The sequence below is a fragment of the Amblyomma americanum genome, chromosome 3 (assembly GCF_052857255.1).
Source record: "Amblyomma americanum isolate KBUSLIRL-KWMA chromosome 3, ASM5285725v1, whole genome shotgun sequence".
NCBI classification, from domain to species: Eukaryota; Metazoa; Arthropoda; class Arachnida; order Ixodida; family Ixodidae; genus Amblyomma; species Amblyomma americanum.
In genome coordinates, this window is record NC_135499.1 from 55614270 (window position 1) to 55686057 (window position 71788).

Sequence of the window (71788 nt, forward strand, 5' to 3'; positions counted from 1 at the left end):
CATCCGCCCACCTAACCTTCTGCCACCGTATGCTACGCTTGCCTTCTCTTAGAATCCACTCCGTTACGCTTAAGGATAAGCGGGTGTCTTGCTTTCGCATTATATGAACTACCCAAACCCATTTCTTCCACTCGATTTCGACTAGGATGTCATCATTAACCCGCATTTGTTCGATCACCCACTCTGCCCGGTTCCGGTCTCTCAACGTTACACCTATCATTTTCTTTCCATAGCTCGCTGCGTTGTCCTTAAGATGAACCTTTTTCGTTAGCCTCCACGTTTCTGCCCCGTAGGTGAGCACCGGTAAGATACATGCTGTTGTACACTTTTCTCTTTGGGTATATTGATAAACTGCTATTCATGATCTGAGAGAACCTGCCATATCCGCTCCATTCCTTTCTTATCCGCCTAGTTATTTTTTTCTCTTGATCCGGAAGAGTTGTCACTATTATTATTTAACAAATACTGAAGGCACGAAGTGGGTCCTAGCAGGAGGGGCGGAAAAGATACAGCACTGTGAATATAAATTCATCGCGGGAAATATAAATAACAAGCAAAATACAATAAGACATGTTCTACTCTTACAAGAAAACGTACATAAATACGAAACACGACTATGACGTAGACGCCAAAAATTTGCCAATAGAATCAATGGACATGATTCTACCTACCCTAAGTAGAAATAGAGACGCACCACATGTCCTAAGTAGACTTATTATTTTACCACTTCCAGCACCTTGTTGCCAATTGTGAACTGCCGTTCCAGACTGTTGAACACTACTTAGGTTTTCTGCATGTTAATTTATAGACCCACCATTCTGCTCTGTCTAACCCATTGATCATGATTTGCAGTTCAACTCCTGAGTGACTCAGCCGGGCAATTTCATCAGCAATAGGAATTATTTAGGTATCCTCAATTAACTCTTATCCCTGTTCCCAAACCAGGCCTCGGAGTACATCCTGTAAGCAGGCGGTGAATAGCATTGGAGAGATCGTCTCTCCTTGCATGACGTCCTTCCTTATTGGAATTTTATTGCTGACTTTGTGGAGGATTATTTTAGCTGTGCAGTTGCTATATAAATCAGTATTTTGACATAAGGCTGTTCTACACCCTGATTCCGCAATGTTCAGATTTTCCTACTAAGTCAACAGTTTTCTCGTAATCAATGAATATTGGGCTCATTTTATAACCGGATTGATAGTGTGAATATGATATATTGTGGAATATCCTTTACGAAAGCCTGCATGTCAACCCCTCTCAGGGCAACATTAGACTTTAATCAACCAAATGATCAGGCAGGCGTCGCCGACCAATCATTCGTCATATATACCGCTTGGAAGCTGGGACCGCATCATAGCTCACTCCTCGAATTCAGTAGATCAGCCAACCTTTTTTCATTCATTCAGCCATCCTTTCCTTTTGAACATCATTGCCCATCATGTCATCATACCCTGTTTATAAATAAATAAATATCGCATCGAAAAATGAACAGGCATTGCACTTGTAAAGCGTAGAAAATGTAGCAAGTAGTCCGCTAAGAGTTCGGGGTGCATTCCAAGCGAAGGAAAGCATATCGCGAATCTACAGAAAGTGAAGTGTACAGGTGAGATTATGGAGTTTGAGGTAACTTGGTGGCCGCTGCCTGTTCAGGAGAGGACTAATTACATGCGAGATGTCTGTAACACTTGCTGTTGGGTTACTTTGTCTTCCATGGTCTTCGATGAACCAGCGCAAGAAGACAACGGAGAAGTAGAAGTCTTTCACGTCGTCCTTCTACTTGTCCTTTGTCTTTTTGCGCTGATTCATCGAAGAATCAAGAGAAGTCTGTGTCCTGTAATGAACTGACCTGTAAGAATGGCGATGATGGAATAAGAGAACCGTTCACAAAGCTGACCTGCAACAGCGGTTGCTTTCTGGTTGACGCTCGTCTCCCGCAGAACAACACCACTCAACGCACTTAGTGGAGATTATGGCACAAATCAAGGGTTGACAGCGAAAACCTAACGTTTCGGGACCAACTCGCCCCTTCTTCATGATTGACTAAGTGGTCAGCACGAAGCAGTCAGTAGACTCTCCTTCTTCTCCAAGGTCATGCGACAAAAGCAACGTGTGTAGCCTGCTGCGATCTAACCGTTAGTGTCCTGAAAAAGAGTCCCCCGAAACGTTTGAATTTCATTTTCAAACACCTTGTTGAAGCTAGAGTCACCTCTATGTTACTAATCCAACCACACAGACTTCTACCCAGTATGTCCACGTTCATATTTAAGGGGTTTGTCTGCAGGCCTCCGCTTTTTTTTTAATGCGCATAAAATGTGATTGCTGAAGGAAAGGCTTTCCGGATTCTCGCTTGCACACCCCGAAAATTTTTTCACTCACCACTTGCCGGAAACTGTCTGGTCAGACGACATAACGAATAGGCAAATGCATGTGCAGGTGGTCTATGCGAACGAAGGGGCAGCGATGCTGGCGCCGCCGACGAGGAGCCGGAGCTACTCTGGAATGGGCCGCCGATCGTGGCTCCGTATTTAGCCGACACGCGGGGCCATAATGCAATAACTTCTGCTTTACATCCCGTAATATAAATTTACAGAACAATACGCGTATAGAACTGCGCAGCCCGTTTTTCGCTAATGGCTATGATTTTCGACACAGGATTTTAGCAATAAAGCAATCTTTTGGTTGGAAACTACTCAGCAGCAGGCGCTTGCGCAGTAGAAATGTTCTAACGCATCTATTTCACCAAAGCCGCGATTCACGGAGCTCTGTATGATCAGCTGCCACATTTAGTATCTGTTGTGATTACGTTTTTAACGTGGGAGAAATCGGACGTCCAAACCAAACCTTAATGTAACTATTTCTTTTCGCATGTCATATCTGTCTCGTACAAACTGCCGGAAAACGTGGTCGACTGCACATCTATGGAACCATTTCATGAATTTCTTCCTTAATTGTTTTTATGTTAACATGGTCTTATTCAATATACGTAAGTATGCGCGTGAGCTTTCCTTATGTACAATGTCCATTCAATGTACTGTCTGAATGTTTTATCATCTCACTATGACACTTATAACATTTGATTTCGTTGTACGCACCCTTCCCCCCCCCCCCCCCCTGCAATAATGTCTCTGTGGCGCTACGGTCATTTATGAATAAGTAAATGAATAAATTTAAAGCGCGTAGTCCGAGGCCGCATGATTTTTTTTAAATGCCAGCAGCGCGAGAAAGTTTTGCTGGTAAAAAAATAAGCAGCGAAATAGGTTGCGCGGCGTGCACCGGGAAGAGACGTAATTCGGCATAACCTTGAGTTTCAACAACATATTTTTCACGCACTGGATAGAGTCGTCGCACCTTGCGGCGGTTGTAGGAAAATGCGTAGCAGATCGCCACGATGGCACCGACGCCTGCAGCCGAGTATATGCGGTTCATGTTCGGCAGGCTGTCCAGTACGAGGCAGCCGGCGACAAAGGCGTACACCACCGACCAGGCGACCCTGCACAACGAGCGTTTCGAAGCGTTCCCGTCGAGAAGAGATGCGCCAACTACGGGCTGGCTGAAAACGTGTTGCTAAGCGGTTCCGCATGTATGAAAAGTCACGGTGGACAGTTAAGGTGAACGCGGAAGCATCCTTTCAACCAAAAAGCATTTACCACAACGGCCACTAACATAAGGCATTTACTCTAAATGCCTTTGACTCAAGGGTATTTGGCCTGAATGCCGTCACCAAGAAGACATTTACCTTGAAGGCCTTCACCCTAAAGGCCGTTTCCTAAAGGCATTTGTCATAAAGACCTTCAAGCTAAAGGCCTTTACTATTGTCACTGTTATTAATGACCCTCATCATTATTAATTAACGTCCTTTATCATTCCAAAACTATCACCATCACTAACTATGACTATCAGTAACTATCCCTCTCACTAACTGCTACTGCCGCTTCGAATGCCTTTGGGTCATTTCCTATGAGCACCTATTACTATCTTATAGTCTACTGCTGGCGACATGCGAGACCATGGTGACGTCAGGCGGTTTTGGTACCACTTATCTTACTTAACGCTGCCCGGTTTCGTTGCTGATGAGGCATATAATGCTTCGGCATTTAAAAAAAACACACCGCGTATTACAGTACAGCAACATATGTGTAGTTTGTTGCGATATCGCTTTGATGTGTCATATTTCCTTGACAGTTTCGCTGTATCCTAGCTATCACCGGCATGGTAACTTAGGGTAGGGGGTCATCGAACACCTCTCCTCTTGAAGCTGAAGATTTTCATTTATTGGATTGGAAATGTGTTGAGAAAATGGAGCCACTACTTACCAAAGTTACTCATAAAACCACCCGTTGTTTCTCAACAAATTACAGCTTTTTTTTTCAGAACATCACAACACCGGCCCGTACTGGGCCAGCACTCGCTTGCGAAGCTGTTGCTACTTCTTCGTACAGTCCTCAGTCCGTCTGTATGAACTGCTGTCGTCGTGCGTAGCACCGTGTGCGGGGCTTTCGAATCTCTGAACATTATCGCGGTCGCTTGTCATGTAAAGGTAAAAAAAAGCACATGTGATCTTAGGAGGCCATGGGACAAATGTGCTTCCTTGAATTTGATTTCTCTGTCGCTTTTGCGCTCCGATGCTGCGTGAGCTTCAGAAGGGTGAAGGTGGTTGCAGCTTCTGTGGCGCGGAGGTGGGTGGATGTTTGCGGTGCGGAGGATTGTAGGTGGGAGACGCACTTTTACTGGTGGGTGCCTGGAGGTGCACCCACTAGAGGGTGCTCCGATCCGCTACGGGCGCTGGTGGGATGAAGGCTTCACACATATAAACACAGACAAAACGTTTATCGCTCAATGAGGATTATACTGCTCACGTACGGATATCTATTTTCCACAGCGCCTCAGCCCTACCAGAAAGATGGCTTCAACTTTCTGGGCACCCCTAATGCTTCATCAGTGCACTAGAGATTACATGCGAGGTATCTTTGAAACTTAACAGCCAGAACCCGCCTTTCAGGAGTTGTTCGCCAATATGGCCCGTAGGAGATCGACGCTCACGTGTCGTATCCGCGTTCGACAGCACCAGCGATTGCCGACTCGAGCCGGGCCCCACGCTCCCGGTAGGTGCGCCTTGCGAGCCGCAGCAGGTACAGCAGCGCCCAGAAGGCCACTGTGGCGAGCGCGACCGCCGTCTGGAATTTGGGCTCCGAGCACCAGTCGGCGGCTGAGTGCCACGACAGGTAGACGGCGCAGGACAGGTAGGTCGCGTACAGCGCCAGCAGCGCTAACCACACGCGCGGCTTGACGCGCCGCCGGTACCAGAGAAACCAGGCGGGAGGCGCGCGGGCAGCCGGCTTGCGCGGCTGGGCCTCGCCCTGGGCGCCCTCCTGGGGCACTGGCGTGGGGTAGAGCGCCGACCGCGACGTCTCCTCTGGAAGTGGATTGGAGGACTGCGCGCGGCGCGTAGAGTTTATGTACACTCCATGCGGCGCGAGTGCCTCAAGCAGTTTAACACGATCATGTCTCTAGAGCAGCTCAACGAGGCAGAGACGCCGTTGCCTTTACACCGATTGGCGTCAGCCTGCAGTCGAAAGCCCGGTGATTCTGTGCTTCACGGGCTTACCTTATGACTAAATGAACAATTTCATAAACTGCCATTTGTTCTCTAGCACCGGGTCTTTTAGTGGCAAGTTTAACCCTACTACACAGCGAAAAAAATCCGTTCACCTTGATGCTGTCATCCAAAATATTGCAAGTAGGGAACACTGAGAACCTTTGTTCCCTTGGATGCGCCGTCAGCGGGGTTGGTACACTGAAGGTACGGAGGATTACACAGTCAAAAACTGCGGCCGAGCACCGGGTGCCGTGCAAAGACAATCATGACGTATAAGCTTTCGTTTCAAAGAGCAAGGCGCGGTGCAGACCGGCAGCGACCGATTTCTTCACGGGACGAGTTATGTGTTCAAGCGAAATGTTAATTCTTCTGATGTTTCCAATGCCATGCAGTTTGAATCTAGCTTTCGTACCTACTGGTTTCCTCTAATGATCGTGTGCCCCTGTCAACAATGCACAAAAAACCACATGGGCCTGAATAATTGGCAATGAAAAACTTCGCAATCCCCCTTTAAAACTGCTGAAGAATTCAGTCCAGTCGGCTCTTTCTATTAAAGAGTCGCCATCTTTCTCGAGCCACAAAACATGCCGTTTCTGGAGACACAAAAGCAAGACTGCGACATTGATTACAGAGCCCCCGAATGAGAGTGAGAGGAGCACGTTTGAGAAAGCCCTATGTAGAAAGAAAAACAGCCGTAGAGTGCATCGGTCGTGAGACACTGCTAGGCTTCCGTGCATTATTCCAGCGTGATGACAATGCTTAGAGGAAAAAGAAAGGGAGACATTTGCCATGAGATGTGTCGCGCGTGATGTCACGGCCGCCGTGATGGAAGTCAGTGCTTAGCTTCCTGGGCGCACCCCAAAGTACTCTCTGGCCTGAAGATGGCCTCAAACATGGCCGGCAGCCATTATAACGTCAATACGGAAGGGTGTCAGGCAGGGAGACAGGATCTCGCTAATGCTGTTCACCGCCTGTTTACAGGAGGTATTCCGAGGCCTGAATTGGGAACAGTTTGGGATAAGAGTTAATGAAGAATGACTAAGTAATCTGCGGTTCGCTGATGACATTCCCTTGCTAAGTTACAGAGGAGAGGAACTGCAAAGCACGATCAATGAGTTAGGCAGAGCAGAACGGTCGGTCTAAATATCAACATGCAGAAAACCAAAATAATGTTCAGCAGTCTAGCAAAGCAACAATAGTTCATAATTGGTAGCGATGTGCCAGAAGTGGTAAGGGTATATCTACTTAGTGTAAGTGGCAAGGGTATATCTACGTAGTGACCGCTAATCCGGACTATTAGAAGGAAATAACTAGAAGAATAAAAATGGGGTGGAGCGCATATGGCAGGTTCACTCAGATCATGAATGCCAGTTTACCAATACCCCTCAAGATAAAAGTATGCAACAGTAGTATCTCACCGGCACTCGCATATGGGGCCGAAACGTGGAGGCTAACGAAAAGGGTTCAGCTTAAGTTAAGGACAACGCAGCGAGCTATGGAAAGAAAATGTTAGGTGTAGCGTTAAGAGACGGGAAATGGGCAGAGTGGGTGAGGGAACAAACGCGTGTTAATGGCATCCAAGTCAAAGTCAAGAGGAAGAAATGTGCTTGTGTTGGGCACGTAATGCGAAGTCAGGATAACCGCTGGTCCTTAAGGGCCACGGAGTTGATTCCAAGAGAAAGCAAGCTTAGCAAGGGGCGGCAGAAAGTCAAGTGAGCGGATGAGATTCAGAATTCTGCGGGGATACGGTGGCCGCGGCTGGCAAATGAGAGGCTTAATTGGATAGACATTGGAGACGCCTTTGCCTTGCAGGGGGCGTCGTCAGGCTGATGACGATGAAGTCAGTGCAACCAGCCTTCACCCTGGTGCAGGTTGGAAGTTTTCGTTAAGTTGTCCCCAAACATTACCGGTCGGCTCTTTCAAGGTACGAAAATGTCACTCTAGTAAAAGAAATGATCGTTGCACTCCATCCGTAATTACAGGAATACCTGAAGTAGAATCAATCCATCAACAAGTTGGACAGGTCAGGGCTACGTTTCTGCTTCTGAAAATTACCTCCTTAGCTTAGGGCCTCCAAAATTGCATCAGTTTCTCACCAGTTCGATGCCATAGTCGAGCTGAGGCGAGTAGAATTTGCTGGCCTGCATGACGGCGAGGACAGAGAGCGAGGACAAGACAGTACGCGGAGGACGAACAGAGCCGCCTTCTTCTTCTTCTTCTTCACCCCAGTTATATGGCACATACCCACGCGGGGGGATTGGCCAAGGTGTAGTTGAATAAACAAAGAAGATTCCATGGAAGATGATGACAAAATTGTAGCACCAATCGTGAATTTTGAAAAATCAATGAATAAAAACAAGAGAACCATATTGACAGTTAAATAACAGACAGCATTTTGGTGAAAAAAGAAGAGCTCGTAGAACTTTAAAAGAATTACCACATCAACCTACCAGTTGCAATTATGTAATTGTTGAGAAACCCACAAATAGAACCCAATGCAAATCCCTTGGCGTTCGCACCAAACGATAATAATACTGGCAAAGATAAAGGGCGCCCTAACCTGGAGAGAGGGACCCCCAGGTAAATCTTTCTCTGAAGTGCGAACCTTGGGCAGTAGAGGAGAAAATGGTCTAAAGATTCAACTTTCCCACATGCGTCACATAGGTTCATCGGTGCCAACCTACACGTGCATAGATATAAATTCAAACTTGGAATCCTGCACCGCAACCGCGTCATTGTTACCTCACACAGCCTGGATTTACACGAACAGACGTTCCAATTATATGCTAAGTGCTGATAGTCAGTGGTATTTAGTAAGGGATCTCGTAACCTGGATGATATATGTAGGAACCGCTGAAACCTGGAAATCGCCAGCAGGCTGAAATTCGGGACGGGATGTGTCACTGACCCGTCAAGAGCCGACCTTGCTAAGTAATCAGCCACCTCATTTGAATGAATACCTGCATGGCCAGGGACCCAGACAAAACGGACCACCTTCAAAGTGCATGGGACAAAAAATCGCAGGATACGGCTCAAAAAATCTTCTTGTGAAGTGTCAAGGGAGACTAACACTGACAAACAATCAGCGAGAATAATAACATGAAACACATGGCATAGAATTTTGTGAAGGGCCATTCCAAGAGCCAAAAATTCCGCAAAGAATATAGGAATATAATCTGGGATGCGGACAGAATAGCTCCATGCCAAATCCTGCGAAAAGATGCCAACTGCAGCTTTTTGGCAGTTGACGTAGGCATCGGTAGCAAGCACCGTATGACGGGAGTATTTCTCTATGTGATCCGAGAGAATACCGTTTAAAAGGTTTTCTGGCATGTGTTTCGCATGAGATGGGAAGATGTGGTCGAAATGGAATTCCACTGCTGCCGGCGTGTCATCAACCCACTGCAATGAACTGAGATCAACACCAATCGGTGTTAGAAGGTTCTGCGTTAATATAATTTGTGGCATTTGATACCGTGGCCAATGATGAGAAAAGAATAAGGCCGGCTGAGACACAAAAATAGGAGTACTGACATCAGTCACTGGGTCCATCGACCTGAGGAAAGTTCGCACCGTCAGTATTTGAAAACGGGAAGTTAGTTCTCCTTCTTGGTCTTCTTCTCCTCACGTGCCACCAGATTTTCTTTTCTGCATCCAATCCAAAAAAAGTGGCAATCATCGCCTGTTCATGGCCAATCCCGCTTGTGGTTATACGTCATCATACATAGAGGACAATAACCACAACAATTTCCACTTAGCTAAATATTGAGGTGAAGTTACGCAGTATACTAATAAATTACTGGTGCACCCGACGAGCAATATTTAAAGATTGAGATGAAAAAAGAAGAAAATGGAAATAGAGAGAGAAGGACGGAAAGGCAGGGAGGTTAACCAGGCGATGCCCAGTAGGTGCAGTAGATGCAGCGCAGGTGCATATGGCGGTGGGAGAAAAAAACTGCATAGAAGCAATAAAATGGTGTGAGCATGCGCCCCTCTATCTTATAGAACCACGCAGGTGCAATTCAAACAATATCGACAGTATTTTTTAACGCAGTTGTATGCAGGCAGTTCGGAAGCCCAACTGGACTCCATGTACGCGAAAACTCACGCGAACGCGAAGGCGACGGTGGCAAGCGACGAGCGACGCCGTCGCGCGAAGCAAAATACATGTGTCGCTTGCCGTGTCGCTCGGATCTGCACCCACAGAAAACCTCGCTCGTCGCCCGGAAGTCCCCCACGCGACTGGCCAACCAGAGCCCCCCAAAGCCGTTTCCGGTTTGTCTACGGTTTCTCACGGGTACATCTCACGAAACCCGCCCGTCGTCTTGGTCATCGCCACCATCGATAAAATATTTGGTTTTGTAGCTGAGAAGCAGACCCGCATTATTTAGATAATTAAAACAATCTACTTGTTGGGTGCGGAGGGCTAACAGCATTTGGAGCGGGCTACGCGAGCGGGCGTACTGCAGGGAGAGATGCGTGTCGAGCCGCGGGTACCGGCGCTCGATCCACCGTGCCGCTGCGCTCCAACTGTGCAGAAACACCCGCGGCGCGCATTCTCACTGGTAAATTATAGTTTGCTCACTTAGAATCAAACTGCAGTGACAGTTTCTGGGAGTGTTTTTACTAAACCGGAGTGCACAGACGCCGAACGAAAGCACACCTCTCCCGTGAACCCATGATGTGACTTCGTCTCCGCAAGCACGCCTTTCGCTATCTCCACTGCCGCTACACCGCTGCCGTAGAGGAAATATTCCTTTGGCTTTGACTATGAGGCACACTGACAAAATTTTAGGAGAGAGAATAGGTTACGGGCGTGTTTCTAAGCTTGAGTGCGCAAAGCACGGAGTCCGCTGCGCACGTCGCGGGTTCGCGTCGCCTGCCGCCTTCGCTTGCATGGAGGTTGCCCACAAGCGACGGAGCGAACGCCAGCCGTCGCCGCCGCCGTCGCCTTCGCGTTCGCGTGAATTTTCGCGTACATGGAGTCCAGGTGTTAAGCGTGCCTTGTCCTTTTACGTGCCTTCGGAATTCGATGGAATTTGCAACTGGTACGTGCCAAACCAAAAAAAAATACAATGGAAAGAACGAACTCCACGCTAGTAGAACCTCTACTTTAGGAAGAGAAGAAAGCCATTAAAACTGTGCATTGTCAGTGATGCTGGCAAATAAGGTAGATATAAGCTCAAAGACTGTGTAAATATGGATCAACTATATATCTATTTTCTGAACGAGTAATGTGTGTAGCATGCCAGTTCATTCTAGCACACTAAGAAATTTTAAAAGCTGAAAAGACGGAAGATTCATCTTGAAAAGTTCATTAATGCCGGAATTACAGGAAGCATTAATCACAACATGTAACACGGAGCAATAACAAATAAGCGTTCTAACAGAAAGTAGGGTCGCAGTTAGAGCTTACTACCCCTTTGTAGCGGTGGCTGCAGTGCATTCGAGAGGCCCGCACATGGCATTCAAAATTAGAAGGATCGTCAGCGTGCCGCCCGTCGAAGTTGTTGTAGGATGCATAAAGGCTAATTTCACTGCCCAGCCCATCCGGGATTCCACAGAGAGCATATTGAGATCTGCAGCCGAGTCGGAAGCCTAAGTGGCTGCATATTTCTTAACGTTACTTCCTCCTTCTTCGCCGCAGCAGCGTCGCACTTGAAATGGCATGTACAGTTGCACCGGCATGGAGGAAGACATCCATCAGTGACAGCGTCCACTTCGCCGTCGCCTGTGCCGCCTGCCCTCTTCCTTTTGAACCACCTTGCTTTCAATGCGACATGTGCTCGCGATGGGGGCTCTATCCTCCGCGCCTGCGGACATTTACAAATAGCAGTTCGCTTTGTGCAGGACAGATGGCGCCACAAAGACTCTCGCCGTTTTAGAAACCTAAGTGGCGAACCACCACTAACGCCCCTAAAGTTCGTTTGCCCGCTGCTCCATTCCTTGTGCAGCGCATCAAGTGCGTTTTAGACTGTTAGCTGTTAATGACAAGGTGTCGATTGTCCGCTCTCAGTGTGTAACACGGAGTTGGTGAATGAAAAAACAAAGAAACATATAGTCTCTGAACCCGGAGCGCAGCATGGGCTCGTCGTTATGGCACCAGAAAAGGACGACACAAGGCTGAGGCATGAAACAAAAAAGAAAAAGACGAAACAATGATAGCACTTCCCTCGGCACATGGCAGGGGCTCGTGCTCTTTTCAGGTTTCCAAAAAAAAAATCGTAGGGACAGTGCGTTAAACTGCGGAGAATGTTCAAGCGATGTTCATCAACTCCGCCACGAGTGCGAACGAAAGCGTTAACGCCTACATCGTCAACGTCACTAAGTGCACCCCCAAGAAGCTCAACGAAAAACAACGAACACAAAACAATCGTGGTCATGCTTGAGAAAACCAGACGAACGAAAAAGTGTTTGAACACCCCCTCTGGAAAAATGTTGGGGGGAGGAGGGGGGGGGGCAGCCGCCCACATTGCCCCCCCCCCCCCCCCTGTTCCGGGGCCCCTGCATGCCTGGCTCGAAACCCAAAGTTAGGTGCTCGATTCCTGACGATTCCTGACACCTACTTTCTTTTCAGCCTAATTCATTTACACTACATACTTATGTGTCCTGATTATGTTTGAGTCGTGCTGCGACCTTCTTGTCACCAGCTTTGTAATCCGCGCACACTGGTGACGACGACTGCGCCGGGTTCTCCGCTGAACGGGACCACTCCCGCTGTCTTCCCGAAAGCGAACTTACCGACGCATAGGCGGCATGAAGCCGGAAATGCCGACTGCCAATAGTGGCACTGGCGCTGAGTTAATTGCGCTGATGGGCGACTGCGGATTCGGCAACGCTTAGCCGCCATCTCCGCCATTGCTACGTCAGCTTCGGCGCTGCGAATCTTCAAGATCGTTTGTTCGCTTGTGACTAAGAAACACCCGAAAATTTCTTGTTCTGGGAATAGCTTCTCAACGCGCGGATGGCGCCTGCAGTGCTTGGTTTCTAGCGGAAGTAAAATCTGGAGGCGCTATCGGCTTTAGTGACCCTCGCTAAACAGAATATGCATTAATGTGAAAGTCTCACCACGCGCTATGCGCTTTCTTGCCGCGCGTTGATCGCTGACAGGTGCGCGGCGCTCAGCAAGTATGCGCGCCGCCGCCTGGCGACTTTCTACAAAAAGTTCCTGACGCAAAGTTTGCCCCCTTCACCACTATGCCTATACCTGTAGTACACTATGCTACGACTAGAGTTGTTTACAACTTTTGTGGCCGTTGCCTTCTATACGTGTTCAGGCAATTCTGCATTCGCGCTAATCCCTTTCATACGAAGTCTCGTCAACTAGCCAAATCGAAGTTCTACACGAAGCATCGAGGTCTTGCTCACCTGCGTATTTAAGCGTGTGCTTATTGCGTTGTATGATCATGGCAGCTGCCTCGTTGTGGCGATGAAGCTTACTTCATTCTTTGCTTCAGAGGAACACTTCCTTTTTGTTTCTCCTTAGACTTCCGGCAACGAAAGCTAGGTTAAGTATTCTCATGGCATCCGTGTAGGTGCCGCGCGACAATACAAAGCGCGAAAGTGACAGTGAGAAGGGCCGGAATAGGGGGCGGGTCAGGTGACTCCCCCCTCCTGTCCGGTAGAGAGCGCTCTCTCTATCGGCCAATGCCCCGCCTCCATTCGACACGTGACTGACCTTGGCGAGGTGAGGCCATTGTGGCTAAATGGACAAAGAGCAGATGCGCATTTGCTAGTACTCGCAGTGACTAAGGTTGTGTCGAACCACACTGCAGTGAAGGCGCATGACCTGGTCGGATACAATTCTAGTCGGATACAATACAAGAACAAACCGGCTTTTCCCCGTCAAAGGACCCCCTTCCAGCCAATAGCATAGGCCGGTTCTCATGATCCTGTTAGCGTAACAGTGCAGGGCGGGGACTACCCCGACCATGGAAGGAGATGACTATCCCCTTTCATCTTCCACTCCCCGCAGTGTCACGCTAGAAGGGTGATGAGACCCGGCCTACGGTGTTGGTTGGAAGGAGGTCCATTGACGACAAAAAGCTGATTCGTCCTTGAGTTTTATCCGACTATGGTTACGCCTTGGTAAACCACGGGCGATAGGGAGCCCAGCTGTGGTTGTTTCGAAGGTGTACATACGGCTTCTGACTCGATATGCAGGGACGCGTCTGCCAGCGTACTGAGGTGGCGTAATTCGTTTAATGCGAGGGCGTTGTGGTTGCTCTTTCTCGAAGGTTTGATTGTGCCTTTTTTCTCCCTAATTACATCTGTTAGGAAGGAGTTGCAGTGTGTACAAAGAGCTACTCGTGCTTACAAACGGATCGCAACTTTATCTTGTCTGCTGCCGCCACATTCGCGCTATCGTGGTGTCGGCCTAACGCAAAATTTTGATTTTTGCACATTTTCAACCAGTTTTCTAAAGCGGAGTGAGCATCCCAAAAGCGCCGTTATGCAAGTAAACGAAATTTATAACACGCAACTGAATATTCTGCTCTGCCACTGAGACTTCGTACTGAACAGTAGACCATCGAACGCGATGCGGCAAGTTAGCGCCTGCCAGCATCGCTGTTCCAAAACTAGTTACACACATTCGACCTCATCGCGACCCTCTAGCCCAAATTTCACCGCTCGCTTTCACCCTCACTCCCTCAAATTTACTGCCGACATGACACCTTTGCATAACGTATACGCAATTAAAGTCGCCGTGACGCACGAAAAACAATCTAAATTCTTAGGTGACGTGTATGCCAACGATCGCGTTAAGCCTGAGCTCCATGTGCGCGAGAGAGCGAGCGACGCGACAAGGCGGCACGGCGACGCTCGCTCCGTCGCTTGTGGCAACCTCCATGCAAGCGAAGGCGGCAGGCGACGCGAACCCGCGACGTGCGCAGCGGACTCCGTGCTTTGCGCACTCAAGCTTAGAAACACGCCCGTAACCTGTTCTCTCTCTCTTAAAATTTTGTGAGTGTGCCTCATAGTCAGGGCCAATGGAATATTTCCTCTACGGCAGCGGTGTAGCGGCAGTGCAGATAACCAACGGCGTGCTTGCGGAGACGAAGTCACATCACGGGCTCACGGGGGAGGTGTGCTTTCGTTCGGTGCCTGTGCACTCCGGCTTAGTAAAAACACTCCCGTAAACTGTCACCTCAATCTGATTGTAAGTGAGCAAACTATAATTTACCAGTGAGAATGCGCGCCGCGAGTGTTTCTGCACAGATGGAGCGCAGCGGCACGGTGGATCGAGCGCCGGTACCCGCGGCTCGACACGCATCTCTCCCTGCAGTACGCCCGCTCGCGTAGCCCGCTCCAAATGCTGTTAGCCCTCCGCAGCCAAGTGGATTGTTTTCATTATTTAAATCATGCGGGTCTGCCTCTCAGCTACAAAACCAAATATTTTCTCGACGGTGGCGATGACCAAGACTTTCGTGAGATGTGCCCGTGAGAAATCCGTGGGCAAACCGGAAACGGCTTTGTGCGGCTCTAATTGGCCAGTCACGTGGGGGACTTCCGGGCGACGAGCGAAATATTCTGTGGGTGCAGATCCGAGCGACACGGCAAGCGACACATGCATTTTGCTTCGCGCGACGGCGTCCCTCGTCGCTCGTCGCTTGCCGCCATCGCCTTCGCGTTCGCGTGAGTTTTCGCATACATCTAGTCCAGGCTTTATGTGGCTGCTGTAGCCGAAGTAGACAACGCTGTTATATCACTGGCTCATATAACAGCGTTGTCTGTTTCGCTTAGTCGCTTAGTCGCCGTGGAGATTTTTCCTCCCCAAGGTACCCAGGTTAGCTCTTGCAGGTACAGGAAAACTATCGCAAGTGGCAGCAGTGCGAGCGTGCGTGCTCCATTATCTTGACACTCACATTTAGCAAGATAATTTTGTAACCAGCGTGCACAGCGCGATAATAGGACACCCTAACGAGCGATCTCTTCCCCATGCAGGAACCGCCAAGCCACGGCTCAAAATTAGCGACCTGCTCTGGTTGTTCAAGCGATATATGTCCTCTCCTGATGCTTACGAGGCCCAAAGTCCCATCGGCGAACCGGCGGACTGGTTTCTAGATCAGGTGTTACGGCTCCAGGAAAATGCGGCTGAGCCGCCCACATTCTGACTGAGGCCGCGTACAAAATCTAATTAGTGGTGAGATTTTCGCACTTTCCAAGCAGCTCAAGGTGTGCGAAATCAATCTAGAGCCGTCCTCCAAAGCATGCCTCAAAGGCTGACTGTGGCTGGGAGATGTAAAAATTATTTAAAGTAGTAAGTACGTCGAGAATGAACATAATCAGTCTCCTGCCCCGAGGGTAAGTGAAAGTCACGTATCTTTAAGGGTACAATACATACACTCGGGGACAAAAGTCTCGGGATCACATGCACCGCAAACGAAACCGATAGGTCTACCATTAGCCTCCGACTGGAGACCACATTTGTAGAGGCGGAAGACAAAATCCTGTTTTTTCACCCACCAGCCGGCGACTAATAGCAGACCTATCTAATTCGTTTACCGCACGCGCAATCCAGATACTTGTGTCCCGACTGTAACTGCCTGCGTGGATTGAAAGGTAAGCAATGTCAGCGGATGTGTGCGACATTTGCATATATGCACATTCACACTGTATTCAAGGCAGAGGCACACAAGTCTCAAAGGAAACATTTGGGTGCATGTATGCCCTACTCGGTCTTTTTATTAATAAGTGATTGTTTTGTTCCTACACTTTTCTTGATCGTAAGTGACGAACTTCTTGGCTCCACGCAGCAGGTCGTAGATGAAAAAGCACACACTGTTCACTTCGTCAATCTTGTCAAGGAGGACCCACATTTCGCAACCTGCATTTAGTAAAAACAGATTATGAAGGTATATCTTAAGTAGTAATTTGGTTTATTCATATAAGAAGTTCATATCTATATATGGGAGAGGTCTTTGTCCTGCAGTGGGCGTAGTCAGGCTGACGATGATGATAATATCTTAAGTAACAACACTGACATAGGTTGGCATTAATTGCTGTCTAGATTTCAAGTAAGAACATAGTTATTGTTAAAATGGTCTCCTTCATACCTCCCCCTCCTCTGAAGACTCAAGCCTCCTAGGGCGTCTTCAGGAAAACACCTGCACCCTTACATTGCCTACACGCACCACTATACTAAGACAAATGTCCATGGTGCAGCGAATCCCAACCCTAACACATATCACATGCACATATGTCCCCAAAAATTAGATGGCTCCCTTGAACGCTTCCTAAAGTAAAGGAAGCATGTGGGGCTCCTCATGAGAGGTAACGAAACTGTATAAGCTAAAGAGTGTTTTGAAATTTGGCCCTTAGTGAGAAGCTTTATAAATCTTACGATTCTCTTGTAGTTTCGCTTCTAAACTCCCCTTTGCGATCTCTCTTTCATATTTTCTAGTAAACGACTTTTGTAGCGATAGCTACATTACGGTAGCATTTAAAGCCTTCAGCGTGGCGCGCCACCCTGTGGCTGCGCCGCCACGCTGTCATATGGTGCGGAGCAGCTGCCGGCGGCGCGGCGTCGTGGCTGATCACGTGGTTCGTCATGTGGTTGGTTACGTGACCAAGTTCCACTCGGCCAGCTGTAGCTATCGCGTCACTCCAGGTTTAACCAGAGCTAAACCACCACCAATTTTTTACGATTATCCGCCTCACGCAACCATGGAACAATTTTTTCACCCTGGTGAATTCCCAAATGCCTTCAGGCCTCAAAGGTGGTGCCGTGCGCGTGGCAGCGTCGCCCCCGAACACAGTGTTACGAATGGCGACAGACCATCTGGATTGGCAACGGTGACAGTAAGTCTAGCCTTCTGGCAGAAAATGCTTATGCTCATTCAGGGTGACTCCCTAGGTGTTTCGGAGTGGCTTCGGGGGGGGGGGGGGGGGGGGGGGGGGATCACTCCTACGCTTGCCGCCAAGGACCACGCGGAATGGACCCAGGTGTCAGCTGATAACACTTAGCAAGCGTCGCCCGGTTGAATTATGGGACCCGAGAGAGCGGAGGCCTGAAAGACGGCGCCGAAGCGAGAGAGCGGCAGTTATCTTCCCCAATTGTCGTGACTATGTTGGGGCAAAAAAGGGGCCTCGTTTCCGGTGGAAGACGGCGTGCTGAGTACAGCGGCGGGCTAGCGGTTATCGTCCGCAACCTTTGCAAGCATCTCAAAGGAAGAACGACCTCTTTCGGCTTCTCGACCGGACCTTGCGATCTAGCCTGGCGCTAATGAAGAACAGGTGTCAGCAGCGCGTGGGAACCTACGACTGGCCATATAACATCACCTTTCGCAGTCGACGTGAACCCGATGGCATCCTCCTCTCTCCCAGGCTCGACATGTGACGGGGGCGTGTCCCCATGTGCGGTGGTGTGAGTTTGTGCGCGTGAATGAAGGTTTCAGGCCACTCCCACCCCGGCGAAGGTTTCCTCAACCTAGGTAGTTTAGGGACGAAGAACGTTGTAAACCTCGACAGCGAGGGCAGTGAAAAGGATCCTCTCTTAATATCCTTCATTCGGAGAGATCCACACATTTGATTCTCATGCTTGTAGAGAGACAGAGAGAGACAGACAGAAAGGCAGGGAGGTTAACTAGGCAGCGCCCGGTATGCTACCCTACACGTGGGAAAGGGAACGGAGGGAGAGATAGAAAGGGGAGAGAACAAAGCGATATGATCACTTTTCCACATGTCTGTTGGCCATTACTTGCAGGGTACACAGGGCACACACTCATAGTTCACAACCTTGCACTCAGTCCTGAGTCCTTTAAGCACTTGAGGAGTGCCTTCAAAGCTGTCCTCTGCGATGAAGGCTTACTCCAAGGACCCAGAATCTTGGCTTCAGTAAGGGGCCGAGAATCTAAACGGCGGAGTGTTGCAGCCAGGAGTAGACGCTCACGTATATAAACAGCAAGTCCGACTTCGACAATTTCATCCGGCCCACTGTCGCTGTACAGTTTTCCTCCTTAACGGAGTCCGACAACGTAAATCGAAGACGGGACCTGCGGTTCTGAACGAATCCTCATACTCAAGGGCCCCTCCGTCTCCAACTCTGGTGGCACCGGTGGCGGTGAAGCGCAATCCTCAACACTGGCGGCCTGCGATGGGCTTGGAGCCCCAACCTCAACAACTGGTGGCAGTGGTTGGATTAGAGTGCAATACCCAACACTGGTGGCCTGTCATAGGCTTGCACCCCCATGCCTCAACAATTGGTTGGGAGCGGTGTTATGGACCGGGTGACATATTGCTGCATTTGCGGGTGAGTGTTTGATTTTTGCTTTGGATCCTCCAGGCTTCAAATTCTGGGTTAACAATTTGAACTGCTGGTTGATCGAGTGTTTGTCTGCAGCACAGGGGTAGTTGCTCAGAATCACCATGAGGGAGCAAAGCCAATATTTAAAAGCATCGACCGTGGACCTGATGAAATTGTCGAAGTCGGACTTGCTGTTTATATGCGAGGAACTTTCAGTAGAATTACAGAGCAAAATAACAAAAAATGAACTATGTAAGACCATTTTCAAATACGCCGAGAATAACGACCAGCTTGTGGATACGTGGAACTTGGTACGGAAGGCTAAAGAGAAAGCCGGCCAGGAGAACAAAGCACGTGAAGATAATTATGGGGGAAGCTGATCTGGAGTGGGAAGAAGAGAAGGAACGCTCTAAGTGCGAAGCAAAAAGAGAAGAAAAGGAGCTAAAGCGATTTGAGCTTGCACTTGAGATTCGACCAGGCGTAGTCCAGAATGAAGGAGGCGGAACTTCGACAAAGGCAGAGCTACAGGAGCGTAAAAGAGCTCATGAAGAGACTATGAAGAAACTAGCAGCGGAGCTAGAAGAGCGTAACCTAGAGGCTGAGAAAGGCGGCTAGCAATGCTCAACGTGTTTAATGGGGATGAAGTAGCGAAGAGCGAGGCTATCTCTGTCCAGAAAGAGCCCTCAACTATCCAGCCTATCGCCGAGTTGGACAGACGGGACGCCGTAACACAATGGCGCACAACCGCCATGGCGGGTACACGACAAAGCGCGGCCAAAAGAAAGTGGCCAGAGATACTGTCACAGAGTTAGGTGCGTCTCCGCGACAGCTCGCTCAGAAAACGTCAGGAAAGAGCACGGATGGAGTCGTATAAAGCAGAGCCAAGAGAGAGTCCCCACAGTAGCCAAGCAGGCCTTCGCCCAGTTAGATAATTAGAAACTTGCGATTAAGGTTCATGAAACGGTGTCTAACCGGCGCGGACTGTTTAAAAAAAATAGCTCAGAAGACAGGCTCTGCAGTGAAAACAGAAACCGTCGCCGAGTTGGTTAAGCGCGACGACGCTAGAAAGGGGCCTGTAAAGGCGACTAACCGGCACGGGTGGAAAAGGGACCATTTCCCCAACGGTAGATGTTTCAATCACGAAACAGAGGGGAGCCCTAAAAGCATTCTTAATCGTGACAACTGCGAGTTAAGGCGTCACTGCGGTGTCAGTGAACACACCAGAGTTGTGGCTACGACAGCGAAGCTGGCGCATGAAGACTGCGGAGCTGTAGCTGTGCGGAAGCGCAGTATTGAAAGCAACATTGGGACAGAAAACGAGAGCCCGATTCTGAATGAGCAGTGCGCTTCTGGGGAAAGCACACAGAGCGATATGCAGGCGGCGGAGGACAACCTTTAGGGAAGCGAACTGGGGGCAGCTGAAGGTCCGTCTGTCAGCTGTGTGGAGCTGACACACTGCTGCGAAGGCAAGGAGGCCAGCTTTGAATTAGATGAAGGTTTCCGAGCTGCGACTGAAAAACTAGAGGAAGCTTGTTGTGATCAGGAGACGCACACGCAACAGTCTAGGCGGAAAAAAAAGGGCCATAACCCCTAAATTCAGGTGCGCAGACAAGTGCTAACGTTAGCACAGATAAAAATGCGGTAGAAGGGAAAGCAAAACCTTCCCGCATTGAACCTCGTAAATTTGCGGCCAAGGTTACTGCTCAGGCAAAATGCGCGGATTGCTCTCAACCTGAGCGCAGTAACAGAAGGGGAAGACTATATCTTGCAAGCCAAATAGGGGCGAGGTTTTGCTAAGGGCATCGGCCTGCGGGAAGACCCAGATTACCCCGATCTGACAGAAAGGCGGTAAGAAAAAAAGGAAAGTTACCCGAAAGATCAGAAGGTGCTAGGTTGTACGGCACTCGGCGCATGCGAGCACAGGGGCTCAGCAACACAGACCACGCATGCAGGAGTGTTCAGTGCGCGCAGTTGAGAAGAAGGATGAGTCCTTCACTTTCGGCACTGTTTTCCAGGAAGCGCACAGGGCGGAAGGGTAGCCGGGCTTGCTTGCGGCGAGAACAAAGAGCAGCTTCTCGCGCAGCAGTTACCCAGTCTCGACTTTGCATGTCCTATCAAGGCTTCCTGAGCGCGTCGACGTGGAGCGGAGACGACCGTAGCGGTCAGGAATGGCTTTCTTCAGTCAAGCCTTGACAGCAGGGCAATCAGTCAAAGCGCGGCCGCGTCTGAAAGGCTAATCCTTTAAACACAGGGGTGGTGAGTCAGCTTTCACCCCGCGTAGCCATTCGAAGTAGCTGTATTCCTCTCTTTTTGTGTTTGTGAAGTCGAGGAAGGAAAGGCTACTTTGTTTTAGGCTAACGATTCAGAGTTGATCGTACATGGTTGTATAACTTCGATAAAGGTTCTTGTGCCATTGACTTAGCAATGAAGGGTGTCAAGTTGCCCTGCTACCAAATGACAAGGGCGCTCACAGGAATGAAGCTAGAGTCGTGTAGATGAGACGTTGATTACTTAACTGGAACTGTTCGCGACAGACTCTTTTTGTCTCTGAATTTTGGCACATGTTTACTTTCGGGTGTTCAGTAGATTCGGGCGTGTAGAACATGGTTGAGATACCAAAGGTTTGTTGCTACATTAGCGACAGTGTAGCTAATGCATTGCAGAGGCAATGAAAGTACATGTATTTGTGCGCATTGGAGTACTTGTGTTTAGCGGCGCGTGATTAGCTAGCCGATTGTGTTGTTCGGAGATAAACCGAATCAACTGAGGCTGCAGAATTTTGTGGAGAATAGCTGTAGCAGCTTTGTGTACAGGTTATGGTGACAAGGCGCAGCACTGACTCAAGGAGTTTAAGAGAAGCCTTTTGCCAGTACGGGAATGAGTAAGGATTGTGATGCGCAGTCGCATATTTGAGACTTCAACTGGGACCGTTGATTCTCAGTCTCGAGCGTTCAAGCTTCTTTGAGAAGAACCTGTGGATTAATATGAGCGTGGGCCAAAAATTTAAGCAGACTTTCGATATTCGGGTGGTATAAGGAGATCAGAGCTTTCATTGATAAGGAATTGAGTTTCTTATCAAACTTTTGTAGGCTTTGACACAACCCCGCTTATCGTACAACATGGCAGTCTGTCATTGGCGATCTCAGATGGGACGCGGACGCTCGCTCTGGCCCTAAATTCGGACAAAATTGAGGGATCAGTATCCTGGAGCAGGATTTTGTTTGGCACTAGAGGGAAGCCTGATGGGTCCTTTTTAAATTTGTGGTTTAGCTTTCTACGCCGCCGGCGCCGCCGTCGAAAAATGGCCTTGCGCCGCCGCCGATGAATACCAAGCGCCGCGCCGCCGACGCCGCCGCCGCCGCCGACTAGAAACGACCGCCACGCCGCCGCCGTTCGAAACCGACACGGCGCACACCTCTATGCTCCGTATAGCCGCCATACTGGGTAAACTAAGGCGCCCCCTAGTGGCCGTGAAAATCGCCAATAGGAACGCGCATCCAGAATCTGGTCATGATTCGTTCCTACTGCATTTCGTCGCGCTAGCAAATGCTGAAATCCCAAGAAAGGTCAGTAAAATAGTCCCTACAAGCAGCAATGATGGAACCAGTGCAAACTAGAAAGAGCACAGAATAAAACGCACGCCATCTGGACATTCAGCACACAACAGCTTTTTGCGCCCTTCCCTCCAGATAAGTAGTGAAGTTGCCAACTACTGCAACTTACAGTACTCATATGTTAAGCATTATCGTTCGTTAGAATTAAAATCAATCTTCAACTAATGGCACTACCAGGGCATGGTGCCTAATCACCATCACAGCATTTCAACTTTTAACAAAACTGCTCGACGTAAAATGAGCCCCATTATTGATACTTGCCAAGAGTAGCAAGTCTGATGAAGCTATACTGTGTTCTTACCATTGTCACGATGCGGAACACGCAGTAAATCGCAGTTCTCGTATTCTGATGCGAGGAAGATGTACTGCAGTGACAGGATCTTGGCTGCAATAGAACGCGTTAATCAAATTTCATAAAACTGTAGTTTTAACCCCGCCGTCTCGCCATTGACGTCTCGAGTAATAAAATTAATTTTAACCACAACTCAGATTCAAATTAGGCGGCGTGTACTGCAGAAAGGGCTTTTGATAATCGCCCCTCTTTTACAAAATTTTTGAGACAGTCTATGGACTGTCTATAAACTTTTCTTTTCAAAATTGACATACATTCTATAGACAAATCAAATACTACTCTATAGGCAATAAAAATCCTACAGACGGTCTACAGAGACACTATAGATTTATGGTCATACACGTATAGCACGTTTTTAAGACTTGTCTTTAGACTGTCTTTAGACTATGAATAGGCCAAGTGAATATCTATAGGAAGCCACTAGAATCTATAAGAAGTCTGTAGAAAGTCTATAGACCCTTTTTAATACGGGTTACTAATAGAATCTCAAGACATTTACATTTGTGAAATTCCAATTGACATTGGGGCTTGCATTTCGGTGAATGCGCTCATTGGAGGTAACCTTAAAGTAGCAACTTAAAACGCTGCTACAGTTGTTTCATATTGTTTCATGAAGCTTTTACCTCGGCTGTCCTGTGCATGTCAGCTTATTTTCGATCTTTTTTTACATGATAGCTTTGACAATTTTGAGTCCTTCCATAGAACACGTGTTTTCGGCGAACCTACCTCAAAGCGATCGAAATCATTTGGAAGAGCGCCGGTCCTGATTATATCTTGTTTTGCATCATACGCTAAACGCATCTTGTCTGCGGTTGTGTGAGGTATGGGAACTGAAGAAATGAATTCTGATAGCCCGAGCGACGACAGCCATCCTGTTGTCAGCTGTTGCGCCGAAAGCTGCGTTTCGACAACACCAAGTGGCCACCTCCTCGTCGAGCCGCGCCGCACTCATGCAGCTATTTTTAGTGCTTTGTTTCAAAATAAAATACAAAAGGAAAGCAAAGATCTTTGCTGGCCGTGGCATCTGCCATCGTAATTGGAAGCACCTTAGCTACAGCCAACGGAAATAAAAGCAACAGGTAGAGCACAGGGAGGGTGAAAGAAAGAGGGAAGCGACAGAAAGAATGGGCGAGGCATGGTTTGGTTTATGGGGGTTTAACGTCCCAAAGAGACTAAGGCTATGAGGGACGCCGTAGTGAAGGACTCCGGAAATTTCGACCACCTGGTGTTATTTTACGTGCACTGACATCGCACAGCACACGGGCCTCTAGAATTTCGCCTCCATCGAAATTCGACCGCCGCGGCCGGGATCTAACCCGCGTCTTTCGGGCCGGCAGCCGAGCGCCGTAACCACTCAGCCACCGCGGCGGCTAAGGGCGAGGCATGAAGGAACTCAAGTCCCTAAATACTTTTTAGTTGCAAGCACCAATCGATTCGTCGCCAGGTCTCTCCCGTTAGTGACCCAGACCGCAGCGTGGCAGCACCGCAGTCACCAATCGCTATTCGCGGGATACCGAGGAGGTTATCCATAAAATAGTTGGAATTATGTGGGTTTGGGGTTTGGAAAGGGCAACCATGATTAAAAAGTTGCGTTAAGAAATCTCATTAGCCCCGCGTTTATCGATGCAAAATGTGCAAGAAATGCATACGGCAACTACGCCCGCGCCATGCAAGAGTTACCCATTGATTCGGCTCTGATGCATGACTGCAATTTCCCTTTTCCTCTGTTACGCGGTGAAGCCAGAGCGCCGTCTGTGCAGTGAATGAGCGACTAGAATGGTTGTAAACGAGAGCTAATCGGGAAACCGCAGCGAGTGCTGTAAATGAAGGTGCGCTAAGTGCAATACCCGAAAAAAACCTGTCCACACAAAGCGACTATCTCTGCCACGTGCGAAGGAATTAGTCCATGTGCCGCCTTTCTCCCGATTTTACTTGCCTGACTTACTGCTCATCGGGGTGAGGTGTAAGCGTTGCCCAACGAGTATCCTTCGGTGGTTTCCACGGTTGTGTACACTGTCCTGTTGACTCTGCAAAGAAACATCGTCGTTATCGTAGGGTGCAGGCATAAACGACACTCGGAATACAGCCGCATGTCTCCTTATTACAAATGCAACGTTGTGGGCTGTGCGTATCCAGCGGTTTTCCACGTTGCCTGTTATGGCACGAATGTGCAAAAAACTCGCTCTTCTCGGGGTTTAAAAGCCCGCATTTGTAGTCTTTGTGTCCCTGTTGGTGATGTAAAACTATTCATACTACTATCGATACAATCGATATCTTAGCCTCTATGCCACTATCCAGGGGGGAAAAAACTATCCATAGTACTGTAAACAGGCGACGCTTCTCCGCGTGTTGCGAGCACGAGGCACGCAAGTGTTGGTAACTATATGATAGGGCTCTCTGTTCTCGCAGTCCACGCGTCACCAAGCGCTGCAGAAATACCCTCCGTAAGGTCACTGGATGAAGTATTCAGAATATAATGTAAGACTCCATTTGTGCTGTTAAGAGCGTCCGTCGCCTTCCATAAGGCTTCCAACCGTCTGCAGACGCACCGTTAGGCTGCCTGCATCTGACCCGAAAACAGCAAAAATTATTACTTCAGCAGTTATGTGTGTCGGCAGTCGTGCTCTTGGAAATTTAACTGCGACTTGCAAAGCCGTAGAAGCTGGTGGTGGGGCCAGGCATGCCTGTACGGAAAGCTCAACGTCAGGATGCAGAATATGTAGGTAACTGCAGCACTGAGCCAGAACCGCTAGCGCTGATCTAATGGTTCGCCAGTGCCGGGAGTGGCAACCACGAGCAACGAACAGCCACCCTTTAGAATTCTGGAAGCCAGGCCAAATTTCTACAACTGCACTCTCTGAAGCGGCTATGAAGTGCTTGTGCGTACCAACAACCTCAGTACAACGAGAACACGTGTTCCCAGCTGCTGGGCCGATAGTTTGAAACACGAGAAAGAGATTGACAGGCCAGAAAGTTGACATGCTTGTGTTTCGCCACTAAAATGCCTGGCTATCACGTGATGACGGGAAGAAAGCTGTTACATGTGTACAACAGCTCTGAAACGAATTTCATCGCATTTTGAGATCTGAAAATAAAAGCATCAACAGCTAAATTCGATGATATGGTACTGCCGCGAAGCTTTGTGCTGTGTGTTTGTTCAACACTGGTTAGTCAATATGTATGCAGTGATGGCCACAGCTCAGACTTTCACAGCGGCGACAAATAATTTATTTCCTTCGCCAAAAAACTGTTGTGAAATTGCTTCAACTAAGTGGTTCTGATAGTGTCAATCAAAACGCCTTTGATAATAAAGCTTGTCCACAATTGCAAACCTATCGATAGAATTTTCAATAGCAAACGTTAGCGAAATATCTAATATTATCGATTGTACTATCGATAGGCTTTTTGTACTATCCATAGAAGACTGTCGAAACTATCGTTAACCAATTTGTCGATAGTTTCGCACCACTATTGTCCACAGCTGGCCAGCTCTTAAATGGCTACCAGAGCAGGTGAACGACATGGCTTACTTATTATCAGCTGTGATATCCGTGAAATGATGAAGAGCCGTGAAATTACGAATCACTAATGGTTACAAAACGCGTCGCCTGGATTTTCGCTTCTCTGAACTATACGGTTTACATTAAACCAACAGTGAGGCAGAGGTATAAATAACGCTTGGTTTCTCCGACAAAAACTTCCATATATATCAGGGCTTCATTATGATTATCATAAAACACTATTGAAAGAGTATGTTTTCCGAGCCGTGTTATGAAGATTCATTGACGAAACCACGTATTTTCTAACATCTCACAGAAGTTCACGATGCTCTATTTTTATGGTGCCGAAGCATTCTTCAGATTTCTGAGAAAAATATTTGCTCGCCCAAATTTAAAAATGAATACGGAAAGTAATACGGTATATAAGCAGTAGAGCCAACTAGCTCATGGCATACCGCTTCTGAAAGAGAAGAACACTTTCTATTAAATTTCTAAGCAGCAGTCATAATAAATCATTCGCAATGAAACTTCTCACGGACCTCTTTAAAAGCACATTTTCTATTTTATTATTCCTGAAACAAGTGGAATCAGCCGAAAACATGTTCTGGAGCTCACATACACATGCAATATCACGAAAAGACAGTTCCCGATCGAGGGCAAGCTTGTAGTGGTCTACTTAAGTAGTTTACATTGGGACAGAAATCAGCCTACAGTCTGGGTATAGAAAATATATTGTAACGTGCTTTGCGTAGACGACGAAGGAGAGATCAGAAGCGTAGAGGAAAAGGAAGCTGGTCGGTCTGATCGGTTTGAGCTCTGCGCCCCGTCACTAAATCTCTTAAATAAACACCCCAGACTCACTCAGTGCCTGCTGAGTACGTAACAGTTGTGGTGGACTTTGCTGGGTATCACCACGGATTCCCCTGTTCCTCGACGCAGCCGCAGAGTTGTCGGATTGCCACCACTTCCACTGGATATGCCTCAGGACGGCGGCGCCGAGCAAGCAGCACCCGCGGCGGGCCACTGGCAGCATCACCGCGAACCGCGCACCTTTGCTGGAAGGTCCGATGAAGACGTTGACGAGTGGTTGACAAATTACGAGCGGGTAAGTCGCTATAACGGCTGGGATGCCAGAGTGAGGCTAGCCAACGTCGTATTCTTTCTGGAAGCGACAGCGCTGATTTGGTTTGATAACCATGAAGACTCTTTTACCACGTGGGAACGTTTTATAGAAGAGGTAAAGAAATGTTTTGGTGACGGCTCTGCCACAAAGGAACGCGCCGAACAGACGTTGCTTCAACGGGCCCAATTACCTGGTGAGACTTGCACCATGTACATTGAAGAAATCGTAAAGTTGTGCAGGCTAGTGAACCCGCGGATGTCTGAAGAAGATAAGGTCGGACATTTACTTAAAGGGATTGCTGAAGATGTATACAACTTCCTTATTAGCAAAGACAGCTTGAAGTCGACGGCCGACGTCATCAAGCATTGCAGAGCATTCGAGGCTTTGAAGCTTCGTCGTATTGTGCCGAAATTTGGGCGCCTGGCGAATGCCACCTCCATCGCCAGCGTTGACGTCGCTGCTCCAGTGTCAATGGCTGACATGATTCGCCAAATTGTGCGCGAGGAACTCCTCCGGTATCAAGATCCTGTGCGCCGGGATGACGCCCAGCAAGATGGTTGCGCATTGCAGGCAGAGCCCGCAACACCATCTACTTCTTGGGTTCCAGCTGGCGTTCCGCAGAACTTCGCAGATCGGAGACCCCGCGAGGTGCATTCTGCCTACCAGTCTGTGGGAAGACGGCGTGCCTACACTTGGGACTTGGCGCGACAACAGCCTCGAGATGATTACAACCAACGTTCTGACCACGCTTGGCAAGCATCATACGTTGATCGCTGGCGACCGCCGCCTGTGTGTTACCGCTGTGGCATGACCGGACATATATCCCGATACTGCCGCCGACGAGGCCCGCTGCAACCAGACCATCGCCTGTGGCCGAACACTTCCCTCAACCCCGATGCGGACGTTCAGCGCCCAACGCCAACGTCCTCTTGGGGTAGCTACCGTGCGGCATTGCTGCGAAACACCTCGCCTGCCTCCGACCGCAGCCTGACACCACCACCTTCACGTCAGCGACGCTCACCATCTCCTCGACGCCGCTCGCCTCCTCCGGGAAACTAGACGGCGCGGCCGATGGAGGTGAGGCCGCCGGCGAGTCGATATCATCAATCCCTCTTCCCGTGTTTATGTTAAAGAACAAATCTGAAGTGCTTATCGACGGAATTTGAACTATGGCGTTAGTAGATACCGGTGCGACAGTATCTATAATGAGTTTGAACTTCAAGAATAGTTTGGGTCGAAAAGTAATGTTTGGTTGGGATCAGGCTGTGGTGTTTCGGGGTGTTGGGGGTGAAGCATTAGTTCCCCTTGGTGTCTGTTCTGCGAACGTTATTATCGGTGGTCAAGTGTTCAGGACTGAATTTGCTGTGCTGTCACGTTCCACACATGACGTTATACTTGGAATTGACTTTTTGCAGCAGTGCGGTGCCACATCAGACTGTCGTACTGGAGGGATTTCATTGGACGGAACTCTGATGTCGGCTCTTGTGGAAAGCTCCTCTCTTGATTTCGGAGCGTTCTCTGTGTCAGAGGACACAGTTGTGCCGGCGATGTCTGCCGGATTTGTGCCGGTTGTTTCATCGAAAATCATCTCCTATAACCCTGGCGATCGAGTGTGGTTGTGGACGCCGCTCCGGAAGCGCGGTTTGTGTCAGAAGCTCCTGTCCCACTACACTGGCCCTTTTGTTGTGCTTGAGCGCATCAGTTATTTGTACTACGTCGTCTCACGCCTTACTGACAGCGGCCGATGCTCACGAAAGACCCATGTGGTGCATATTGCTCGGCTCAAACGCTTCAGCCCTCGGGACACTGCTTAGCTCGCCGTGGGAGGCTTCGTCTGCGGAGGGGGAAGTGTAACGTGTTTTGCGTAGACGACGAAGGAGAGGAGATCAGAAGCGTAGAGGAAAAGGAAGCTGGTCGGTCTGATCGGTTTGAGCTCTGCGCCCCGTCGCTAAATCTCTTAAATAAACACCCCAGACTCACTCAGTGCCTGCTGAGTACGTAACAATATTAAGAAGCATCCCGTTAGGCCACAGTCAATTCCTTGTGAGCGACATACTCGGTCGTGATCGCTGAGTGCAATAGAGAATGTAACCATCTTTTACAGGGGTATTTACTAACTGTAAAACGTTCCTACAGACAATTTTCTTCCCTTTTTAGATGATCAGGCTCCAAGCGCGCTTCGAACACAGTGGCAGCATGGTATGCATCCTGGCCGCAGTAATTGACTTCAACGAGACAAAATCACAATACAAGAAATACAATACAAAAAATGCTTTCTCTGCAGTGTGGTTCGGCATCTGCTGTTTGTCCATTTAGTCCATTTAACCACAACGACCTCGCCCCGCCACAGTCAGTCACATTTCGACAGGAGACGGAATACAAAATAAGCAATACATGCCTGTTCACGAAGTGTGTTGTGTTGATTTCATGACACTGCCCTTAAATATGAAGACTCTTTCACGAACTAAACTTTGACTATTAAGCGTACACTTGTTTCTAAGACCTGATACATGCCTTCCTCTCTTTTCGAATACAATTCGGGCACTTACATTGTGTTAGAATAAGAGCTCTAGTGCAGAATGATGCCCATGACGCATTTCTCTTCGGGGTAAAACTCGAACATGCGGCCGTAGATGCAGTCTCCGTCCAAAAGGAACCCAGGGTCATGCTCGAACGAGCGTTGCAGCATCACGAAGTTACGTGGTTGGGATAGCGCCTGGGGCAGAAAAGTGTGCGGTTTGTTGAAAAAAAACAATAAGGAGAGAAGAAAAGAAAAGATTCCGCGTGTGATGAGGAGAACAAATGTCAATGGTGACCGTGTGTTACTCACCAGCACTGAGCTTTTCTCAAGTTCAGCCACCGTGTGATGAGGTGAACAGATGTCAATGGTGACCGTGTGTTACTAACCGCCAGGGAGCTTTTCCAAAGTTCAGCCACTATACTCGTGACCAGAGGTATTACGCATTCTGGGGAGCGTTCACTCCCACGCCGTCGCTGCTCTGGACCCCATTATTCACATTATTACAGGCCATGGGTATTCGTATCAGTCACATCGTTTAAGGTGCATAAAGTCTCTCATTAAACTATAGCTAGTATATGAAAAAAGAAAAAGAAGCAAGGCAATAAGAGGTGCCGCAGCTCTACATTAAAATCACTTAAACTGACCTTCATGCATTGCCTCAAAGCGACTGCCAGAGTGCTGGGAATGATTAAAAGCCAAGCTACAGGTGTTATAATGCTACCACCTCGCACGATTCTCGTACAGTGTTTGGGAGTTGCATTGCGACATTTATGGATTGCATGCATCAGTACATATATCATGTTTTTAGTAGGGCCAAATACCCGCTCTTGTCTTTTAACCCGAAACGGCTGTGGTTTGCGAAAAGAGGGTTTGTAGCGGGACATTCTCGCAAAGAGTTTGTAGGACGCAAGCCCTCACTGGCAGTCGTGTTTAGACTTTAAGCGAGTAAAATGCTTGAAAACAGTTGCTTTAGTTTTGATGCCGACCAGCGTGTATTGGGCATTTCTACGAAGAAGGTTTTCTGGCCGCGTTTAGTTCCGTGTATTTATTGGATTACGAGACAGTTGAAAATATTTGCTGGTTACTGTGGAATACCGATGTTCCACCCCGGTTTGGTGCAGGGCTTGAGCATGATGCTAGTGCGCGTACTCGCAACCAATACGCACACGGAGCGGCGCTACGCCTGCATCGTGCATTTAATCCGGACCAGAATGGCTGTTGCGACTTCCTAATGTGTACAGCGAGTACAGCAAAAGGAACAGGTTACTTCCAGAAGTTCGGCATCAGCGAAGCGCATAACCTATTTTTCTTATGCTCGTGTACTGTGCGATGTCAGTGCACGTTAAAGAACCCCAGGTGGTCGAAATTTCTGGAGCCCTTCACTACGGCGTCCCTCATGGCCTTATTCCCTTTGGGATGTTTTTAAACACCCGTAGACCAAAACCAAACTTATTTTTCTTACTTTCCGCACACAACCTGGAGCGCTTGCCTACACTTGGCGGAGATGGGCAAGCAGGAAAGCCCTGGGTGAGCAGGCGATCTACGTCCTATTGTCTTAGTCTGACTCCACAGTCAAGGTTTCGACGAAAGATCGTCTGGTCAAGCATGGGATGAAGTGAATCACCATCACTGACCAAGTCTGAAGAAGCACAGACGTTTCAGAACCGCATACGGATTCCTTGTTTACTGGGTTGGATAAGGAATCGTCATTTATGTAGCCAGCTGAGCCAGTTAACAAATACCGGTACGTGCTTCAACCTCACTTTTTTTCTAAACGACTTGATCATCAGTGGAAGATCCAAGAGATTAAATGTCGGACAGATATATAATGAGTGGAACAGGCTGCCAGCCGGCGTCACTGAGTGTTGCATGGAAAGTCAATTCGGCGCATTCTTATCAGATGTGTGACATGGCGCGCAGTTCTCTTGCGCGTCTTTGCATTTAATTAGTGCATTGTATTTATGGAGCGCGGTTGTCCTCCTTCAGTGCATGTTTTTCCTTATCCATTGCAGCAATAACTACATTACAGTAGCACTTCGAGTCTTCAGCGTGGCGGCGCTGCCTTCCTGTGGCGCCGCCGCCACGCTGTCACGTGGTTAGTCAGGTTTTGCGGAGCAGCTGCCGGCGGCGCGGCGATGTGGCTGATCACTTGGTTCGTCACGTGGTCGGTCACGTGAGCAAGTTCCACTCGGCCAGCTGTAGCTATCGCGTCACTCCAGGTTTAACCAGAGCTAAACCACCGCCAAATTTTATTTGTGTCACTGTACTTTTGTTATGTGCACTTTCGGCCAAACGAGCAGAAGTTATTGTGTTTCTCCCCCTTCAATAATGCCTTCGGGCGCTGCAGGTCTCTGTAATACATAAATAAATGCTCTACGTGATGCAACGAGGGCGCCTAGACGGCCGGCATAGTCCCTTTTGTCGGTTCATCGTAGCTGGCGCCGAATGAATGATTAATGATTTTCGCAGCCGCCGGGATGAAACGTTCTTTTCCTTGGCTACAATAGCGGCGTTGTCCCAGTCAATCTAGAGAGTAAGTTCATGTGCATGCTCGGCAAGGGTGTTCGTCGTGTGACTATTGTTTCTGACAGAACGCGTGTGCTCCTTGAGCTGTCTTGAAAACTTTCCTGTTTAACCAATGTATGATCGGTGCCAATCAGCGCATAGTATCTTGTACACAACACCTGGCAACGAGTCCATAGGCAATCTGTCTTCCAGCTTCCGGCAAGCTGCTTCCGGAGCATGCTGGTCGGTATGTGGGCAATGCGCCTATCGTGTTTCGAAAATACGCGTGATAGTGTTTTCCTGATTCCCTGGACGTAGGCGATGGTTGCACGGGCATGGGATGTATTGCTGTTCTGTATTCTTGGCTGCAGTAGCGTTCGTGGTGTCCGTCCCTCTTCTGTCCTTGTCTTTAGCGCTGGTTAACGTGTGCCCTGAATCTAAAGGGCACCAACTAGCCCTGCTTTCCGCTTTAAATGCAATATGCGCGTCTCAGTTTTGCAGATAAAACGCCTAGGGTACCCGCTACAGGTTAGCTCAGAGTGGATCATTCTTAACACGCTTTTCAATGCATCGCCATCTGAACAGACGCGTGCGACGCGCGTTATCATGGACGACAGTGCTACAGACGACTTGTGGCAGACTGGCTGGCAAGATGAAAACTTAAGATAACCACTTGTGTGTGCGCGATTCCTGCATACTGAGAAGGAGAGAGCATACTCGTCCCGGTAAACTGTCACATTTAAGAAAGGTAGCAAGCTGTCTTTCTCGAGTTCTACGGTGAACTGTATATGCGCATTCTGGCCGCTCAGGCTATCCAGGAAGCGTGGGGCGTCTTAATTCTTCAAAATGCAAGAACAGTTGTCCACACAGTCTGACTCTGCAATGAAGTTATTGTGACATACTGCGCCAAATCTGCTCAAACGCATCGTTGTTCAATACGTATGTATGAATAGACTGTGCTGAGTTGTTTCTCAATTGCTGCAATGGTTTCCGAGAAAAACTGAATCCCTACAAGTTTCACAGTAAGACTGCAGCGGCCTGTGAACACACATCTTGATTTATATTTGTAGATTATCGGCGTAGTCCAAAAATGACGAGCTAAAAATGCGAGTCTAGCAGATGGCACCTACTATGTGGCGACTAAACAATATTAATTTGAAGACTTTATTCTCATTAACAGTAAATGCTTATGAAACTGTTACTGTACATGTGGTCGTGGGCTTGCAATTAGGCTTTCATTAGTAATTATTTTTTCCTCGCAAAGCACAGCCATTAACATCGTTTAAGGACTGCAGCAATAGTGGTTCATTATTACAAAAAATACAAGATGGAAGGAAGGTGTTGTGAGCCCCGGCAATTCCTATTTAATATGTGAAGCGCCCAAGCTGCGGCCAGCGGAAATCCTCCATCCTCTAAATCCTAACCTCTCCCTGCCGGCAGACGGGGAAGTTCAAAGGGAAGCGATAGCGATAAAGGACGGGAAAGGGCTTTATACATTGTTTACAATATTTACAGAATATGAAAAACAAGTCACTTTGTCTTCCGCTCTATTATGGCTATACAGAAAGCACAGAAAGTGGGCACGGCGAGGCCTTCAGAATGAAGCCAGCTGAACCTTTTGTCCTGTTCTTACAGGCCTTCCTGTGCCATGCTTCAACATCGGATCACGCCTCAAGTACGTGCTATGTTGCCGACAGCTACGATGGTCATCTTTTGCGGCTGCCTGCGTGGAAAGCTACCGCATGGAACGGACTGGCGCATGCGCTCCCTGGGACTACAACTTCGTCGATGATAACGGACCGCACTGGCTATTTAAGCTCAGTCTTCATCGAGCATTCGTGTGGGCACGGCGAGGCCTTCAGAATGAAGCCAGCTGAACCTTTTGTCCTGTTCTTACAGGCCTTCCTGTGCCATGCTTCAACATCGGATCACGCCTCAAGTACGTGCTATGTTGCCGACAGCTACGATGGTCATCTTTTGCGGCTGCCTGCGTGGAAAGCTACCGCATGGAACGGACTGGCGCATGCGCTCCCTGGGACTACAACTTCGTCGATGATAACGGACCGCACTGGCTATTTAAGCTCAGTCTTCATCGAGCATTCGTGTGGGCACGGCGAGGCCTTCAGAATGAAGCCAGCTGAACCTTTTGTCCTGTTCTTACAGGCCTTCCTGTGCCATGCTTCAACATCGGATCACGCCTCAAGTACGTGCTATGTTGCCGACAGCTACGATGGTCATCTTTTGCGGCTGCCTGCGTGGAAAGCTACCGCATGGAACGGACTGGCGCATGCGCTCCCTGGGACTACAACTTCGTCGATGATAACGGACCGCACTGGCTATTTAAGCTCAGTCTTCATCGAGCATTCGTGTGGGCACGGCGAGGCCTTCAGAATGAAGCCAGCTGAACCTTTTGTCCTGTTCTTACAGGCCTTCCTGTGCCATGCTTCAACATCGGATCACGCCTCAAGTACGTGCTATGTTGCCGACAGCTACGATGGTCATCTTTTGCGGCTGCCTGCGTGGAAAGCTACCGCATGGAACGGACTGGCGCATGCGCTCCCTGGGACTACAACTTCGTCGATGATAACGGACCGCACTGGCTATTTAAGCTCAGTCTTCATCGAGCATTCGTGTGGGCACGGCGAGGCCTTCAGAATGAAGCCAGCTGAACCTTTTGTCCTGTTCTTACAGGCCTTCCTGTGCCATGCTTCAACATCGGATCACGCCTCAAGTACGTGCTATGTTGCCGACAGCTACGATGGTCATCTTTTGCGGCTGCCTGCGTGGAAAGCTACCGCATGGAACGGACTGGCGCATGCGCTCCCTGGGACTACAACTTCGTCGATGATAACGGACCGCACTGGCTATTTAAGCTCAGTCTTCATCGAGCATTCGTGTGGGCACGGCGAGGCCTTCAGAATGAAGCCAGCTGAACCTTTTGTCCTGTTCTTACAGGCCTTCCTGTGCCATGCTTCAACATCGGATCACGCCTCAAGTACGTGCTATGTTGCCGACAGCTACGATGGTCATCTTTTGCGGCTGCCTGCGTGGAAAGCTACCGCATGGAACGGACTGGCGCATGCGCTCCCTGGGACTACAACTTCGTCGATGATAACGGACCGCACTGGCTATTTAAGCTCAGTCTTCATCGAGCATTCGTGTGGGCACGGCGAGGCCTTCAGAATGAAGCCAGCTGAACCTTTTGTCCTGTTCTTACAGGCCTTCCTGTGCCATGCTTCAACATCGGATCACGCCTCAAGTACGTGCTATGTTGCCGACAGCTACGATGGTCATCTTTTGCGGCTGCCTGCGTGGAAAGCTACCGCATGGAACGGACTGGCGCATGCGCTCCCTGGGACTACAACTTCGTCGATGATAACGGACCGCACTGGCTATTTAAGCTCAGTCTTCATCGAGCATTCGTGTGGGCACGGCGAGGCCTTCAGAATGAAGCCAGCTGAACCTTTTGTCCTGTTCTTACAGGTTAGTAAACAACAAAAATGTTTTAGAAGTGATGATAGGTTCATTATTGTTCTGCCGTGCCCCACAGTGTGTGTTGATCTTGTACTGGAATGTATCTCATTGTTGTTGATACTTGCTGGTGATGTTGAGCAAAATCCTGGGCCTGATACTGTCGAAAAAATGTTCAGTGAGCTCTTGAAAGGACAGAAAGCGCTCATTGAGGATATGAGGCAAGTTAAAGAAAACCAGAGTTTGCTTTCCCAGCAATTTGATAAAGTGAATGAGAAGATGCTAGAAATTGAGAGCAATTTATTGAATATGCGCAAAAAAGAAGAAAAACTAGAAGCATTGGTGCATGACCTGGGAGTAACTATCCGTTCACAGCAACAGAAAATAGTCGAGATGGAAGACCGAGGCCGACGAAATAATCTTCTCGTATTCGGAATATCGGAAACTGATAGTGAAACTAGCGTCGAACTTAAGAAGAAAGTATTGGACGATGTGTTCCACGAACGCCTTGGTGTCAGAGTTAACACGGTAGAACGGATACACAGGCTCGGAAAGAGGGGTGTGGACAAGGTGCGCCCAGTGATCGTTCGTTTCTTCGACTACAATGAAAAAATGAATTTATTTAGGAACTGCAAGAAACTAAAGGGCAGCAATACTTCTTTATCACATGATTATTCCCAGGCGACTTTACATAAGCGTAAGAAACTGTGGGCAAGTGCACAGCATGAGAAGGACAATGGCGCAAAGATTCGGCTCGAGCATGACAGGCTTTTTATTGATAAAGAGGAATTTGTCTGGGATGATGACAACCACTGCCGCGTGAGGGTAGAACGCACGCTTGCTACTGTTAATAAAAACGAATGACAGTTTGGGACAAAAGAAAGAAATTTTACATTGATAAATTTGAATGCACGCAGTCTCCTGAATAAAACTACTGAGCTAGAACACATTATCATGCTTTACCAGCCAGATGTCATTGCAGTAACAGAAACATGGTTGCGTCCTGAAATAACTGATAGTGAGATAGTACCACCTACGTATCGAATGATACGTAAGGATCGTGACACGCGCGGTGGTGGTGTGGCGCTTATTTTTAAAGAAGGAATCGAATTTGTTCTTATGAAGGATTGCCCTAACACGGAGAGCATCTGGTGCCGGATAAAAGTTGGTGTTTCTTCTTGTGTTATTGCCGCAGTATATCGACCCCCCAGTGCCCCTATTACATTTCTTGAATCGTTACAAGAATACGTTTCAAATAATGTACCTAGAAACGCAAGTGTGATCATTGCCGGTGATTTCAATTTGCCTAGTATATCTTGGGAGTCACTTGATGCAGGCACAACTGATGCTAAACACTGTGAGGTCATGTTAGACATTGCTTTTAATAATGATCTCACGCAAATTGTCAAACGCACAACAAGGATTGGAGCAAGTACGGAATCAATACTGGACTTGGTTTTTGTAAACAGCAAAATAACTGAATATGATGTGTCCGTTAAGGAAGGGCTTTCTGACCATAACCTTGTTTTAGTTTCTTTCAAACGGCTTAGACCACCGGAAAAAACGAAAAGGCTAACTATTTCTGTTAACGATTTTTCGAATGCTGATGATGTCAGCATCATAGACTACTTGGAAATGACCTTGGATTCTTACCACGGGGAGGATGACGTCAACACTTTGTGGGAGAGGTTTAAAAATATAATCAGGTACTGCCTGCAAAAGTTTGTTCCGCAACGTCAAAAAACGATAAAGAAACGTAACCCTTGGATAAATCGTGAGATAATCCAGCTAAAGCGAAGGATAAAGCGGAGAAAACGCAACAGAGTAAGGAATCAAAATGAAATTTCGCGCCTATCTTCGATACTTAAAGAGAAGTTATTGACAGCAAAAGATAGGTATTTTTCCGAAAAGCTCACCCAATTTATGAAAACCTCCCCACAGCGTTTTTGGCGTCACCTTTCACCCTCGAGGGAAAAAATGGAGTTTCTTACAGTGGATGGTTGTGTTGTTACTGATAAATCAGAAATCGCTAACAGATGTAATGCCTATTTTCATTCTGTATTTAGCCCTTCTAACTCTATGCCCCAGAATTCAATAAGCGGATCATGCTCCAAACCGTCTGACACACCCGCTATTACATTGTCCCATGAAGGAATATTTTCCCTCCTCCTTAATTTAGATACAAAAAAGTCTTCCGGTCCTGATTCTATTCCTAATGAGTTCCTAAGAAGATACGCGGAATGGATCGCAAAATATTTAATTATCATATTCAATGCATCACTGAAGCAACATTCCTTGCCAAATGACTGGCTGCAGGCTAGGATAGTTCCAGTACACAAATCTGGAAGCAAGCACGTTCCCGACAATTACAGACCTATTTCTATCACCTGCTCCTGTTGCAAGATGCTTGAGCACGTCGTGGCAAACTGCTTATCCAAATATCTTGAGGACACGAACAAACTAAATCCCAATCAACATGGTTTCAGGCGGAAGCTCTCTACTGTTACCCAACTTGTTGAAACACTGCATGATTTTTCAAAAGCCTTAAACAACAGAGACCAAGTGGATGCAGTTTGCCTAGACATGTCTAAAGCATTCGACCGTGTACCCCATGATGAACTTCTTAACAGGCTCATTGACTTAGGCATAAACACAGATATTGTGTACTGGATTAAAGCTTACCTTACTAATAGAACCCAGTATGTGGAGGTAGACGGTGCGAAATCTGACGTCCTGGGTGTACCCTCAGGTGTCCCTCAGGGGTCTGTGCTGGGGCCCATATTATTTTTATGCTATGTTAACAACATCGCAGTCTCACTTCCTCCTCAAATAACAGTCCGGCTATTTGCGGATGACTGTTTAATATACTCAATCATATCAAAGCCAGAAGACCAGCTCACAATAAATTTGGCGTTGAACTCCATTAATCAATGGTGCGCAGCTTCTAGAATGAAAATTAATTATACGAAAACATCATATATTACACTGACAAACAAAACCAAAAATATTTTTTCATTTGGTTATGAAATAGATGGGCGGAATATAACATGTGTCAACTCCTTTAAGTATTTAGGTGTCACTATATCATCTAATCTAAGTTGGAATTTACATATTGACAACTTATGTTCAAAAGCTGAAACTAAGTTGTGGTACCTTAGAAGAAAACTGAAACTTGCATCCACAAAAGCAAAACTAACTGCCTATCTCGCGCTGGTACGTCCGACACTGGAATATGCAAGCGTCATATGGGATCCGTATCAGTCAAATCAAACGTATAAGATTGAAAAAGTTCAAAGAAGGGCCGCCATGTTCATTCTGTCAAAATATAGATATACTGATTCCGTGACTGACATGCTGCAAGAATTACAACTTCCTTCACTGTCGAAACGAAGGAAGATCGCCCGGCTAAAATTTCTTTATCTTTTGCGCAATAATCACTTCAACTTAAACACAAGCTGCTATTTGCAACAGCGTTCGTGTCGCCCTGTAAGAAGCTCCCACAGTTACCAGATTACACCCATGATGGCCCGTATTAACTGTTTTAAATACTCCTTTTTCCCGAGAACAATAACAGAGTGGAATTCCCTGCCTCAGACCTTTCTGCAAATAGACAATCTCCCCCAATTTGAAAATTGCTTGTACCGTCACTTACCTGAATAGACATCCTTGTAATTTTGTTTTTCTTTTCATACGTTTTGTTTCCCTACTGCTATTTTATGGTTGTAAGCTAAAATATTTACCCGCTAGCGTTTGTGCTTTAGGTCTGTATCTGCAGTGCAGGACAGCTGTGTTGCGATGACTGTCGTTTTCAATTTGACTATTTTGAATTGTGCACTGTTCATACTTGTGGCTGTGTGACATAACTTACATATGTATCTGTTTTCACCCTGTAACGGCCTACGGCTGACAGTATCAATAAATAAAAATAAATAACTTAAAACTGCTGTGCACAAATATCAGCCATGCTTAGAATAAAAGAAAATGTACAAGTACTCTCGCAATAATTGCAGTTATGATAATACTGATATGCAGATGCTGCTGTGTGCCTTCAGCATTTCTTCGGAAAACCAGGGTAAAGTCTTAGAGGTGACGTCATAGGAAAGCCATAGGGGCAAGCAAAGGCGATTTTTTTTTCTTTAGAGGTGGCTGGGTGACGCAATAATGAATTGCAGTATCATTTTTGAGGGCTTTGCGTGTATGTTAGACACAAAATAAGGTGTTATATACGACAAAAGAGTACTGACTCTACATTGTAACAGTAACCCAGCTCAGTAACGAGTAGCAGGGACCGTTTACCTCGGACAACAGAAGATATTCTCAATCACTGTATTACAGGAGTAATAATTTTCCTTTCCAGTCTATACTATCCAAGTTCTTTTTCCACCGGTCACCACCAAAGGTGCGCCTTTCCGTTGCTATAAAACAGGCAGTAGACTGTTTTCTTGCACAAGAGCACATGATCCAGAATGAAGTGACCCGCCGCAGTGGCTAAATGGTTAGGGCGCTAGGCTACTGAGCCGGAGTACCCGGGTTCGAACCCGAGCGCGGCGGCCGCGTTTCGATGGAGGCGAAACGCAAAAAGGCGCCCGTGTGCTGTGCAATATCAGTGCACGTTAAAGATCCGCAGGTGGTCGAAATTATTCCGGAGCCCTCCACAACGGCACCTCTTTCTTCCTTTCTTCACTCACTTCCTCTTTTTTATCCCTTCCTTACGGCGCGGTTTAGGTGTACGCCGATATGTGAGACAGATGCTGCGCCATTTCCCTTTCCTCAAAGCCAATTTTTACAAGATAAAGTGATAGTTTTTCTGGGTGAGTGAATACATAACCAAGGGTAATATCTTCAAGGCCCTTCAAGGCTACCCACGCTACGAGACTTCATATGGGCTCTCAGATGTTTAATGTGTGTTGCGTTTGGCCATGGACGCCTAAGGGTTACCTTAAAGGAGTCTTGATGCTCCGACAAGTAGGGTTTCAGCTCAGGCAAGTTGGTGCCCGCCGTAGAGAACGAACAGACCATGGCGATCAGCACGCAAAGGAGAGGTAGATTAGTGGTAGTTGTCGCCGCCATAGTTCCTTTCGTTTGGCTGCCAACGGCGCCTTGTGCTGCGTAAGGGAAAAAAAATTTTAAAGACTATTAGTGGTAAATGCTCTTTTAGGTTAATGTTCCCCGGAAGAATATACACTATTATTCAACTTAAAGTGGGCGCTCGCATAGAGGTTTTAGTAATTAGAGTCATCCGAGTCGAAAGAAAAGAGAGAATCGTGCCAAAACGAAAAAATGTTCTGTCGTAACGATTTATTTTACTACAGTAGTGCAGTATTTCTCTGCAGTTCTATCGCTATGACAGGGGAGAGCTCAACGCCACAGAAAATTTTGTTCCCACTGCCAAAATTTCTGTTCACACTAGAACTCGTGGTCAAAAATACTTGTACGCATACTGTAACCGCGCGAACGAAAAGAACGAAGAAAGAAAGAGATAGGACGGAGCGTTCCTTCGTCCTTTAGTTGGCGCGGTTACAGTACGCGTACATGTTAGAACCACCAACTAGCCCGCCTTTCCCTGTTGACAAAAATACAACAAAAAATTTGTGAGAGCAGAAACTCTGACGTTGTGTTTTTCTACAGGGATAAAAAGGGGCAAAGCTATGATCCCTGGCTTGCGGTGATATACAGGCTGTGAAAGTGCGATACGAGCCCGATCAGCAAGTTAGCCGCCAGGTCAAGCACATTGACGCCTCAGTAATTGTGAATAACAGTGTTTGTTGTGGAACAATTCCACGCATTACAGTGCAGGCTGATGATACGTACAGAATAGACCCCTTGCAAAAATACGTCACCTGTCGGTGAATTTCGGTTCCGGTTTCGGTTCGAAAAGCACGCTGGGAAGAAATTCGCCATCTTAGGGGAAGCCGCCTCTCCGCCGCAAGCTGACTACTGCTGTGATTCTCTGTAGCCTGACTGTCTTTGTTCCGTTGGCGTGGGCACGCACCACTTGCTAAGCTGCGATTTTGCTGCTGTAGTGCTGAGCCACCGTTGGTACAGAGGCATTGTTTGAACGGAAATGAGTGATATCGTGTATCTGGTGCGTTTATGGGAGAGCGGCTTGACCAAGTTGCCGCCGCTTCGGAGGGCACACCATCGCGGCATTTTCCTCGTTGGCGTTCCATAACCCCTCTCGCAACGGCGCCTCTCCTCCTCCTGCACCCTCCTCGCTCTCTTTTTTCCTCTTTCCTTTTTTTTTCTCTCCTCCTCTTGTACTCTCCTCGCCCTCTTTTTCTCCCTTTCCTTTTGTTTTTCCTTTTCCTCCGCCTCCTCGCCTAGTTGTTCTCCTCTTTCACAGCCGTTCCGCTCTTCGCTCCGTTCCTTTCTTTTCTATACCGCCTCGCCTTTGAGCTTACAGCGGTATCTTCGCGTGCGCGGGGCATCCATTGTGCCGTGCAGTGGCTGGGGCATAGAAAGCCTGGTCCAGCGCCTTGTGCGCGCTTATTTTGGAGCATTTCTGCAGCCGCTGCAGAGAAAGCGATTCGGGGACGTATTTTCGCCTTCGGAACGCGTTCGAATCGTGGTGCAGCGTCTTGTGTGAATAATAATAATAATAATAATAATAATAATAATAATTGGTTTTTTGGGGAAAGGAAATGGCGCAGTATCTGTCTCATATATCGTTGGACACCTGAACCGCGCCGTAAGGGAAGGGATAAAGGAGGGAGTGAAAGAAGAAAGGATAATAGGTTCCGTAGTGGAGGGCTCCGGAATAATTTCGACCACCTGGGGATCTTTAACGTGCACTGACATCGCACAGCACACGGGCGCCTTAGCGTTTTTCCTCCATAAAAACGCAGCCGCCGCGGTCGGGTTCGAACCCGGGAACTCCGGATCAGTAGTCGAGCGCCCTAACCACTGAGCCACCGCGGCGGGGCGTCTTCTGTGCGCAGCGCTTGTTTTGGAGCGAAAACGCGGCTCTGCGCCCATTTATGCAGCCACAGAGCCCTGTTCATTAACCGCCGCAGAGAAAGCGATTCGGGGACGTATTTTCGCCTTCGGAACACTTTCGAATCGTGGTCCAACGCGCAATAACGCGAGACAAACTACCCGTAGTCAAGTATTAGGGCCAATCATACACCACGCCACAGAAAAAAAAACATAGGTCGCGTAGAGAAAGCTATTGCGGACGTACTTACGCCCGCGAAATCTCGCCGTGAACACATACGCTCACCGACTGCAGTCAAAGAGCGAGGCAAATCCACTTTGTGCACAAATGTGGGCGTAAACCAACAAACGCTAAAACATAGGGCACGTAATTCAGTTGACATTCCGACTGCGTTTCACTCATGCATATTATACATATGTCTTTTCAGAAGGCCAATTAAGCGTTCCTTCACTGCAAAGTCATAACAGTTGGCTCCTCCTAGAAGCCGCTTGGCGTGAAGGGTAGCTTCCAGGGTTTGCGTCGCCAAGCTGTTTCTAGTCTTTGTTTTCATCAGGTTGATCAGAGAGAAAACTCTGTTGCACTGCAGTGCGGCGAACAGGGAAGCTTGTAGAGGCAAAGCCTTATTTCAGGGCGCCCGTCTGCCTCATTGAGTCTTTAGAGCTCTTCTCTGCAGCGCTTCCCTCATCATCTCTGTACAGTCCGTGCATTTGATTCACCATGTAAATAGAATAAATATATTGTTGTCCCCCAATGTCTTCCTGAGTCCCGTCATCCTCGTACCTCCACCCTGCCCGACCCCGCTACTCGATCCCATCAATGCTTTCCGCACGTGCAGATGGCGCATTGGTAGACTCTCAAAATCAGGGTGGTCAAGAAAGGGTGAATAAGGAGCCTATTCACACCGAAAAATAAAAATGACCCATACAGAAAGTAAAATTTCCCTACATTACAACAATAATCTGTTTTTCCCCTAAACGTTTAAATTCTCTAGGTATAGGAGAAAATCCCTAGGGTTGGCAGGCCTGTGTATGATTGGCCCTAATACTTGACTACGGGTAGTTTGTCTCACGTTATTGCGCGTTGGACCACGATTCGAAAGTGTTCCGAAGGCGAAAATACGTCCCCGAATCGCTTTCTCTGCGGCGGTTAATGAACAGGGCTCTGTGGCTGCATAAATGGGCGCAGAGCCGCGTTTTCGCTCCAAAACAAGCTCACACAAGACGCTGCACCACGATTCGAACGCGTTCCGAAGACGAAAATACGTCCCCGAATCGCTTTCTCTGCAGCGGCTGCAGAAATGCTCCAAAATAAGCGCGCACAAGGCGCTGGACCAGGCTTTCTATGCCCCAGCCGCTGCACGGCACAATGGATGCCCCGCGCACGCGAAGATACCGCTGTAAGCTCAAAGGCGAGGCGGTATAGAAAAGAAAGGAACGGAGCGAAGAGCGGAACGGCTCTGAAAGAGGAGAACAACTAGGCGAGGAGGCGGAGGAAAAGGAAAAACAAAAGGAAAGGGAGAAAAAGAGGGCGAGGAGAGTACAGGAGGAGGAGAAGAAAAAAGAAGGAAAGAGGAAAAAGAGAGCGAGGAGGGTACAGGAGGAGGAGAGGCGCCGTTGCAAGAGGGGTTATGGAACGCCAACGAGGAAAATGCTCACATCGGCATACGTGTCGCGGTTGACAGCGACCACGAAATGTCAGCGGAAAGCATACAGGCTTGTCACCGAAAGCTACGTCGTCACGTCATCTGCGTTAGAGAAATATTCCTGCGCAACGTAAGTAGCCATACTTCGTTTGGGCGCTTAAATGTTGTTAAACCGAACTGATTAAGCGCAAGCGGAGTGACGGAGAAAGGCGCCCGATGTGATGTGCTCGCTTTGTTTTACGCTGCCGGGTTGACGTGTAGGTCTGCCCCATTAAACTGATTTGCCTATTTTTATTTGTACGGGCTGCTTCGAAAGATCGAATTAAATACACGTGCAATAAAGAACGCACGTTAGAATCTTGTGTTCACGTCTCGTGTTGCTCGTATTCGCGCTATCCTGTTTTGTGCATGTGTTCGCGTCGCGCACAGTGGCTTCGCAGTATTCCTTTCACTACGTAGATAAGACCTACTACTGCAGAGCGTTGCAACACGCAGATATTTATTCATTATAAAGTAAGACGGCGGTACTATTTCAGGTTTGCATACATTGCAGTACACGGGATAAAGCAACCCGACAAGATGAGGGCGAAGTGACAGTGTTACGAAGCGCAGTGTCGCTTCTTCGTTTTCATCCTGCTATGCTGTTTCTCCCCTTGGGGACGTGACTGCAGTGGTCATGCAACAAATGCTGATGCCAGTACTTTTGTCTTTATTTCAGCGACAATATGGTATTTGTGAAGGCCAACTGCCACAGAAGCCAGAGGAAGACGAAGCCACCATATGCAGTTTCAGTGGCCTTGTCTCTGCAAGGTGACGTGCTTGGCGGACAATGTGAATGTGCTGCTGGAAAGTATGTGTGTAACCACTTAAAAGCAGTGCTAAGGATTGTCGCGCTGCTTCAAGAACAGGGATTCTCTGAGACACCAGCTCATATGTCATCCACTGACTTGCCTCAGCGGTGGCGAGTCCCAAGAACAAATCCATTACGAGGAACCAGTGTCCAAAAAATTGACTGGCGAAAAGTTGCAGAAGGCGGGCAGGCTGTTCCCCGCAGCTCAAAGGTATACAGCGGTCATGCTGCAAGTGAGCCACTGGAGCAGCAAGAAGATTGCATAAAAGCATTTGCTGATGCCTTGAACACATCGAGTGGAATGCAACATTTTGCTAGTGTGCTTCAAGCTGCCGACTGCAGTGAAGTGGTCGAAACCAGATACGGCAAGCGGATAAAAGGTTGTCTGCTGAGCTACCAACAGTAGCTTGTGCCGCATGGGTTTTCTGTGCTTATGTCAGACAACCTAAGAAGCAGGCAGCCACAGCTGTGGGAGACAGCTGAACCCTTTGTGTGCTTCAGTGGCCTGACACCTTGGCAGGTTCCTTACCCAGTGGATGGAGCTACTGCGGCAGTGCTTAAGGTATTTGCATCACTCGTATGTTTAGTTCATTTCAGTAAAGACTTTATGTCTGTTACAAGCCGCGAACTGTTTTACATGTGGCCTCTAATGTTGTTTGTGGCACACAGTATCTGTGCAACACATGCTAAGTCATTGTTTTTATACACCTTTTAGGGGATAGTTGTTACACCTGCTGAAGACCAACAACTGGAGAGGGCCTCCAGGAAACAAAGGAACAGCACAGCTTGGTTTCACGCCCACAGCCATCGATTGACGGTGTCCCACTTTGGCGTAGTCATGAGCCGCAAAAAATGGATGGAGAAAGGGCTAGCAAACCTAACAGCTTTGAAGGACCTTTCCCGTGTGAGGGCTATCAGGTATGTGTATTTGCTACTGACACAGATACATCTCCGAAAAAAAAACACATTCCTAACGTTACCCCCCCCCCTTTTTCAGATATGGAATTGCGAATGAAAGTGATGCAATCCTGCGATATAAGGACACCATGATCGCTGCAGGCCATCCTGTTGAAATAATTAACTGTGGAATCTTTGTGAACCCCACAAAACCATGGCTGGGTGCATCACCAGATGCAATTGCCTTTGACCCCTGTGAGCCCTTCCCGTGGGGTACCGTGGAAGTGAAGTGCCCCTATTCTCTGAGGGATGCTACAAAAGAAGACCTTCTGTCTCAAGACTTTTTCGTTGAGTTTGACGAGAACTGCCTGCCAACACTCAAGAAGGACCATGAACACTATATGCAGGTGCTCGGCCAGATGGGCGTTACCCAGACACAGTGGGCAGACTTCGTAGTGTTCGGGCCGCACTTCCTCATTGTCCAGAGGTTGCGTTTCTGTGAAGAAGAATGGAGCAACATGGAAGCCGTATTGAACAGCTTTTATTTCAACACACTGTTGCCTTTTATGGTGAAGCAGCTCAAGGAAAAGGAAATGTAAGGCTTGATTCAGCAGACCACACAAGTTGGAAAATGTTTCTATTCAGATTCTAGAATTAAAGGGTTTTGCATGTTGCTGAGCACTGCACAGACTGACCATATCTGGTTAATAAGCGGGCCAAGAGACGGTGGTATGGGGCGGTCAAAGATGTGATAGCACTTGATGCGTTGTATTCGTCGCTCTACATGGATTCGACAAGATGCGATATCTTGCGTTTCCTGCACGTCCTCTTTTTCGAACTGGTCCTGTCTGAGAAATGGTGGCATGTTGAGGCCAACTTTTCTTTCTTCAAGCAAGTCCCCGATTTTTAAACCCTTGTCAGCCATGACAGTGTCTCCAGAAGAAAATGTCTGGTTTAGAAATCCACTTCGAATCACAATTTCTCTGTCGGAGAGTGACCCCATGAAAAGTTCTGAAGCGAAAGTCAGCAGACCATCTGGTGATACACCAACAAGTGCCTTGAAAGTGTTGGCTGATTTATAATTTGAATATGTACCTGACTGCATTACAAGGTACCTCACATCTAATCTCTGTGGCATCAATAATCACTCTTGTGGAGGGGTAGAGCTCTCGGAACACAGCAGGCTTATTGCGGTTGATCACACTTCTGGGCGCCCACAAAGGTAGTTTCCCTAGCTGGACATACATAAAGCTCACCCAACTAGAGAATATCCTCGACACCGTACTGGGCGAGATACCAAAAATGTGGCCAAGGTGCGGGTGAAAGAATCCCGAGCTTAACCAGTGTCAGAAATAGCTCTTCCTCTTCTGAAAGCTTGCGAGGTCGACCTCTGGCATCATCATTGGGCAGGCAATGTTTCTTGCTCTACACATCACATGCATTTTCGCCTTGTTTTAACAGCAGCAGCAGCTCCTGGAAATCCTGGTAGTTGAGCAGCCCTGTGTAAAACTGCATGCTGCTATCGTCATTCTTGAATTTGTCTAGTGAGAACACCCTGTGTTGCTGTTTTTCATTTACAGCTTGTGCTTCTTGCAGCTGCTGAGTGGTCACTGCAAGCTGTTGCTGGAGATTTTCATTATGTGCTGCAAGCTCGGCATTCTTCTGTTTTTCTACTTCAAGGTCATCTTTTAACTTCTGTACAGAACTTCTCAGATTTGTTACATAAGTATAGAGGCCTTTAAGTTCCTCATATTTGGCCTGAAGCTCTGCCTTCACGTTAGTGCACACAGAACAATCTTGAAGCTCAAATTGCTTCTCAGTAGGAGAGTCTGGTTGGTCTGCCAAGTCTGCGGGCTGGTAGTCGCAAACTGCAATGTTGGGGCTTGCAGGAGGCTCGTCATCTTGAGTGCTGCATTGGTGAGATGTTCCTCCAGACCCTGCTGTGCTTGTGTTGGTTGTTGGAGTCCTGTTGATGCAGTGTGTTAGTCTCTGCTTTGGTGGTCGACGTTTGGTCACCGGTTTCGAAAATGGGAACCGTGACGAAACAGCATTTTCTTTGAGGAAACGTCTTCCACTTCCTACATTGCTGACGAAGTCATCTAGCTTGAAATGTTTGCTGCATACTTTAGTTGATTGGTCAATTCCAAAATTAGGACCTGGGTCTCTCTTTATAGCAATAATCCACTTCTTGAGCTGTACACTGTCTCTGGGAAACTTGTGATAAGACACCTGCAAAAGATGTAATTGGCATTGACAGCATGATAACTGTTTTTTTCCCACTTTCTAGTCTGTTATCCTAAATGTAAAAATGGTTACTCTACTGATTGACTTGATCAACGTCACAAAAAAAATTTTACATAAACTCACTCCCTGTGTTTCTTTTTTAGTCAGTGAGTACTTCAATAACAAGGTGGTTTTCTGTGTTATATTCTCCAGTGCTTTGGTTTTAAAAAGGTTCGCTGTGTTACAAGCGAACCAATGAAATCGCTCGCGCGAGCACATGTGTCGTAGCGGTGGTTTGGTCAAAGCACACTGCTGCAGATGGCGAGGTGGCCTGTATTACACTTCGTCTGGCGACCGAATTTATAAGCGAGAACGACGCAAACAAGCGTGTTGTGTGATGCTAGTGAGAAACTGTATTCTAAGCTTTGGTCTAAGTGTATCACCAACAGGGAATCTCTTGCTTCTCTCATGTAGCTCCGGGACACTAAATCATAGGCAATACGGAAGCTCACATCCTACCATAGCGCATACTCGTGCAGCCAACGAATGCAAAGTGCACGAGTAGGTGTGCGCACGCAGCTTAGATTCGACCGCCTCCATCAACACCGTCGTTCACTCGGCTGCACAAGCGAACGACGCATTTCGTCAGCGCATTTTACACAAAATCGGAACTATCTATCAAGATGGGAGGCTGTCGGTATTCACCACATCGTTTCTTTCTAAAATATAACGTTCCTGCGTAGTCGGGTTATCGTGTGCTGCGGCGCCTTCGCGGAGCAGGTGCAGTAGACGGAGCATTTCGTCTGCATGCGATAAACTGTGCGTCCTTTTCGAAATACATACTTCAGGAACAAAATACAGTCGATTGGGAAAAAAAAAGTTGAATTCATGGTCCGCGACAAAGCGCGTACCAGAAAACTTGCATCCACTGCGGACGTACTGCTTACAGTACGTACTTAAGTACATACCTTTCCGCCATTCGCGTCGCGATATCCGTGTTAGTGGCATTGTGGAACACAGCAGGAGTTCACCCTGAAGTGCTTCAGATGACGTCAGAATCAGTACTGCCAGTGTTTTAGACAGGCTAGTACGGCGTACCGCGGTAAATTCGTGCGGCGACCGAATCGGGCGTCTTTGCGGTCTTCCCCCAACATGGCGCCGGCGCGCTATGGTTCCGGTGGCCTCCCACAGGTGGCGTATTTTTGCAAGGGGCTCATTAACCCGTCCTTTTCTGCTTGCTGGTTGTGAGGCCTTGGTATTGCTGTATATTGTTTGGCATGTGAAGAAACATGTTGAATACAAAGTTATACGTTGCAATCTTGCGGCTGTGTCTGCCAGAAATAAAAATAATATTTTGACTTATAGCATATCACGTGATCGCCTTGCTGTTGGACGCGCGCAGCACTTCCTAAAGATAATTGAAAGCCAGCTGCAAAGTAAACTCAATTTTCTCACGCTGCTGCTTTTCATTAATTACTGCGTCTCCAAGGCTTAGCCAAGGAGGTTCTTAAAGGGGAACCATTATATTTAGGAAACCACTCACAAACATAACACGCATATATTATTTAAACAAATTCCTCATGGCAAAATATTGCAATGAAGTCTGCCTATCGAGACTTTGCGCAAGAGGCACTACAAGAGAATGCATGAGAACAGAAATGTACTGCACAGTACGTACATGGCTGGGACGGCGTGGCAGTGATTCCTCGATAAGAGCCAGGAGTGAGCCAGCAGAGTCCTCGCTTTCTTTCAGTGTTCCCTCCGTGGCACCGTCAGTGGGTTGGCTGTTATTGCGACACCACTGCGGCTTTCGTGTCACCTCGACTGCGGCATGCATGTCTGAGGCGGAAAACGCACCAGACGCTCGCTGTGAATGAGTGTTGCTTCCGCTGGGTCAGGCACCTTCCTCAATCTCTTGCAAAGCACTCGCGGCCACTTACGCTCAATCATAAGGATGCTGCGCTGACTATCGATGCAAATGTAAGCTTCTACGATTATGTACGCCTCCGAGTGTACTCGTTTTCTTGACGCATGCTTGCTTAAGCGAGCGCTTATATGAATTCATAGGTATAGCGAGGGTACTGAAGTCCTCTATTTTCCATCACGCTGTGATCTTTGGTGTGTTTATTTTTGTTGCAAACAACCATATAACATTACTCCTAGTGTGACCACTGACAGTTCTAAAGAAAGGAACGCGAATTACTGTCTGGTGACTCGAACAAAAGCCGCAGCATTTTTCGTGTGTCTGAAGTGTAACAAGCAGCGGGCACGCATCAGATTATGTGCCTACCGATCCATAATAGCACGTGCCTCCTCTCTTTCGCACCGGAACACGTCCAAGCACGTATTCTTTTTCTCTTCCCGTTGTACGCGGATGATCACCTTTTTTATAGCATATCTGTTGAATCACCACTGTAGCCTTTCTCATCATTACAGTCTACCTGGTAGGGCTCTACGGCCCATTTCTTAAGCCATTTGAAACGCGCGCGCTCTCTTCCAGTCATCTAGATGCGCGCGCAGGCAGCGCAACTGCGCATGACCGAACATTTGCTCGCCAGATGTGGCGATCGCTGCGAGGAATCCTTGATAAGGCCAGCGAAGCGGCGCGCGAGGGGATTCCTGGGGAAGCATTGCTAGAGCGTGGTCACGGATTCGGCGGTCAGCACGAGTTCACGGACGGCGGGGCGGCACCCTACCGTGATGAAGAGCGCTGATGGAAGTGGCATATCCGCAAGGATGGAATAGCCCTCGGGCGTGAGCGGCTGCTACGCAAGCAGCCAGGTTTCATGTCGCGTTTCAAGCCTTCATCGCTGCCGCTTGGTCTTGTCCGCGTCTTACTGTACTTTCTGTGTAGTTCTTTTTAACTGTCTTTGCGACTTTCTTTGCTCCGCCGTGCTCAGGTGTAGCGCCTGTTTTCTTATTTTCTTACTTTTGAAGCGTTGTTTTGGTCCGGAATAAACCGGTCTTTGGCACTGACTTCTGGTGTGTCACTCGTCGGGCGATACCACGGCTCGAGGACCCCGTTCCCTGGAAGGCGAGGCCTTCAACCTTTTAGTATCTCCTGTCTGCCCCTAGCGACTAGTTGCCTTTCGATTAATTAAGCAGCCTGATTTCTATGTTGCCGCTAGCACAGATGCGCGAAAATAAACTGCGGCTTTTGCGTTACCGTGTTAAACATTCAATAAAACGGACAGTTGAGCTAGTTGGTACATACTGCTGGGAACAACATCGCAGAGACGAGAGACAAAGAAAGAAGAAGACCACAGGACCGGCGCTGTTAAACATTCCTCCCATCTGAATCAACTGTTGTTGGCAACGAAACAGAATACTAGAACTGCAAGGACGTTGGCACTGCATGATGGCTTTCTTTTTCAGGCTGCAAGAGCCTGTTACTAGATGTTGTGTTTTGTTCGGTTTAATGGCACATAAGCAGCTAAGGCTATCATGCGCCTAGCTCAAGGTATAGGAAAATTATTTTCTGTACATGAGAGCAAACATGGTGGTGTAGAGGACTTAAAAAGTTAATTCGTTCTATTAGTAATGAGAGACGAACGAAATTTTATAAATGACTAATAATAAAAGCTTTAAAAAGGCCAGGTAACATCAGCAGCCATACTTGGCCGGGCAAGGATCTCGAGCCTCTCAACCAATCAAATAAGTACCTCAGTCTTCTCAGAAATGAGAAAATGGCCGAAGTGTATCATATAATAAAGCAAAGTCGTGGGTCAAAATTTACAGTTTTTCAAAAACACCTGCTTCGTTTGAAAAGCTAAAAACACAAGACATGTTAACAATGACATTTTCACCTGAGAGCAGTGCTGGCTGTAAAGGAATGTATTCATTATAAAATTTAGTAAAGTCCTTCTTTCGTAGTTTTCCGAGTTCTGAACAAGATAATAAAATATGGTTTAGTGTCAGTTCATCTCCACATCTTTCAAAGAAAGGTTCGTCTTGTTTCGTCAGTAAGAAATTATGTGTAATATGTCTATGTCCAATGCGGATACGACAAAAATTACTTCAGTAAATCGTTCCTGGCGCCTACAGGTCTTCCATTCACCCAGGGTTGGCTTTACAAAGTGCACCTTGTTGTTAATCTCGTTGTCCCAAGAAGCCTGCAATTTTTCTATCAGCTTATTCTGGGCTAACTTGATGCAGTCCTTATGCGGTATGTTTATTGGTTTTAATTTACCATTTCGGGCAAGTTCGGCGCATGCATCAGCGTTCTCGTTCCTGCTGATGCCCATGTGACTAGAAACCCAGCAGAACATTATTGTAGCGAAAGGTACACTGGCCACGAACTTGCCATTTCTCTGTGGCGGTGCTCCGAGGAGGCACAGAGACAGACCTTGAGCCGTTGCCTAGCAATCGCCGCAGCTGGGCGGACGCCGCGCGCTCGCCGCGCCATCTGGCATGACATCACACCGCGCGCCTCGCCGAGGTGCCACCCTTACCCGCCCTTACGCCCTTGCCCGCCCTTACGCGTTTAACCGCTAACCCACGTATTCGGTGGCGGCATCTATGGGAGCCACTGAAGCACCCGCACACTCACTGAATAAAAAAAACCTGTGTCGAGGCTCGGAGTTGCACCAGAGCATTTGGCGTTTGAGGCGGAGACGCTGCCACTACGCCACGACGGCTCAAGGTTTAATCATCCATAAAGGCGCATCTCGAGTGCACGGTCTTCATATACTAACTCTTCCGATCCAGAAGTCGCCGCGCTTTCGCTACGTATATCCTGGCATAACAGAGCTAGGTCATCAGCAATTTTTTTGTACGTCCTTGTGCATCAGCTCGTATTACATTATATATTATGTTTCCTTTTATCTGGCAGGTGGCTGTTTCGAATGCAGTCGCCGATGAGGTTTGAGACACCTATGTTGTACTTCCAGGGCAGCGTTTCCTATTATGGGTTCGACTGCATTTCTGGGGTTTATTGCTGTAACTGCGCTGAGGGAGTCAGGGTAGATAACACTGTTCTCTATGTTTTCTTCATTCTTTGTTCTATAGAGCCACAGCAATGGCGAAGCATTCTGCTGTAAAAATTGAAGCGCACTGAGGCAGCATGACTACTTTCTCCCATTCCCCTCGTATTTTCGCGCTCCCTACATAGAGTGCTGTTTTAGAACCGTCTGTGTAGAAATCGGTGATATTCTTTCATTTTTCGCTTACTCCAAAAACTCTTGCTATTGTGAAGAAGAAGGGCATCATCCTATATTTCTGATGAAAAGAAGAAGTAGCCGCACTGCCATCACTCAAACCGAGCGCCTGCTGACCTGAACAGACGAGAGACTCGGTCGCCGCTGTGATTTCGCCGCCGCCTCAGCGTTAACCTATGCCCCCGCTACATTTGGTGGAGGTTCGGTTTAGCATCCTCGTACCACCCTGAACCTGCGCCACCGCACGCTACTGACCCCCGTTGTGCCCGCTATGCCTGAAGCCGCCCACCACCAAGCCGTGCAGATTGGCTCACCAGTCCTTTGTTCCGGCTCCCTCCGGCAGCGGGAGCCGGCACTCTTCAGCGGTACTGACGATCATGACGCTGAAGACTGGCTCACATCATAAGAGTGGGTGAGCACATATAACAAGTGGGACGATGCCACCAAGTTGAACAATGTCTTCTTTTATTTGATCGGCGTTCCCAACCTGTGGTTTCGAAACCACGAAGCAGACTTCTCCACGTGGACTGCTTTCAAGGTAAACCTCACCGAAGTGTTCGGACGTCCTCCTGTGCGCAGGCTACGCGCCGAACACCGCTTGCGCGAGCGCTCTCAGCAGTAGGGTGAGACGTTCACCAGCTGCATTGAAGACGTAGTCAACCTGTGCTCGCGCGTCAACGCCCAGATGTCCGCGGCGGACAAGTCAAGCATATTCTGAAAGGCATCGAGGATGACGCCTTTCAGATGCTGCTGTCGCGAGATCTCCGCACCGTTGCCGAAGTCGTCAGTCTCTGCCAGAGCTACGACGAGCTGCGTAAGCAGAGGCTCATCACTCGCCAGCACGCAGCAGCTCCTGTCGAGTCTCTTGCCGGCCTGTCGGCTGCACCCGACCACTCGCAACTGTTGGCGCACATCAAAGATTTGGTGCGTGAGGAAGTTGCACGTCAGCTGTCGCTTCTGCCATCCGCCTCCGTGCAATCTCCATTTCTGGCGCCTGACCTTCGCACTGCCATCAGCGAACAAATGGCTGAGACCCTTCCACCGCTCCCTCCGCCCGCACCAGCACAGCCGCCCGCACCTGTCACTGCACCCTTGACCTACGCTGCCGCCGTCGCACGGCCGCGGCCGCCTTACTACCGCCCAACCTACGCTCCACCTCAAGCGTCTGTGCCTCAAGTTCCTCACGCTCCGACGCCTTTTTTGCGACCGCTTCGACAATACGGCAATCCCTGGCGTACCAGTGACAATCGACCTATTTGCTACTCTTGCGGACTGCCTGGTCATGTGGCCCGGCTTTGCCGTCGTCGTGCGCCAATCTCCCCAGTTGCCGGTTACTGGCCTCCTCCCAGTGACTACTCACCGCCAGCCGAGCCGCCACAGAGTCGCCCGCTTTCACCTGATCGCACCACCTTCTCCACCCGGCGCTCACCTTCTCCTCGCCGCCGCTCCCTTACCCCCATGCGTCGGCACCCGAATATTTCGCAAGAGGAAAACGAGACGCCGCAGTTCCTGAGGCGATAACTGCGCCACCAGCGAAATGTCCAAGGCATCAGTTATGTCCCGCCGATCTGATCGCCGTTTCCGTAAAGGGTGTTTCTGTTCTGGCGCTTGTCGACACCAGTGCTGCTGTTTCTGTCATGGCCGCCTCCTTTTGCCGCTCCTTGCGAAAAGTAACGACCCCACTTTCTGGATTCTCGCTGCGCACCGCAAGCGCGCAGGCTATTGAGCCGTTAGCGACGTGTACGGCTCGCGTCGTTATTCAGGAAATCCTCTACGTTATTGAATTCGTCATTTTACCAACCTGTTCTCATGAGATCATGTTGGGTGAGGACTTCCTGTCGCGCCATAACGCAGTCATCGATTGTGCTCGTGCTGAACTTGAGTTCTTCGCGCTCAACGGTTCCTCGCCGCCCGATGCCCCTTCTGCTGCTCCTGCCAAAGCCGTCGTTGCCAAAGACACTGAACTGCCTGTCTGTTTTTCTATTCTTGTGCCCCTCACTGCTGACCTTGTTCGCAACGGCAACGTAATTTTTACACCATCGCCCCTCTTTCTGTGCCGCAAGTACCTGTCCATACCGTACGCCGCCCTCACTCTGTCAGCTGGCCTTAGCGCGTTGTTCGTGACCAATCAGTTTACATATGCTTCCGCTGTGCGTCGCGGTGAGTGCCTCGGTACCGTGCAAATCATTGACTTCATTCTCTATCGAGATGAAAATGACGATTCGCCCTCCCTTGACGTCGATGCCCTCAGCCCGCCGGTTCCTGCACCCGACACTTCGTCTCCAGACGTTTTCCTTCCCTCCATCAACGCCTCTCTTCCTGCACCTCAACGAACTCAACTTCTAGCTCTGCTTCATCAATTTCGTTCCTCTTTCGATTCACACCAACCCGCTTTGACCCGCACGTCGACTGTCGCCCACCATATCGACACCGGTGACTACGCCGCTCTGCGTCAGCGCCCATATCGTGTCTCAGCCAGTGAGCGCCAAATTATTCAAGACCAAGTTGGCACCGTACTTCAGAGCGGCGTGATCCAGGCCTCACACAATCCCTGGGCTTCGCCCATGGTCCTCGCGAAGACGCAAGATGGCTATATTCGTTTCTGCGTTGATTGCCACCGCCTGAATAAGATCAAGCGAAAGGATGTTTACCCTCTTCCGCGCATTGATGATGCTCTGGACTACCCTCAAGGAGCGGAACCCTTCTCTTCTCTCGACTTACGCTCTGGGTACTGGCAGGTCCCCATGGCAGGCGACGACCGCCCTAAAATCGCATTTGTGATCCCTGATGGCCTGTATGAATTTACTGTCATGCCTTTTGGCTTTTTTGCCTCTGTGATGCTTCGGCTAGTTTTGAGCGCATGATGGACAGCATTCTGCGTGGCCTGCAATAGAAGTCGTGCCTTGGTTATCTCGACGACATCGTTATATTTTCGCCCGACTTTGCCACCCATCTGTCCCGGCTGAAGCACGTCTTAACATGCCTTACGGACGCCGGCCTACAACTGAACTTAAAAAAGTGTCGATTTGCTGCTCGTGAGCCGACAATTTTAGGCCACGTTGTGTCAAAAGAGGGCGTCCGCCCGAAACCGCCAAACTTCGTTCTGTGACTGCGTTTCCAAAACCTACTTGCATTAAGGAAGTGCGCAGCTTCCTAGGCCTCTGTTCCTATTTTCGACGTTTTATTCGCAACTTTGCAGCCATTGCCTGCGACGACGCCTACAACACCTTGTGCGGTGTCCTCAAGGCACCGCCCATCTTGCGTAACTTCGACCCGCAAGCCCCAACTGAACTACACACGGACGCCAGTGCCATTGGCCTCGGGGCTGTGCTCGCCCAACGCCAGTGTGGATTCGAGAAATATGTGCTTGCTTACGCCAGCCGCACCCTCACGAAATCTTAATCCAACTACTCCGTGACGGAAAAAGAGTGCTTGGCCATTGTCTGGGCGCTTAGAAAGTTTCGACTTTATGGCCGTCCGTTTGACGTGGTGACCGACCACAATGCCCTATGTTGGCTTTCTTCGCTCAAAAATCCCGCCTGTCGCCTGGCTCGTTGGGCGCTCCCTCTCCAAGAGTATAACATACGTGTCGTATATCGGTCGGGCCGCAAGCATCAGGAGGATGGTGCCTTGTCCCGCTCCCCGATACCGGCCGAGCTTGCCAGCCTCTCCGCCCTCGAATCCTCTGCGCCTTCGCTCACCACCTGCGACATATCTTCTGAGCAGCGTAAAGATGAATGGATTTCCTCTCTTGACTTTCTCTCCGACTCATCTAAGCCTCTAGCATCCCGTGCCCTTCGTGGCCAAGCTTCACATTTTACAATTCGCGATGATCTACTCTATCGGCGCAACTATAACTCTGACGGACGGAAATGGCTTCTCGTCATCCCCCGACATCTCCGGTCCCAAATCTGCACCCGTTTCCACGCTGACCCGCAATACGGCCACGAGGGAGTCTTCAAGACGTACAATCGCATCCGTCTCCGGTACTACTGGCGAGGCATGTATGATTTCATCCTCAAGTACGTCCGCTCCTGCCCGTTTTGCCAACGCCGTAAGCAACTGCCTCATCACTCTGATGGACAGTTGCAGCGACTGCAGTGTCCTCCTCGCCCCTTCGACCGTGCTGGCATCGATATATACGGCCCTCTGCCATACACCGCTGCTGGCAACCGCTGGGTCATTGTTGCCATTGACCACCTGACCCGGTATGCCGAAACCACCGCGCTCCCGGCTTCTACAACTCGTGAAGTGGCGTCCTTCATTTTGCAGCGCTTTATACTTCGCCACGGTGCTCCGCGTGAATCCCTCAGAGACAGAGGACGCGTATTCTTGTCTGATGCCGTTAAAGCTCAACTCGCCGAGTGCAATATCATTATTCGGACTTGTACAGCCTACCATCCGCAAACAAATGATCTAATTGAACGATTTAATCGCACTCTGGGCGACATGCTGGCGATGTACGTTGCTGCCAACCACACGAACTGGGACCTCGTTCTACCCTATATTACGTACGCCTACAACACTGCTACTCAGTCCACCACCGGTTTCTCCCCATTTTTTCTGCTCTACGGCTGACATCCATCCGCTCCCATCGACACAGCTCTACCATACCGCCCTGCCTCATCTCAGTGTACAACTGTTTCTCAAGCTGCCCGGCACGCCGAAGACTGCCGCCAGATTGGACGGTCGCTCACGGCAGACACTCAGGGGCGCCATAAATACGGCCATGACGACGGTCAGCTTGATCCGGATTTCCCACCTGGTTCACTCGTCTGGCTGTGGATTCCTTCCACTGCTCCCAGCCTCTCAAAGAAACTTCTTTCGAAATACCAAGGCCCCTACCGCGTCCTGGAGCGCACATCCTCCGTTAACTACCTTATTGAGCCCCTCACACCGTCTTCCGATTTTCGCCGACGTAGTCGCGAGACTGTGCATGTACAACGACTCAAGCCATACTATGACCCGGTTGTGTTGTCGGCACCCTGAGTCGCCAGGATGGCTCCTTTTTTCCCCGGGGCCATTGTGAAGAAGGGCATCATCCTATATTTCTGATGAAATATAGGATGATGCCATCCTATCATCGCTTACACCGAGCGCCTGCTGACCTGAACAGACGAGAGACTCGGTCGCCGCCGTGGTTTCGCCGCCGCCTCAGCGTTAACCTAAGCCACCGTTACACTATATACATTCCTATTGCGTATGCCTTTTATGAATGTGTGTCAGTGCGAAATCGCATACAGCAGGATACGTGTACCTAGGTGGTAACTGATCGGGTCTCTGGGTAGCATCGGGAAGTGCATCTAGCAGGTTTATTTCTTGGCATTTTTCTTCCTAGCGGAGGAGAAGTGGTTTGACAGCTTCAGGTTTGTTAATGAAAAGTGTTCCCGATGGGCATTTAGTAACTATAGGGTAACAGAGATGTTTTAGTAGCGACCTTATTTTCAGGGCATATGCACAAGTAAGCATTGTTCTCCTGTCGGTGAGGAGCGGTTCATTTGCTTCTACGTGAAGACTATTTACGAGCAATGTTTGTAAGCACCAGTTGAAGGGCTCGAACCGAGGTTTTGTACTAGATCCGGCCTTTTAAGGTATGATGGCCTCGCAGACCCATACACTATGCATCCATAGTCTAAGGAAGAGCGTATTAGCGAGCGATAGGTGTGCAATAGGCACATCCTATCGGGCAAGCAGCGCTTTCGTGAGAGTACTTTGAGTATATTCAAGGACTGGATTGCTTTTTTTTTTTGCGGCGTTTATGTGCGGTAGGAACGTGAGCTTTTCGTCAACAGTAAGGCCTAAAATTTGTGTTCTTGTTTGACTGGAAGTATGATTTCATTCAAGTGGATAGTGGGATCAATCTGCAGCCCTCTTTGGAGCGAGAAAACAACTGCAAATGTTTTTTGCGGAGAAAACCTAAATCTATTTCGGTCGTCTGCCCAAAGTGCTAATTTCTTTATTATCACAAGTTGACAAGCTAGAAGATGTGCATTCAATTTGTTGGTCATCTATGTAGAATGAGTACATAATGGACTGGGGACATATGCTGGCTAAAGAATTCATTTTTACTATGAACAATGTACTACTTAAAATGCATCCCTGGGGACACCATTTCCCTGAGTGAAATTCCTGAGTGAGTTCGAGAGGGCAGCACCGAGACGAACTTGGAACGAACGGTTGGACAGAAAGTCGCTCAAATATTTTAGCATCCTCCCGCGGATGCCAAGCTCTGCCAGGTCACAAAGAATCCCGAACCTCCAGTTAGTGTCTTATGCCTTCTCGAAATCGAAAAAGACTGCAAGGCAGTCTTTTCTGTGCATAAAGGCCTCTCGGACTATGTTTTCCAGGCGGACTAGATGGTCAACTGCGGAACATGTTTTTTTTTAACCACATTGGTGGACATCAAGAAGCTCTCGGGATTCTAGAATAAACATTAACCTAATATTGGTAAACGCTTTCAAAAGATTTGGTAAGACAGCTTGTAAGGGTTATAGGCCTGTAACTACCTGTAGCTAGTGACTTTCCTGGTTTTAGGAATGGAACAATAATGGCTTTTTTCAAAGCCACTGGTATTTTTCCAAGTACCCATACTTTGTTAAAAAAATTTAACAGAACGTCTACTGTGTTCAGACAGATAGGACAGCATTTCATAATGAATTTCATCGGGACCTGGTGCAGTTTGTTTACCTATAGACAGTACTCGCTGTATTTATTCAATGTGTAATCAAATTTTTGTAAGGCTCGTTTCTGCTGCCTGCCGTAGAGAGCCTTTGTTTTTCGGTTGTGTTTTTGTATGTTAAGAATGGCTGTGTATAGTGTAAGGAACTAGAAATTTTAAAAAATGTGGACTCAAAATGTCTGCTTGTTCTTTATTACTTGTCTGTATACCAGGGATTGTCAGCAGAGGAAGGGTGAATGGGGAGTAACTGTCATTTTTCTGACCTGCTCCCACATTTTTTCTTTACTGTGTTGTTAATAGAAGACACATAATTTTGCGAAGACATTCATTCGGCATTCCGACGTATATATCTGGCTTTAGCTTTTGCCTTTCTGAAAATTATAAGATTCTCATAAGTAGGATACCTCCGAAATACACCCCAGGCTTTATTTTGTTGTTTCTTGGCTTCCCTACATTCTCGCGTCCACCATACCTTGTGGTTCTGGTGCACCACTCCTGTGGACTGGGGAATAGCTAGGCGTGCAACATCCATGATACACTGCGTTAAAATTACGTTGAGCTCATATATGCTCAGTGTTTCAGAGAAAACGCTTTCTAAACTAGCTTTTTCTCTAAACAACGCCCAGTCAGCCAAATCGAGATTCCATCGTCATGGTTTAGTTGGGATAACTGCAGGTGAGGATGATAGGCTGCTAAGAACTGGCAGGTGATCACTCTCATACGTGTTGTCTAAAACATCCCATTTAAAATCGCTAAAAACAGACAGCGAACAAAAAGACAGGTCTGAAAAGCTCATTTTCCCAGCGGTTGGGGACCTGTATGTGGCCTTTTTCGTATTGAAGAGACAAACATTATTTGTGAGGATAAAATCGTTTATTTGACCTCTAGCGTCACAGCGTTCACTTCCCCGAAAGGAGCAGTGAGCGTTAAAATCCACTACTAACAGACATGGCTCCGGAAGTTCGCTTATCAGTTCTTGCAGATTATGGACTGTTAATGGTGAATGCGGAGGAATGTATGCAGAACAGATGGTTAGTGTTTTGTAGCTGACGATGCTGACTGCAACCGCCTCAAGTTTTGTTTTGTTTGATTTCTTGAACAGGGACGCTGCTTTGAACGACAATCGCGACGCCTCCCGATAGCCGATTTGCCTGCTCGCGATCGCGTCTAAAAGTTTTATGTTTCAGGATATGCATATGTGGACATAAAGCTACGGGCAACATTGACCCTAAAATATCTATAATTTCACTGTAATTCCTCAAAATTCCTCTACAGTTCCACTGAACTAAAATGCCATGTTTATGCTTGGGGGTGGGAGTGAAAGAGGATTTACTTATGTTCTGGGCCCGCTATCAGGACTCTCTCTTTTCCGCTCAAGAGAGCTGTTCCGTCGCTGAAAAGCAGGCGGACTGGAATTTACATCCATCACCTCACCAGGGGTGCTGGAGGAGCGCGGGGAAGCCGCAGGAGTGTGGGTTTCAGGCCTCCCCCAACGGGGGGGAAGTCCTGCGGGATGCCAGCCAATGCACCGGCGCTCCCTGCTTTGGAGATGGCAGAGCAGCCTTTGCTGTCCCTGCCTGGGGCGTGGATGGCCCTGCCATAGGCTCGGTGGAAGTGGCCTCGGCAGGTGCCGGAGTGCTGTGTGAGTGTGTGGTGTACCTCCCCTGCGCACCACATCAGCGAAATTTGTTCTTGCAGTGAAGGAGAAAGTTTTGTGAGGGCGCAAATCGCCGTCGTGCTTCCTTAAGTGATATATTTTCTGTCCTTTTTATATCTATGCTTTCTTTTTCTTTTTTCCAGGATAGACATGCCCTAAGATATGCCGTGTGGTCCCTTTGGCAGTTTGCGCAATATGCCGTAGCTTCACAATTGTCTGATTGATGTTCTTTTGGTGCACATTTCGCGAACGTTTCGTGGACGCGACAACTCAGTGATTCATGACCATATCTCGCATTTAAAGCACCTCCTGGGATTTGGCATGTAGGGGCATACATGAAGTTTGATCTACCCCACTTCTATTTTTCAAGCAGTGTACTGGAATTGAACGTCAGGATAGGGTGTGTGGTAGGAATTTCCTTGCCATATTTCCGGATCTTAATTCTGTGCATGTTGATTACTTCTTGGTCTCGGAGACTTTCCTGCAGTTCCTCCTCTGTAAAATGAAGAAAGTCACTCTCAGATATGGCACCACGGATTGTGTTAAGGGATCTAAGGGCTGTGAGGAAACATGGATTTCCACTATGACCACAATGTTCGGAAGTTTTGAGTTCTGTACGTTGTTCTAGAGTTCCAGTAGCAAATCACCACTGGCCATTTTCGCTATTATGTAACTATGAACGGGGACAAAATTCTAGCTGGTTTTTCATCTACTTCGCTCTGTCCTACAAGATACTTAGGAAATGTTACCTCCTTTTTCTGAAAAAAAATCTGCTCCCTCGTTCCGCCCTCCTTTGTGACGGCGATAATTTTGTGAAAAGGGGGAGCCATAAAATATGTATATTGCTCGGCCACGGTGCCAGCCGCCCACCATGGAGACCAACGAGCGGACGGGACACGAACTTGGACGAAAGTCCTGACCCCGCCAGCTATACGCCCCAACTATAACCCAATATGACGAAGCTCAGGGTAGTTCGTCAAACAAGGTGAACCCTAGCCGCCAGGAAAAAAAGGAAAAACCAAGAAAGGAGGAGTAGAGAGGAGAGTTGTGAGAAAGAAATAGGAAAGTGAAAGATAGTGGGGAGGTTAGAAAAAGGCGACTCCCAATTTCCTACGGTCGTGTCAGGCCGGAAGTGCCGTCTACAGGAAGCTGGGGCCAAAGTGGTGTGTTGGCTCTGCCCAGGGTATCGAAACACTCGGCATCGTTTCAACCACCACGATCTACAGGAAGCTAAGGCCAAAGTAGCGTGTTGGCTCTGCGGAAAGTATCGAAACACTCGGCATCGTTTCAACCACCAGGATCTACAGCAAGCTAAGGCCAAAGTGGCGTGTGGCCTCTGCCGAGGGTATCGAAACACTCGGCATCGTTTCAGCCACCAAGATCTACAAAAAGCTAAGGCCAAATTGGTTTGTTGGCTCTGCCGTGGGTATCGAAACACTCGGCATCGTTTCAACAACCAGGATCTATAGGAAGCTAAGGCCAAAGTGGCGTGTTGGCTCTGCCGAGGGTATCGAAGCACTCGGCATCGGCTCAACCACCAGGATCCCCTTTTCCCCGGACTCTGCGATGCCACGCACGCCTAAACGCGGGTGCTCGGGTCCGTGGTGACGCACTGCTCACCATAATCCCCCTGCGGGGATGTCCCTGCGGATGTTCAGGGACCCGCGGTGTCGCAACTCACCAACGTCTGCATGTAGTAGACGCCCCTGCGAGGCCTGTTACTAGGATATCTATTAATGTGTGCGACATCCCACAGGCTAGAACGTGAAGGTAGAGTCCATGTCGACTGAACTGTGTTTGAGCTATCGATTGAAGAACAAAAAACAGCGCAGCAACAGGGAGGAGGAAAAAAACGAGAGGGCGCTGACTAGCAACTGAAGGTTTATTGAAAAGGAACACATAAATTATGTTATCTTTACACCCAAGAGCACGCATGAGGTGTACCAACAAGACTGATAAGCTGACATCACTCATGGTTACCCAGATACAATAGCTCACAGTCATGAACGAGGACGGATGGGGCGCTTACGCATGTGTCCCGGTTTTTGTGAATATGAAATGCTTCGTTGGTTTCTCTAGTCACCTTATATTTGTTATTGTACAATATATTAGTATCGTTAAAAGAGAAGTATACGGTTCTGCAGTAGGCCTTGAGGTGTTACGACGACATTCTTTGTAGTGCAAGGCCTAAGGCCAACCTGAAAGCAAATCCATGAGCAAGTCAGGCCAAACATGTTTTCGCACGTCTACTCGGTTTAACTACATTTACTATGTATGAGGCCGAGCAATTGGAGCATGGAATTTTGGAAATGACACCCGGTTGTTTTCTCTGGAGTCGCGGTGTTTGGGTGGTGGCAGAAAGCGGCCGATCGTTGAAACAGATTTGTGACACACGCAAATGTCGTGGTTTCGTAGAATGCGTGCCGCCACTTCGATGGCGCCCCTCACGTATGAAACCACAATGCCAGTGCGTTTCGTCGCTTGTGTGATGACTGGCCCCCCTGTCCTCTGAGACAGGCGGCGGGAAACACAGCCGCGTGTGTAGCCATTCTCCTGCATATCGGCGTGTGCAATGGCTTCTTCCCTTTTTGTCTGTGTTTCGGAGGAGCTGAAGGACTTTGCTCTTACTAGAAGAGAGGGAAACAACAAATGTCTTACGGTTAACGGGCTGATTGGAATTAAAATTTGAGTAGCGGCCGGTATGAGCGGGCTTCCTTACACATTGAACTTTGTCTCCCCCTTGTCTCGTTATAAGGACGGAAAGAAATGGCAGGTCACTGCCCCTTTCTCGTTCCATTGTGAATTGAATAGAAGGCTCGACTGAGTTCAGATGTGCAAGGAAGATTTCCTCCCCTAATTTCTTTAGGATGCAGAAGCAGTCGTCAATGCAGCGAATGAAAACCTGTTTTTTTTCTTGAAATGACTGCAGTGCTTTTTCATCTATGGCCTCAATCGTCAAGTTGGCAGCAGTCGCCGAAATCGCGAAGCCCATGGCAGTGACGCTGATTTTTTTGTAGAATTCCCTTTTAAGAAGAAAGGTGTGCTATTCAGGCAAAACTGCAAGGACGGGCAGAGTTCTTCCGAGTTCAGGCTTGTCCTGGCTCTGAGGTCAGCGTCCAACTCGAGGGCTTGTTTCGCTGCAGTGATGGCAAAGGCCACAGGACCGCTGGGAAAGAGCGAGACCACACTGAATGAAACCATGCGCTCGTCCGCTACCAGTTATACGTGGGAAAGACGTTCGACGAAGTGGCTGCAGTTGCACACATGCGTTGACGTGTGGTGGTGGTGGTGGTGGTTAATGAGTTATTCAGGGGGATTACTAGTCACGACTTATGGTGGCATCACTCTTGGGGACCAGGGGAGGGGGAAGTGGATGTGGGGGGATGAGGGGCACTGTCTCCGTCGACCCTGTCATCGTCGTCATGTTCCGTTCCACGTTCCGGTCATCAGACGACGAAGTACAAGATCTTTCAACCCTTGCTTGGAGACAGCCCGCATTCCTGTGTCACGCAGGCGCCTTCCAGTTCCACATGGGCGCAGTCCGGACTCACGTGCGCGCACACCTGGAGGCCGAGTGGACGACAACGTGACCGGGTCCTGTTCCCTTTCCATCGACCGAGCTGCGAGAGAACATCAGCACCGCCCTGCCGTGGGTAATACCATCAGTGCCATCGTTTGATTGGACATCATTCTTCGAACGGTATTCCCTAGCTAGGGATCTGGGGAATACGAAGAGTATTTAACGAGCTGATGGTTTCGTACCAGAAGAGAGATACCCCTCTTGAGAGATACCCTTTGCTTGGAGAGACACCCGACTGCTAAGAAGCTCCCTTTAATGAGAGGCACTCTCAGTTGCCCTTACTTGTACATTATGTAAATAGTCTTTGTATAAAGTTTTCCAAGTTTTCGTGCTCCGATCGTCCTCGTCTCTTCTCCGGCCCAGTCTCGCTACCTGAATCCCAACAACTGGATGGCAGCTGTGGGACATCCACGTGAAGTTACCGGCTCCAACGGACCTCGCCAGCTACGGGACTGTCGGGCGTCCGCTATACCTTGGCAGGGTGAGTGCCCATTGTTTTCAGTTCATTTCGCCAGACCGTACTAGCGCAGGCAGATGCTAGGTGCGGATTCCTGTTGTCTGGGAAATTTATTTAGGGAAACTGTTGTGTCCACTTCAAGCTAGGGCTTTTGTTTTAGTTGGCTTGCTAACGCATGGTGGAACTCACGATGGAGAAGTTAAAAGTGCAGGAGCTGCTCGAAATTTGCCAGGAGCTGGGGATTTGGCTACGTTCTGCGAAAAGAAAAGAAGATATTCTAGAGGTTATGCGGCAGGAGGAGGTGACTACTGAGGAGGTCGACGTGGCTTGGGAAACGATTGTTGGACGCAAAGAAGAGCAGAAAGGACGGGAGTTGTGCGAGCAGAAATAAAAAGAAGAGCTTCGGTTGGCTCAAGAATGACGGGTGTCGTTCGAGCAGAAAGAAAAAGAAGAGCTTCGGTTGGCTCAATAGAGACGGGAGGTCCGTGAGGCAGAGGAAAAAGCGAGAGAACATGCTCGAAAAATGAAGGAGCTAGAAATAGCGTCGAACGGAGGGAATATGGCGCGTCTTAGCCCTGTAGCTTCGGTAAAGGAGCAAAGGAGGCACATATTGCAGGATCTCGTATCACCATACAGCGTGGGAGGCGATATTGCACTCTTTTTGGTAAATTTCGAACGCGCATGCGGGAAGGTGCACATCGACAAGAGCGCTTGGGCGGAGAAGTTACTTCCTCTCCTTCCGTGCGAGGCGGCCGAAGTGGTGGCTCGCCTCTCACGGGAAGAGTGTGATGACTATGAGAAGGTAAAGAGCGCACGGCTTAGGAAGTACCGGCTTTCTGCTGAAGGCTGTAGGCAGCGATTCAGGCAGGCAAAGAAAGGCGGAGAGTCGCATACTGACTTCGCGTACCGGCTTAAAGTCAACTCAAACAAAGGGCTTAAGACCACCGAAGTGCACGGAAGTCATGACAAGGTACTAGAGTGCATCACACTAGAGCAGTACTATAGCGAGATTCCAGAAGATCTGAGGATATGGCTGCAAGGTAGGCTAACAGATATAGGATTAGACAAAGCGGAACAGCTCGCAGACGAGTATTACGTTCGCCGAAACCTCCAAAGCAAGGCAGGGTACGATAACAGGTTAGGAAAGGGAGAAACCTATTTAAAGAGAATCCCCGACCGAAGGGTGCCACCAGCACACCGGGATCACCGAGCAGAGGATGCGGGATCAAAAGGAGGAGGTAGCGAAGAAAAGATTGAGTCAACCAAATCTGCCGATTCGCCGAAACAGCGGGCACCTGGAGCTCGCGCGTTTGAAGCGCGAAAGCCCATTGTCTGCTATAATTGCAACAAGGAGGGTCGCATCTCATTGAACTGCAAACAGCAAAAGATGGCGTTCGCGTGCATGCGAGAGTCGGAGGAAAACCTTAAATTGCATGAGCCATACATGCGGGACGTGGTGATAAATGGCAAGAAACTCAGAGCACTGCCGGATTCAGTGGCTATCATGGATGTTGCTCACCCGCCCTGTGTTTCCCCCACGGACTACACCGGCGAATGTGCCTGGATTAAGCAGGTCGCCGAAGAACAGAGTGCATGCTTGCCTATAGCGAAGGTGACTCTAGAGGGGACTGTTGGCAGGCTAGACACAGAAGCGGCAGTTAGCGCAAACTTGCCTTAAATGTTTTCGAACAAATCCGAGCAGCTGCTGAAAGAGAAAGCTCCTTCTTTCACCTCTGGTTTGGCTTGCATAGCGCTAACACGTTCTCGAGCGCGAGAGCTCGCAAAGAAACTCGACTGCGCTCCGATAAAAGAGCAGGTGCCGAACTATTCTCCCGACCAGCCGGGGGATTCTTGCAGGAAAACTGGCCCATCTAAACCGCATGAGCATGAGCATGAAGGTGTTCCCGAACCATCGGTAGCTCATGAAATCCAAGGAACTGCCGATTTCGTAGAGAATGGGGCAACAGGAACCAACGCGAAGGATTCGACATTAACACTTGCTTCGACTTGTTGGGAGGAGTTGACTAAGGTTGATAGGAAAGCACTCATTGCAGAGCAGAAAAGCGACCCATCGTTAAGAGCTCTAAGCAATAATGTGAGAGAGAGTGTCGCCAGAAAGAATATCAGCTTTCGGGAAAAATGAGGCCCTCAGTACCGGAAATACTGCGCCTCAAAGGGACGCGCATATGAGCAACTCCTGGTGCCTGAAAAGAACAGAAAGGCAGCTTCTTCTAGAGCTCGCCCACGGAAATGCATGGGCGGGCCACCTGGGCATAAAGAAAACAAAAGCTAGATTAGCCATCGAATATTACTGGCCTGGCTGCTGGAAAGATGTGGAACAGCTTGTTAGATTTTGCGACCGCTGCCAGCGGGTCGGCAAGACGACGGATAAATGCAAAGCGCCCATGACACTAGTTCCCATCATTACAGAGCCCTTTCGGCGTCTTGTAATAGATACTGTCGGCCCGCTGCCAGCGTCCAACCATGGTTTTCGCTACATTCTGACCACACTGTGCGTGGCAACCAAATTTCCCGAGGCCATTCCCTTCAAAGGAGCTAAGTTCCGCCTGTGTTGTAGACGCCCTTTTGTCACTTTTCTCTCGCGTGGGGTTCCCTGCAGAGATACAAAGCGATAACGGGAGCGTGTTCACAAGCTGCTTGACAACAACATTCTTTGACCGGTGTGGGATTAAAATAATCCGCAGTTCCATTCACCACCCTCAGTCAAATCCAGTCGAGCGCATGCACTCAGTGCTAAAGTGGAGACTTAGGTCTCTGTGCTTTGAGCATAAGGAAGATTGGGAAGGCTGCATTCCAGCAGCACTCTCTGCAATGAGATCCGTCCCCCACGAAAGCATAGGATTTAGCCCCGCTGAACTAGTCTACGGGCGTGACTTGAGGACCCTGTTGCGCATGCTGAGGGAGTCATGGGAGGGTTACGGAGAGCATCCCTGTGTAGTGCAATACGTTCTAAAGCTACTGGAAATACTTGCGAAAACCAGAGACCTCGTGGAAGCAGATGTCAGAGCAGCGCAGTCACTGTCTAAAGTGTACTACGACAAATCTGCACGCAAGCGCACCTTTCAATCCGGCGACCAGGTGATGTTGCTGCTTCCGTCAAAAAGGAACAAGCTTGAGGTGCAATGGGAAGGGCCAGCTAACGTGGTGTCCAAGCTTTCAGACACCAACTATGATGTAAAATTTAAGAACAAACACAATCGGATAATCCACAGTAATATGGTGAAGCCTTATGTGCAGCGTCAGGCCATGGTTAACATGACGCTGAACATGCCAGGGGAAGAGATCTCAGACATACCTTATGTCCCACATGAAGACGAGCAAGCAGCGGATGAGCTGCTAAATTCAATCGACAGAGAGCCACGTTTGACGGAATGCCAACGAGGAGACATGAAAAACGTCGTCCGCGACTTTGAGGCGGTGTTTTCAAACAAGCCAGGAAAAACAACCCTTGTCGAAAACGACATTCAGCTGACCAGCGAACAGCCGATCAGGAGCAAACCGTACCGTGTCTCTCCAAGACAAAAAGAAATCATTGAGACAGAGACCCACCGTATGTGCGAACTTGGCGTCACAGTGCCTTGCGAAAGTGACTATACGTCACCAATCATTATTGTTGTGGTTCTAGGCAAGGACCCGATACCTTGCGTGGACTACCGGAGACTGAATTCAATCCCAGTGGACTAGACCTACCCCATTCCGAACATCGAGGAGAGGGTTGAAACAGTCGCTAAATCAGAATATATATCCACACTGGATTTAGTTCGTGGTTACTGGCAGGTGCCACACACTGAGCGCGCCAGCAGGTACGCAGCATTCGTGCGGGCACGTTTAACCCTGTAATGTTGAGCTTCGGCTTGAAAAATGCTCCGTACTGTTTTTCAAAGTTAATGGACCAAGTGCTGCGGGGACTTGCAGATTTCGGTCTCCGCTACCTTCACGACGTGGTCGTTTTCTCACAAAACTGGGAGGGGCACATTGAACACCTGCGTATTATTTTGAGCCGATTGCTTGAGGCTGGTTTAACGGTAAGGGCGGGAAAATGCCACTTGGAGTGCGCCGAAGTGAACTATCTTGGGCACGTGGTTGGACGAGGCCAACGCAGACCTGCAGAACTTAAAGTGGCTGCCGTTTTGGAGTACCGTCGCCCAATCACAAAATCGGAACTCAGGGCTTTTCTTAGCCTAGCAGGCTATTATCAACATTATGTAAAGTACTACTCTGATTTAGCCAGCCCCCTGACCGAAGCGCTGAGAAATAGTGAGCCTGCCAATCTTTCTTGGGACCAAAAGAAAGAGAAGGCATTTCAGAGTCTGAAAACGGCCGTAAGCAAGCGCCCAATACTGGCAGCGCCAGATTTCTCGAAACCCTTTATCATACAATGTGATGCCAGCGACCGCGAGTTAGGCGCTATTCTTTGCCAGGAAAGCGATGGCAGGAACACACGGCCTGTCCTTTACTTGAGCCGCAAGCTCAGCACGCGAGAAGAGGCGTATAGCACGTCTGAAAAAGAATGCGCATGCCTCGTTTGGGCTATTTACAAACTGGGATGCTACGTCTCCGGGTCCTGTTTCACAGTAGAAACGGACCATTGCCCTTTGACTTGGCTGCACAATATGTCGCCCAAAAATGGTCGTCTACTGAGGTGGAGCCTGGCACTCCAGCACCACAGCTTCGAGGTTTGCTACAAGAAAGGCAAGCTCACACAAATGCCGACGGGCTAAGCCGAGCCTTTTAGCTGGCAAAGATTTTACCAAAAGGAGATGTCCCCCCAAATTTTTAGTTTTGGAGATCTATTTCATTCTCTTCCTAATGAAGAGCGTATATCTCCCACTTTGTTTGCAGTAATGTTGTTCATAATCGGGTAACATACCTAGGAGTACGTTTTCCTTATTTCGGCCAAGGATAAGTAAGAGCGAGTGGTGTAACGTGCCTTGACTCCGAGGTATTGGGGCGGGCAAAATTGAACGCCACGTCGGCCAAGTCCAGTCACCTATTCCCGTACCGCGTGCCTTCTAAGCACCAACCTGATTTCATTTAGCGAATTTTTTTCCCTTTCAAGTGCGCCTCGAGCGGGATCACACGCCTTGGACAGGCGTCCTGTCTAAACTCACCGTCGGGAGACACCATGTGTTCATTCAGGCAAAACATTTGATCTCTTCAAGTTTTAGTTGGAGTTTTTTCGCTAAATGCAGTTTTGGCCCTGAGGGAGAGGAACGCTGTAGGTAGGATTGAGCGGACGCAGCTTGTCTGCGCTCTGTGGATTTCTCGTCCTATGCGCGCAAGATCCACTCGCAGTTCCACAGTTTTGTCCGGATCTGATGTATAATGTCGAGAACTACTCGAGGATACGTTTTGATCCCAAGAAGGGACTTTCTTGGCATTATGCGGGACTTTGAAGGACAAGCCAAAACTTGGGATCGCTAAGCCTCGCAAGCACTTCGGCACCGGGCCCGGCGTCCGTTGCCGCGTTCGGCCTGACCAGCGAGCAGCTACTCCGCTACGGCTTCGACGATGGATATGGACCACACCCATGGCTACGACCCCGAGTTTGGAGTATTCGGAAGTGTTCCAAGCAGCAAACAAGGCGAGGCGAACTTTGATAATTCACAGCCAGAGCCTGGATGGAAGATGATATACCTCAGGGCAGGACAGCGTGCACAAGGGGCACTCGGCTCCGAAGGCGTACGAAGATGACCCGAAGTCACCAGCAGCGGATCCCACGAGCCGCAAAAGGCCCCCAAGACTGCCTGACCTCGACAAGTA

At 48.6% G+C, this 71788-nt stretch overlaps 2 protein-coding genes across 2 annotated transcripts; one reads left to right on the forward strand and one right to left on the reverse strand.

The window, feature by feature from the left end:
- Positions 1–16206: 16206 nt before the first annotated feature.
- On the reverse strand, positions 16207–40948 carry LOC144123738 (uncharacterized). Its single transcript, XM_077656506.1, has 5 exons — positions 40868–40948; positions 30019–30148; positions 22759–22854; positions 16312–16425; positions 16207–16211 (listed from the first exon to the last, which is right to left on the reverse strand). Exons 1-5 carry the CDS (start codon positions 40946–40948, stop codon positions 16207–16209), a joined length of 426 nt encoding a protein of 141 aa, XP_077512632.1.
- Positions 40949–46103: 5155 nt separating this feature from the next.
- LOC144122972 (uncharacterized) lies at positions 46104–48637 on the forward strand. Its single transcript, XM_077655913.1, has 2 exons — positions 46104–46273; positions 46353–48637. The coding sequence occupies exons 1-2, from the start codon at positions 46194–46196 to the stop codon at positions 46849–46851; spliced, it is 579 nt and encodes a 192-aa protein (XP_077512039.1). The 5' UTR covers positions 46104–46193; the 3' UTR covers positions 46852–48637.
- The last annotated feature ends 23151 nt before the right edge of the window (positions 48638–71788 follow it).

Coding starts and splice junctions, on each gene's coding strand:
- LOC144122972 (XM_077655913.1), top strand. CDS start 46,194: ATGAGCCGCAAAAAATGGATGGAGAAAGGGCTAGCAAACCTAACAGCT. Junction 46,274..46,352: donor TCCCGTGTGAGGGCTATCAG/GTATGTGTATTT, acceptor CCCCTTTTTCAG/ATATGGAATTGCGAATGAAA.
- LOC144123738 (XM_077656506.1), bottom strand. CDS start 40,948: ATGGTCTGTTCGTTCTCTACGGCGGGCACCAACTTGCCTGAGCTGAAA. Junction 30,149..40,867: donor AGCATCAAGACTCCTTTAAG/GTAACCCTTAGG, acceptor TTTCTGCCCCAG/GCGCTATCCCAACCACGTAA. Junction 22,855..30,018: donor CGAAGAGAAATGCGTCATGG/GCATCATTCTGC, acceptor TTTGATTAACGC/GTTCTATTGCAGCCAAGATC.